The 72089-nt window shown below is 46.2% G+C and overlaps 2 protein-coding genes across 2 annotated transcripts; one reads left to right on the forward strand and one right to left on the reverse strand.

Annotated features, from left to right (window-relative positions):
• Positions 1-4935: 4935 nt before the first annotated feature.
• On the reverse strand, positions 4936-14084 carry LOC117217966 (uncharacterized). Its single transcript, XM_033465912.2, has 5 exons — positions 13640-14084; positions 11793-11940; positions 11586-11668; positions 11154-11307; positions 4936-10949 (listed from the first exon to the last, which is right to left on the reverse strand). Exons 1-5 carry the CDS (start codon positions 13700-13702, stop codon positions 10744-10746), a joined length of 654 nt encoding a protein of 217 aa, XP_033321803.2. The 5' UTR covers positions 13703-14084; the 3' UTR covers positions 4936-10743.
• Positions 14085-14194: 110 nt separating this feature from the next.
• LOC117217965 (ATP-dependent DNA helicase DDX31) lies at positions 14195-38140 on the forward strand. The gene is made up of 8 exons (XM_033465911.2): positions 14195-14430; positions 14898-16007; positions 16080-16300; positions 16518-17100; positions 17658-17888; positions 23765-24107; positions 31192-31399; positions 36839-38140. Exons 1-8 carry the CDS (start codon positions 14371-14373, stop codon positions 36981-36983), a joined length of 2901 nt encoding a protein of 966 aa, XP_033321802.2. The 5' UTR covers positions 14195-14370; the 3' UTR covers positions 36984-38140.
• The last annotated feature ends 33949 nt before the right edge of the window (positions 38141-72089 follow it).

The following is a 72089-nucleotide window of genomic DNA, read 5'->3' on the forward strand; positions in this document are numbered from 1 at the left end:
TAGAACGCGATGTAACAAATTCTAATGCTGCCACTCGAGCGGAAAGGGTTGATCCCTAGAAAAATCAAACGAAACGCAGGTCTCTGAAAATGCCACGACAGAACCCTCGATTATCCATCCGATCCTGCAAAATCGAAATCGCCTATTATGCAAATACCTTTCACTCGTGTTCGACTCCGTTCTAAGCAATCGCCGTACAAATTAATCAAGATGAAATCCGGCACTGTAATTAAGTAGCTGTTCCATTATCCAAAGATTCGCGTCGCTCTGCCCGGCTCGGATAATCGAGGCTCTACCGTGTTTAATTTGACCGATCCGCGGATGCGTGAAAGTTTGCGAATAGAGGGAATCGCATTCCTAAATGTCATCCGATAAGATTGTCGTACGCTACAAGCGACATCTTCCAGACATCGATTTATGCGAAGAGATCAATTACTTTACGGATAATCGGGCGCGGGACGAGTTCGCGCTTCACCGACGTTGCCGAGTATGCTGTTTATCAAACGATGTTCCGCAGAAATTTCTGTCCACCTATCAAGGACTGCCGACCTAAAGGAATCGGGAACGAGATACAGTAATATCACTCTCTAATTGACGCTCGGATTGTCCAGAAAAATGGACAATTTTGGAAGTGAAGATACGATTGTTCGAGCCTTGTTGCTCGTTTTTTATGGTTATCGATTGTCAATAATTATAAAAACGAGCTGCAAGGTTCGAACAATCGTATCTCCTCTTTCCGAATTGTCCATTTCTGTACACAACCTGAGCGTCAGTAAGGGAGACATTACTGTACAGTAATGTCTCTCTAATTGACGCTCGAATTATCCAGAAAAATGGACAATTTGGGAAGAGAAGATACGATTACTCGAGCCTTGTAGCTCGTTTTTTATAGATACGAATTGTCAAGGTTATGTCAAGGTTGTGCAAGGATCGAACAATCGTATCTCCTCTTCCCGAATTGTCCATTTTTGTGCGCGATTCGAGCGTCAGTTGGGGAGATATTGTTGTAGTTCCTAAACTTTGCCTATCCCTGGTCAAAAGCAATAGTATGCACCGAATAGAGGTACACTAATGTCTCTCTAATCGACGCTCAGATTGTCCACGAAAATTGTCCACAATTTTGGTACTTGAGGTACGATTGTTCGAGCCTCGTGGCTCGTTTCTTATGGTTATCGATTGTCAACGAGTATAAAAACGAGCTGCATGGCTCGAACAATCGTACCTCCTCTTCCCGAATTGTCCATTCTATGGACAATTTCTATGTCAGTCAATTAGAGAGACATGTATATACAGTAATGTCTCCCTTATTGACGCTTAGATTGCGCACGAAAATGGACAATTTGGGAAGAGGAGATACGATTAAATTGAGTCTTGCGCCTCGTTTTACAGTCACGAATTACAAAACTGTCCACTTTTGTGCGCGATTCGAGCGTCAGTTAGGGAGACATTACTGTATCGCGGCCGTTTCGCCGGTTTCCGTGTCACGTTGCCGTTTCGTGTCGCGCGGTAATAGCGTTGGGAAACCGTGCGACGAACACAGTCCGGGATCCGGAAAAGTGTCCGAATTCTTTGCGGAAGCCATGGGGAGGGGACGAACGGTTGTTAACGCGTTAGTTCACCTGATTTGGAGGCTTAACGAGCCCGTTGACACTGGCGGCGCGAGTCGTCCCCGCGTGTCGCCGGGGAATTGCCAGCTCAATAATTCAGAGGCTGGCCGTAATGGAAGTTGTCCGCGGGACTCGATCTATCATAGGAAATTGCACGGAGCCCTTTTACCGGCGCTCATAAGAAACATACATATTAGAAGAATAACAGAGAGCCGGCTGGCTCGCTCGCTCGCTCGCCGGCTCGGCCGTCCCTGACGTGTTCCGTTTCCCAGAATTGATTAGAGACCGGAAATAAATCCTGCATGCGCGTGTGTCGGTTCGAAAAACGCGGCCCGCCCCGTTCGGGGAATCGGCGAGCCGGGCGGCTGTTCGGGAAAAACCGAAAATATCGCCGGATTATGTAGAAGCTGTCCGGGTCGCTCGGATTTATCCGAATCGATTACGTCGGCCGCCTCGGGTTCCCCGGCATTCATCGGATGGTTTCCTGAAGCTTGCGGAGAAGCGAAGAGAAGCCGCGGCTTCTCGTCGCGTCGTCGCGCCGCGTTGCGCCGCGCCGCGCCTGCGAATCGTCTCTGTCGGCGATCGGTCGAGATACGCGAACGAGCAGAAAATAATCCGCGATTCCGTTTGCGCGAAATTTTTCCGGCGGATCCTTCCGTCGCTTTTCCATTCGTCCGAAACGATGACTCGGTCCCGCGGATCCGGGGAACGGGTAAAAGAGTAAGCGAGCGAGCAGAGCCCAGCCGGTCGTCGTTCTCGACAGCGAGAAACGCCCGACGTCAAAAGCAAAGCTCAGAGGCAATCATGAGCTTTCGAATGCAAAACAGCAGCTTTCGCCTAGCAGCACTCGGCACTTTTACATTTAAATGTAAACTCGCTGAGTGCGCGCCGCAGAGCCGCCCTCCTCTCTCGCCATATCCAGCTGCCCCCTCCTCCCCTCCCTCGCCCCGCTCGCCATCTACCCAACACAGCCGTCTAGCAACGGACCCCATCTCAGCCCTCTTCGCACCTCCTCGCCCCCTTTTACACCCCCCTTTACACCCCGTTTCCAGCCCCGGCCGCTCGCACACCGTTTCCATTCCGCCGCCTCCACCTCTTTCGAGGACGTAGGCGATATGGCGGAGGCGCCCGGATTTAATATTTTACACCTCAAATGTTGGGAGCCCGCGCGAGCATCCCCACCCACCCCGCGAGCCCGCGAGCCAGAAATGCAAAACAGCTCGACGAGTGTCCCTCGTTCTGCTATCCAGCCATCCCTCCCTAACGATTCCCTCCCCTTTCGCCGGAGGATTGGATTTAAAACGCGCTAATTTGTCGAGCACGACACGACCCACGCTCTCTCTCTCTCTCTCTCTCTCTCTCTCTCTCTTTCTCTCGCTCGCTCTCCTCTCTGTCCCCTAGCCTAGCGTGTCTTCAGCCGTCCGTGTGACCATGCCTACTTCTGTAGTCGAAACTGCAAAGTAGTCGAAGAGCTCTGTGCCACAAGGGCGCAGAGCCGTGTGGGCACGGTGGGCCACATCTAAATTTAAAATCTGCTTTGCATAATGCCCGACCTCGTCGGTGCTCGTCGACCCCGGGACCGCCTAATTGCGGCCTCGTTCGAGCCCCGTGTCCCTTCGACACCTACGGCAGCCATTCTCGAAAAACCGGCTCCTTCCGCCCACCCCCGGCCTCTCGCTTCCGCCACTTTGAATCGACCGACTAGATAACCGGCACGCCGCGCCGCACCGCGCCGCGCCGATTCAACAGACATCGATCCTACACGCTGCTCGGCTAACGATGTCCATTATTATCTGTGAATCCACCCTCTTCGCCGTCCCAGGACCCTGCCGGCAAGTCGTCCGATTCCTCCAGTTCGTCGTTTCCGGCAAACCGCGTCTCGAATCGCGGCGATTATCTTTGCTTCGTAAAGAACACTACGGTAATGTCTCTCTAATTGACGTCCAGATTGACCACAAAAATGGACAATTTGGGAAGAGGAGATGCGATTATTCGAGGCTTGTACCTCGTTTTCATACTTACCGAATGTTAATGACTATAATAAACGAGATGCAAAGCTCGAATAATCGTATCTGCTCTTCCCAAATTATCCATTTTGGTGGACAATCTGAGCGTCAGTAAGGGAGACATTACTGTATTCGTCAAATTTGAGAATGCGAGCTGTTTACTGCGACAATGGTTTCACTTAAGTGGACAATTTTAGTGGACAATCTGAGCGTCAGTAAGGGAGACATTACTGTACAGTAATGTCTCTCCAATTGACGCTCAGATTGTCCACAATTTAGAGATAGATTATAGTTATAAATTGTCCACAATTATAAAAATGAGCCGCAAGGCTCGAATAATCGTATCTCCTCTTCCCGAATTGTCCATTTTAGTGGACAATCTGAGCGTCAGTAAGGGAGACATTACTGTACCTCTATTCGGTACATGCTACAGTAATGTCTCTCTAAGAGGAGATAGAATTATTCGAGTCTTGCATAATCTTGACATAACCTTGACAATTCGTAACTATAAAAAACGAGCCGCAAGGCTCGAATAATCATATCTCCTCATCCCAAATTATCCATTTTAGTGGACAATCTGAGCGTCAGTAAGGGAGACATTACTGTATATACATATATATAGCGTACAGTACATATTTTGTACTGCTTTGTCTCTCGAGGCTCAATCATTACACCCTAAAGACACCTGCGTTGTGATACCCAGCTCCGTTTTCACTAGGCTTCGTTTAACTCTGCGTTTAATTCTGCTCTTTCATCGGCTGCTCCTCGATTCCATCGACGTCGTTACGGCGATATTTTTAACGTTAAGTCGTCTCGGAAGGCAAACCTGTCTCTCGCGTCCGTGAGACGAAGAAACATTAAATCGAGTCGTAAATAACGTCCGACGCGGCTACGTAGAATCTATTGTTCGGATCTACTCGCTATGAGTCACCGGGACAAACGAGTTTTTCCTTTCGCTAAATAGATCCTTCTTGTTTAGAGAGAGATCCTTAAACAGATCCTCCTTTATTATCCTTTCGGACCCTTGTTCGGAATGAATAAAATAAGAAAAAGTAACAAAGACAATAAAAAATGAAATAATAAAATAAAAAGGAAAAACGAAATAAATGTCTGATAAAACATTGCAATACATACAACAGGAACACGGAGGTTGTTTATAACTCGACCTAATAGAATAGAGGTGTTGCCAAGAATCTTCTGGACCAGCTGACAGTCTAAGAGTCGCATCGGAGCAGTTCGGAGGGCGCAAATAGAGCGACGATTTTGCGCTAGAAGTCGGATCGAAATTCGCAACAAGGTCAGGATAAAAACATGTTCGAGAGTATCTTTTTTGGTATCTTTTAGTTCGAGAAACATTTGAACAGAGTTAATCGAGTTAACATTTAGTACCGGCATTGTTACAGAAGCTTATTGGTTTCGGCAGCGGTGCGTCGATCGCCGGCAATTACCGATTGCATCAATTACGCCGCACGATAACGAGGCTCGATCGTTTCCTCGAGCGATCGAAACGCCGGAAGTCGATCGAAAGGAGCGCCGCGCCGGTTTGCGCTCGTTCCTTTTGATACATAACGATAGGCCTAATCTAGCTGAACGCGGCGATACAATTTGACATGAAATATCGCGCGGCGGGCCCCGGTAATGACGCCGAAGTGAAACTCTGCTCCCAATCCCGTCTCCCGGATCGCGTGCATCAATCATGCACTTTTCAAATTGATTTCAACAGTACTCTCTCTCTCTCTCTCTCACTCATTCTCTCGCTCTGACTCTGTGTTTCTCTTTCTCTCTCTTTATCTCTCTCTCTCTCCTTCTCTCTCTCTCTCTCTCTCTCTCTCACTCACACGCTCTGTCTCTGTGTTTCTCTTTCTCTCTCTTTATCTCTCCCTCTCTCTCTCTCTTCCTCTCTTACTCCCTCACTCTGTCTCTGTGTTTCTCTTTCTCTCTCTTTATCTCTCTCTCACTCTCTCTTACTCTCTCGCTCTGTCTCTGTGTTTCTCTTTCTCTCTCTTTATCTCTCTCTCTCCCTCTCCTTTTCTCTTCCGACGAAACTGAAACCTGCGCCGCGGTCCACGCGGAAAAGAAGGGTGTTTACAGGCCGGAGGAAATGCGACGCACGTGCGTGGACGTTCACCGTCCCTCGGACGGCTAATACAGAGGCCCGGGCTCGCATTGTCCGGGAAACTTTGTCACGGTGGTCACCGGGTCGATCGGCCCGCAGCGTGTTTAATGTAGTATTAAACGCAGCCATTGTCCCCGTTCACAAATTTACTTCCTTCGGCGCCCGTTGTCCGTCCGAATCTCTCCTGCGAATGTCCCCGTTGTCCTTTCCTCTTTCTCCGCGGGGAAGAAAAAAAACCGGAGGCACGTGCCCGATCCCGGAGAAATTCGAAAGTAATGCGATTTTTCTTGTTTGCTGCCGACCCTCGGCCGTCGGGCCCGTGTTTCGGATTTTTATTCGCGCGACGGGGCGGCAAAGATCGTATCCGTGTAGCCGGAAGCTGGGAGATAAGTGGGCCGGCACAGCGATTTCTCCCTAATTCGCGCGAAAATGGACAATTTGGGACGAGGAGATACGATTGTCCGAGCCACGTTTCTCATTTTTATGGTTGCCGATTGTCGACGATTATGAAAACGAGGCGCGAGGCTCGGATTATCGGTTATAAAAATTGTCCAGTTTTGCTTAAGAGTTGAAGGAACATTAGGGAGAATTCACTGTATTTCGTAATTACTCCACGGAGACGCGATTTACCCTTTTTTTTTTAGGAAATGACGGACCAGGAACATTCGAATATAGTCTTTGTTACCGCGAGAGGGGTGGCTCGAATCAAATCTTCGAATCAAGCATCAACAAATCCGACTCGCGGTGGTAAATTTCGTAAATGTAAATGTAAATTTTCTTTTCCTTCCGAGAGATTATTAGAATCAAAGAAGTCGCAATCGTCGCATCTGCGATAAGAACGGTATACCGGGCAAGGGGTTAAAATACCCTTCGTCGTCCGTTTCGCGAGAAACAGCGAAAAGAAAAATACTCGGATATTCTTCAAGAATCGTACAATCGATTCGCCCCGTTCCAAATTGTCCTGCATCATTATGCTCTCGTGAAAAATAATTCCAGAATACAGTAAATTCTCCCCAATTCGCGCTCAGATCGTCCACGAAAATTGGACAACTTGCAAAGAAGATATTCGATTGCTACAAAAAGCGAGCTGCATGGTTCGAACAATTGTGTCTGCTGTTCCCAAAATTCTCCGCTTTTGTGCAGTTTTGTGTCCACTATTTTGCACAATCTGAGCGCGAATTAGAGAAAATCTACCGTATCGCGACGGACGTTAACAACCCGAACGAGGAGCAACCCGTTGAATCATCGTGTACAGGGTGTCGAAATCAATCGAAGCCGACTTCGCACGGTGCGTAGGAAAGTATCGAGCGATCGGGCGGACAACGAATCGGGGATAAACGAATCGAGCGTATTCGGAAGAGTATGCGCCTCTTAGAGAGTCGTTACTGGCAGTTTCCTGCGATAACCCCGGCATTGTGCCGCCGGCCCCCGGGCAACAGGGGAAGTGAATTCACAATGGGCCACAATGACTGAGCCAACATCACGAATTAGGCTCGGTTACGCGTTTATTGCCGATTCCGGTCCATGGCAGCGGCGTCGCGACCGACGGGGTTCCCCGCGCGCTCCGCGTTCTCGCCGGGGGCCGGAGGTTCCCGAGTAGACGCCATTGCGGAGACGCGAAGTATTAGCATTGGTTAGCTTTATGGGGCGTTCAGTTCCGCCGTGTGTTCCCCTCTCTGTCCCGCGGCCGGCAGATCAATAAAATCTGTCTGTCTGGACGAGTAAACGGCGAATCCGTTTTCGCCGAATAAACGTCTTCTCGCGAGAGAAGAGTCGGCGCATCGATTTTTCCGGCGATTCTCCGAGATCGCGGGATCCGTCGGAGGACGGATCGCCATCTTTCCGGAACCGATGGGGCACATCGATCTCCCCGCGACGATCTCGCCGCCGCCGAGGGAATTCCTTTTTTCACGGGTCCGTGACTGGCACGAGCGAGAGGGGCCAGCGCCGCCGAAATTAGGACGCAATAATTATTAATCAATTTCGTATTAATTGTTTCCCGGGCGTCGCGGCTTAAGTGGGATGTTGTGTTCCGGCTCCCGGCAAGCTCTGCCCTGTAACCAAGCCGAGGTGTCATACAGGAAGATTAATTACGGTTCAGCCGCGTTTTATGTGGGCCATGCGTGCGCGGCTCTCCTCGGCCGGCTGATACACGTGAAACTAGTTTAGCTTCGCCGGGGGAAAAATCCCCGGTATAGACCGCAACACGGCTTTTCCGTTTATTCGCGGAACAATTAAAAAAAAAAGAAAATCTTACAGGAGCCGGCTCGAAGCTGCGGCGAATTTTGCGGCGAGTTTCTGCGGGAAACTTCTCCTCTGTCTCGTATCCGGTCCGTTCCCCGGTTTTTCGTGATTGCGGCCGCCCGAAGAGAGAGAGAAAAAAAGGGGCACGCGAAAATAAAAGAGACCCGAGGGAATAAGATTTCGCCCGGTACTCCGTGCTCGAGCCACGAAAGAGCCAAGTTAGTTTTATTTTACAATCCATCGGCTCCCGCGACACGGTGGGGTGAGTTTCCGTCGTCCTCGTCCTCGTCGTCCTCGTCGTCCCCGTCGACGACCGGTGCAACCACCACGAAGAGAGACGGATTCGTTCGACTCACGGAGCTCGGAATCCTTCAGGATGGTTGGACGAGACCGTCTAGAGAGGGCGGCGACGGGGCCGGGGGGCGGGGGCGGCTGTCAACTAGTGTTTTAAAAGTTTGCGACAGCCTACAAATTGGCTCGCTCAGTTCTTTTTAAAAGCACCGCCAACCAACCACGTCGCAGAACCCCTCCGTGTCTGTCCTTCATGTTCACAGCCGTATCGTTCAGCGAAGAGCTTACGGAACTTTTTCCAGCCAGCGTCAAATTTGTACACGTTGCGTCGTCTGGAGCCTGCTACACGCCGACGATCGTTCACACTTACGAATATATGTATATATATATACGTGTATGTATTTACATCGCGTGGGACGCGCGCGCGCTTAGAAATTCCTGCGAACGATCGACGTGTCGTCTCGCGACACCGCGATCGAGATCCAGTTGCCGCGTTCGTTACAATTCGATCATTTCTTTTATAGTACTGGATCGACCCGTTGCGATCGGCCACTCTACTCGGCGTGCGTTTAACACTGAACCTACCAAGCAGTAATACTAACTGGCGTGTACCGCTTCGCAAAAGTGAGAAGACCGGATTTATTTCGATTTTGTAAAGTTTTCATTGTAAAACTTGCTCCGAAAGTTTCGAAACTTTGCAAAATAAGAAAGCGGTCACTTCGACCGCGGTAGGTTTAGTGTTCAAATCAAAAGTAAATGGCAAATCGTCTTATTCCTTTTCGTTCGTTCGTCAGTTTCCCCATTATAACTTTCGATTGTTAATTTCGAGCGGTGCAGTCGGCGGTGGTCGCCGATCGCAAAGGGTTGGCTACGCGATTCGACTAAAATCTTTCTCCGAAGTCTTGACTACGGCGTGCCATTTGCTTGGCGTGCCATTCTCGGGGCGCTCGATCGTTTCCGCAATTTTTCCTTCGGGAATAACATGAAATATCACAAGTCCCGAGAACTCTTCGCGTATTTCTCTGACCACCTCGTCTTTTAGAAGATGCTTGAACTGGGAGCTCCCTAACGAGACACTAATTTTCGGGCGCTCGATCGCGTTCTGCTATTTTTTCTTCGGGAACAACGTGAAGTATTACAAGTCCCGAGAACTCTTCGCGTATTTCTCTGTGCACTTCGTCTTTTAGAAGATGCTTGAACTGGGAGCTCCCTAACGAGGCACTAATTTTCGGGGCGCTCGATCGTTTGCGCAATTTTTTCTTCGGGAATAACATGAAATATCACAAGTCCCGAGAACTCTTTGCGCATTTCTCTGACCACCTCATCTTCCAGAAGATGCCTGAACCAGGAACTCCCTAACGAGGCACTAATTTTCGCGGCGATCTTCGCCATTCGAGATAAAGAAAACGGCGAGACATTTTGCGTATAACGTGTTCTAACGATCCTGCACAGGTCCGCGGTAAATGTTATACGCAAACCAACGATATTTAGTATCATTGTCTCGTGTCTCGAGATCATAGTCCTCCTTTGAACGCGATCTTCGGTTCGCTAATTCGAACCTCGGGACCGTGATCCACTTTCGGACACGATCTCTTAGCGCCTTTCGTTATCCGAAACCGGAAGACCGTCCCTCGAGCCGCGCATCCGGATTCCGGCTCGGCCGTTTCGCAAAAACAGAAGAAACAGAGAAATACACCGAGATTCTGGCGCGAGAAACGTCGCGCTCCGAATCGTTCGCTAGAAAAATTGCAAAACGCTTCGCGATAGCCTAAAAAACGATTCTAATCCGCGTCGCACCGGAAGTCGCATTCGCGATCCCGTAGCCCCGATATAGCCGGGAAGCGAACGATCCCGCGGGGGGAGGGGCAAACGGCCGAAATAAATCGGTGGCGACTTTTCCTATCGGGGCCATTGTGCGCGCTCGATCATTATTCTCGGGAGTTTCGCGAAAAGTTCCGACCATTCTCGGACAAATCGACCTCTCCATCCAGGAGACGGCGTTCCTGCCGGCGCGGCGGGGAATATGCTTTGCGCGCGATTCAAATTCCCGGAAGTTTAAAAGTATTTCGACGTAAAACGCGGCCATCCCTCATGTTTTCTATGCAGCCGCGCTCCGCCGCGGTCGCATTTGATACACTCTATTAGTCGCATCCCGGCGCTGATTTATCGAGCCCGCTCGCGTTATTATACATACATTCTCCCCGTGGAGCGGGGCCGGCCGAGATTCATCGCGTTTCTGGGTAGTTCGGCCGTCCCTCCGCGCACGTTCCATTAGTCCGGGAAAGTGATCAATGGTTATTACGCGAATTCAAGGTTCGCGTCTTCCCGCGGGGACGCCGTTTAATCGGCCGTTCCTCGTGGCGACTCGAAATAAACGCGTCGAACGTCCAAACCGTGCGGGTGTCACGCGCGGGCCGCCGGTTTGCGCCGGCAATTAGGCACTTCGCGATAGCAGCCTGTCCCCGATCCTCCGGGATCGTTATTTCGGCAGGATCGAATCCGGCCGAGGCGAGTGGAACATCGCGAAGTTCTGCGAGAGGAAGGACGGCGTCTTCGGCTCGCTGTTCGCGTCCGTCGACGATGTTGCCTCGACGAAGTCGACGTCGTCGACGGAGTCCGGCTCTTCCTGGTCCAACCAGTCCTTCCGTGCCACCTGCACCACCGTCCAGATGTACGCGCTGAACACTGCCGGAACGAGAGAAACACGCTCGATGTAACACGTTGGTGCGCGATTCGACGCTCTCGGTTGCGAAATCGCGAACCGCGGGAGAGCGCGATCGGCTCGCGATCGGCTCGCGATCGCGGCCGAGAGGCGCGCGCGCGCCCGCGGTGCGCCTACCGTGCACACCTGTGCGCACCTGTGTTGCAGGCAATTCTAAATGTACTTACTCAGATAGATGCTGGACACTGGAATGTACCATACCGATTTATCGTAAACATCGTACTGCGACCCGTGCGTCAGATGAATAGCCAGCGCCACAGACTGATCTATTATGCTAATCATTTGCAAATACATCCAAGGCACGGCGCACTTCGGTCTCCTCTGCGAACGTACACGGAAGTTAGCGAGATCGTTAGCGAGTTTAAGCAAGGTTGCTACGTGCCGAAAATACGTTCCGCGAATAAAGAAGCCCGCGGATTCATTCATTTTCGATACACGACGCTCTCTTCCCCCTCACCCCGACCCATCTACTATTCCCCGTCGTTCTCTCTTCGTCCAACACGCTACGCCCGCGATTATGCGAAACGTTTCTTCGTTCGAGAGGCGACGTTAAACGATTTCGAACGTGTTTCCGTCGAACTGTAAACTCGCATACTCACCGAGATCGATCCCAAGGCGAGATACGCGCTGGCCAGCAACAATAATATCGCGTACAATAGCAGGAACACCACCGCCGTTTCCGCTACGGAATTTTTATTTACTAATTAGCGAGCGCGACGGGCCCCTTTCACCGTGCCGCGAAACTTCGTTTCACGGTTCATAGGGGACTTCTTTCTCCGGGGAGACGTAGCTTTTGTGGCTCTCACCTTTCTTTTCCACGCGCAGGTTACCCAGGATCTGCATCCAGTTCAGGCCCAGCAGGGACCAATCCGACACCGAGTCGAAGAAACTGTCGTCGGTCGGTCTCGAGAAGTAGTCGCTCATTAGCACGTTGATTATCAGGATCGAAATCGACTGAAAGGCAATAATTGGTCTATTCGCATCGCTCTGTTCGACTGAGGTGATCACGCGGTCGCGTGATACCTATTAACGCCTTCTATTTGCGCTATCGGAAGTCCTCTACGATGCCTCGCGGAGCCTCGTAACAACGCCTTGAAAATTTCGATGATCGTAACACGAAAGATTCCGGATGAATCGTTTCGTGCCGCTCGGAGGAGCGTACTTTTCGAACGAATAATAAATAACGTTGCATTATCGATTAATCGTTAATTAACCGCTTGACTGTCGAGGAGCGCTATCGCGCTCTTCGCATTTTTGGCATGACATAAGAAGAGCGCGATAGCCTCCTCATCTACCAAAAACAGGCAATTTTCATGATTCTCAGTGACTACGCAACGGAATTCAACGTGAAATTTTCTGCATTTATATAAGCCAGGGGTGTCAAACTCGCGGTCCAAGATGAACATTTTTGCGATTTCTCCCGAAATAGGAAAGATAGTATCAGAGAAGAGATGTCAAGTGTCAGGAAGTAAACAATAATTTAACTTTACATATATTATATGTATTATATATTATATATTATATATTATATATTATATATTATATATTATATATTATAAATTATATATTATATATTATAAATTATATATTATATATTATATATTATATATTATATATATAATATATATTATATAACATATATTATATGTTTATTACAATGTACTAGTCAAAATAAAAATATTTGTTTCTATGAACATTGATCTTTTTTTGCGGCCCACCTAAAGTTAAGCATTGTTTATTTGGCCCAAGTTAACTTTTGAGTTTGACACCCCTGATATAAGCGATCAAAATCTACGAAATTCATTTTTTAAACGTTTGACTGCCGAGGAGCGCTTTCGCGCTCTTCTTATGTTGTGCCAAAAATGCGAAGAGCGCGATAGCGCTCCTGTTTTTTTTTTAATGCCAAGACTGCGGAGATCGTAATAACGCTGCTCTGAATCACTAGAATTTGTGCTTGTTAGCAATTTTATTCGCAAAATTAATGAAAACAAATTTATGCGAATAAGTGGTATTTTTTAATTTTTGTTGTTGCAGAGCAATACAAATGAGTTTATTGTGTGAAAAGTGTTTTACAATTTTTCCCCATACACGCGCAATTAGTGCCGCAGTTTTTGCATACGTCCGACAAAATACGTCAGCAGCTAAACGGTTAATTATCATTTCGTGGAGACATTTCTAAAGAGTTGATCGACGAGATTCCGCGAAAGAAGATCGATCGTTTCGCTATTAACGCGAAACCTACCACCACCACCGTCGCCGATTATTGGAATTGCAGGAATCTTTCCGTGGCATACGTGCACTCCGACACGATCGACGAATTTATTAATTCATATTTATGCGGAACAAATTTATGATAAAAATCGCCGAAGATCTGAATAAATACATGTATGCTAGTTATCTTCACGAAGCAACGTAAAACAGTTGTTCCGTAAACCTAAGTTAAGTTCGAGGTTAAATCGAGCCAAATATACGAACGAAACTAGTCTGTGATCTTTCTTGCAAACGCGACAGAATCGGCCCACCGAACGGCCAACAAACTCGTCGGCCGTTATTTAGCAGAAGTAAACATGTTCGTCGAATAATCAAATCGTTGGACGCGTCTTGTAACCGGTTTAACGGTTAGGCAATTATATGAGATCGGTTCGTCACTCACCATGGTGTACGTGCCGATCATCCTGGCCGCCAACGAGTAGCCCATACAGCAGAGTTTGGTCATGGTTAACCGTGCTTTAACCGGGACACGATGGCTCACTGATAGAAAATGCCGGAACGCGTGCCGGTTGCTCAGGATTTCCGTGGACGGTTCACTTGGCCGAAAAAAATGTAAACACGCATGGTAAACACACGCGGCGGATCGAAGCCGCAACGATCGAGCACCGGCTCGGCTCGGCGAACAGCGCCGATTATTCGGTGTAGTGATAAAACCCGGTTAGGACATCGCCGCGGCGTACGGACGATTGCGCCGATCGATCGTGATCGACGGCGCAACGGCGCGCTCAATCCCGTCACGTTTGATTATCGGCTGCTCGATAATGCTTTGGTAATCGTTCGGTAATCGCCGAGAGAGGTTACCAAGCGCGCGAGGAAACGCGCTCCGTTTCGAACTTCGCAAAAACTACTCGTTTACCGCGTTTTTGCAATTGTTAATTGGAAGGCAAACGCGTGCAGTTTCAATATTAGCCTCGAAACCAGCGCGCTTTCGGCTGCGCATGCGCGCCACCGGCCGAGGCAGTTCGGTGGCAGCGCGCGATTAATACATGTGCTTGTAGGTTAGTTCTCGTGATTCTTTCGGTATTTACGATCGATTCGTTCGAGTCTGTGCCGGAACAGTGTTCCGATTGAGAAAACAGGTGGCTGTGAAGCATGGGAAGTATTGGCTGAACGATGACTGTGCAAGACATGGATATTTCTTTGAACATCTCCGCGGAGCCTGCTCTGCACATGGTAAGTGACGTTTCGATGGGTGAACATACTTTGTATGGATGTTTTTCTATGAAAACTATGAGACAAGTGCATGCAAGAATAATATAGGATTTACGATTGTTACGCTTGCTCGATATTGCTTTCCTGTTGATTTTTACGAAATCATTCTGTTCCAAAAATATGCGAGAGGACCCTTTTCCTTATGGCGGGCTTTTGACTCCATTTTGATTTATGTCTGCGTTAATTTTGATATCTATTGAAAGTGAATTGTGGTACGAATACCACTGTATAGTGTCTTTCTTCTTCTCGTCTGTCTTCTTTCATTATTAGCCACCTCGGTAGTGCATGTGCTACTGTGGCTCGAGTACGTTTAAGTCGGGTTCTTGTGAAGTACGCGGTGTTGCAAAAATTTGTGGGGTTGTATTCCTGCACTCTTAACAGTTTTACAGATTTACAAAAGTCCATCATTCTTGACTCTTTTTACACAGAGCACCCAGAACAACGATGAGTCTATTCTTAAATTAATGAAAGCACAAAATAATAAGACTCGTAACAGCAAAGCTATAGTTAAAAGTAAAGTGCAACCTAAATCTGTGAGTACAATACCTGCTGTCTCTCAGAAGCGTCTTAAACAGAAGTCCTTATCTACCATTGTTGCTAACAAGTTGAAAGGAAGCGCTTTTGCTAAACAGACTTTGGTAAAAGGGAATAAAGTTCAAAAGAAAGTAACGTTTGAAATATCATCTGGAGGCATTGAACAGAAAAAGCCTGACCAGAAAGTAATTAAAGCATCTTCAAGTGTGAATAGCAAAGATGAAGACTCGAATAAGCCATCATCCAATAATGATAGCGAGACGCACGAAACACCTGTTATATCCTTTACTAAAGTTACAAAGGAAAACTTTGGTAAAACGATATTAGCAAGGAAAAGGCCCGTTAGAGACACAGAAACAAAGAAGTCTCTCTCTAGCATATTTTCTAAGCAAGATGAATCTAAAAATGCTGAAGTTATTTTCTTGAGATCGTCGCAAAAGGTGGATACAAATGAAGATGTGGTTCCAAAGAAGAAGTCTAAATTAGAGGAATCCCAAAAGTCTTTGTCCACAACAGAAGAAATAGGCGTTAAAAAGAAAGACAAAGAGAAGAAGAAGAAAAAGAAAAACGCCGATGAGAAAGGTGCAAATGCTTTTCATAAGACCATTGGGAAAGTGTCTTCCCTCTTCGGTCACAATCCAGAGATACCAAATATCGGTCAAAGGCTCGTGAAGCCAATAAATGAGCCGGTCTTCACGGGAACAACTTTCGAAGACTTAAATATCCATCCCTTCACAATTTCTAACTTGAAGCAAAATATGGACATCACAGAGATGACTATAGTACAGCAGAAAACAATTCCTCGAATACTCTCCGGCAAAGACATTTTAGTCAGGTCGCAAACAGGGTCTGGGAAGACCCTAGCCTATGCTCTACCTATAGTAGAATTCTTGCAGAAGGCCAGGCCCAAATTAAGTAGAAGCAGTGGCATGAAAGCTCTCATAGTTGTGCCAACCAGGGAATTGGCTCTACAAACATACGAGTGCTTCTTGAAATTAATCAAAGTGAGTCTAATGCAGTGTTTGACGCATCAGGGATGCGGAATGACAGTTCAATAATTTTTCCTACAATTTTAGCCATTCACGTGGATCGTGCCAGGATATTTGGCAGGGGGTGAAAAGAGGAAAGCAGAGAAAGCTAGGCTGAGAAGGGGATGCAATATCTTGGTAGGCACACCTGGCAGATTGTTAGACCATATTCAAAGAACCGCTGCCTTGAAGCTGGGGAATGTCAAGTATTTCGTTTTGGACGAGGCCGATCGAATGTTCGACATGGGCTACGAGAAAGATATATCGGGGTACGTGCTCTCCGAAATTAGCGTCACACGATCACTTAATCCTGAATCCTTTCAATCATCAAATTTTCATTGACACTTTTTAAACCTGATTTTTATAATCCCCTATATTTTCGCGTCGAAAGATTTTTCGATCGTCGTTCTATAATTATTTAACCACGCATTTCATTCAAATTTGAGAGAATAGGGTCGCAGAGGGTGAAATTAACGATTCTTCCAGAATAGTAAGTGCTCTAAAGGTGTCCACACCGAACGAGAACACGGATTACGACGCGATGAAGATGCTCCGACAGAATACGAAGAAAGTGTTCACGGAGGACGAGGTCGAGGACATGGACCGGAAGTTAGACACCTCGCGAGAGATAGAAGATGAATCTGAAGCTGAATACGACGCTAACGAACCTGTTAATCAAAGACAAAAATATCATTCCAGCAGCGAAGACGATTCCAATGACGACGAACCGTTTATTAAAGTGAAAAAATTCGCTCAAGAAAAGATTTTACCAAATAACGATGACGACGACGACCATGAAGACGCAGGGGTTGTTGATAATCAATCTAGGAGGCAGACGATCCTGCTTTCGGCTACCTTGACACAGGCCGTGGAGAAATTAGCTGGCCTCACGATGGTTAAACCAGTGTTCGTGGACGCCGCGCAGGAAAATTTGAAGCTGATCGGCGACGCGACCAGCGGGGTCAACGAGGATCTGGTGGTTCCTCAAAGCGTGACGCAAACTTACATTGTCACGCCGCCTAAGCTGAGGATGGTCACCCTAAGCGCTTACATCGCCGGCAAGTGCCAGGTAAACAACGTTGCTTCCTTCAACCGTTTTGTGAAAGAAACGTGATCTGTGGGAAATTCTCCGGAGAAAATAAATGGACTCTCACGGAGAGGAGTATGTCATTTAAAAGTTCGTATGCTGCGCAAGTTGCGTAGTCATTTTGTTGTTGTTGCAAAATCTTGAGAAAAGGAGCTTTTTGCAGTTTTCTTTTCTAGCAAAATTGCTACAGTTTATTCAATATTATTATATTATTATATTATTATAATATACGCTTTTAGACGAGACAGTTGTTCGAGGAAAGAGACTGTTCAGTTTCATAAAAAAAATACCTAAATATTATATGTAGTCTCTTGGTAGAGAGACTGTTGCTAATTTATTTCTCAAGATTTCGCCACAGAAAAATTACTAGAACTTGTCGAATATAGAGATAGTTGTTTGAACAAAATGCATTTCAATTTCTTGAGAAGAAAATTCCCACAAATTACAGTTCTCGAAATAATTGTCTAGACATGCTCCCTGAATGGTTTTTTTTTGAAGTTTCGGTAGTTGAATAAAGGATGTCCGCGTGTATTTTGCAGAGCCACGGCCAGCACAAGATGCTGGTGTTCATGGCGACGCAGGACATGGTCGATTATCACACGGAAATTCTGTCGTCGGTGCTGGGCAAACCGGTCGACGACGAGGACGAGGACTCCGATCCTCTGGTGGACGTCGAGTTCTTCAAGCTTCACGGCAGCATGACGCAGAAGGATCGCACGGAGGTGTTCAAAACGTTCCGGCAGGCGAGAAGCGGCGTGCTCCTCTGCACGGTGAGCTTTTTCCGCGGACGAAATCCGTTGTTCAATTGTTGTCGCGGGGGCGGGCGAGAGAGGATCGTGTAACGCCGCATGAAAGCGATGACACTGTTCGCTCGAGAGCAGGAATTAGTATGAAGGGGCCTGGTGCGCGGGGCAGAGCAGAGCAGAGCAGAGCAGAGCAGGCCGGAGCGGAGAGAGGAGAGGAGAGAGAGGCCAAAGAGAAGGAAAGAACAGAAGAAAAGCCGGGGATAGCCGACGGCACTCCCTGAGCAGTAAATTACCCCGTGGCTTATTCTTTCAGGGCGGAATTTAATATCTCTGGACCCACGCTGCGTCCGGAGGTTAAAAATTATGCGCGCGCATGAGGCCTTCGTAACGAGTATAATTATGATTGCTCGCCCGTTATGCGCCGGCCCCCTTCTTTAATTGTTTTCTACTTGTAAAATAGCGAATGCTTAACAATAACGATACCGCTACCAACCGGAGGAATCCCGCCGGGCAACGCCTCCGGGCCTTGCAACTAGCTTCTCGCGATCCTACTCTAATTTTGGTGCACGTCCGCATGAAAGCAGACCGCTTCCTGCATCGTGCAATTACGCAAGAACCGCTCTCTTTCGTTTGCTAATTACCCTGAAACCGATCGAGCGCCGTGCCGCGCCGCGCCGGCTCAGACCTCGCGATCTAGCCTAATTGAGGTTCCCGTTCCGTTCAAAATTTATTTCACTGCTACCTCCGCGTTACCCGAGTCTCGTTCGGATTTTTATATCCTAGAAGCCTAATCGCTGCGTCGAATTTCCACGTCCCCGTTTAATTTGAAAAAAGTCCTAGCGCTCGAAGAATCTCGACCATTTAGTTGCACTTTCGTCGATCCTTCTTCGCGCGTCGAATACGGCGATCTATATAGGATCGGAAGGCGCTCGATCATCGTGTGAAATCTGAGCATCCTAATTCCGGTTTTCATCGGCGACGATCAACAGTCTCTAAAAATCCGCTTCCTCGAATGATCGTAATTCTAGTCGCGCGGTTCGCGTACTTTCCACGCCATTTGCTGACAAAAATGTCGGATCTCCGTAATTACTTAATTACGGAAGGAACGAAATTCGAGTGCTCGCGCGATCCAGCGAAACGATAGCCGGCGATCGCGGGGCTCTAGCAACGGCGAAAGCGGTCGATCACGCCGCGAGATAACCGCTCCCGGGAGATTCAATAATAGCGATGATTAAACCGATTGTTATTAACATTATCGCTTCCCGGCCGGTTTAACGCGAGGCTCGCATGCCAGCGCCGCGGCCGCAGGAATAATATCCGGGCCCCGGTCGAAAATTCATGCTCGGCGACACGCAACGAGTGACACCTTTGCCCACGGGGAGGATTAATTCGTTTTAATCAGGCGAACCGGCGCCGTCGATCTGACACGTGTTTCACGGTGACTCGCCGTGGGTTTTCCTGTTTCGCCGATGCCCGTTTAATTGCCAACCTGTTCCCTGAATGGCCGGATTAAGGGACACGCGAGGAGCGTTCCGAACGGCCCACGTCGAATCGAGGAGATTCAAAGATTAAAATCGAACTACCGAGCTCTTTCGGCCACCTTTCGGCCACCTTTGCTGCGCCCCGGACGAAGTTAAATGTTCCAACGTCGCAGTCAGCGTTCGGCCGGCGCGTTAATTATATCATCGTTATCACGGTCTTCGATCTAATCGCGTTATTTATTCTCGCGTAGAGTCTTCCTCGAGAAATATTAACGACCGCTTCCGCAGGTCCCGTGAAAATATTCAATCGAAAGTTCAGCCGGAATTTCAGGCGCCGCGCGGAGCTTCCTCGAAATCGGCGAACGCTTCTCCAATTGTTCGCGCGATTCTACGAAAGCGAAAGAAGACGTTAACATCGAAGTTACTGCATTCGGTGTGGATTATTCAACCCTTTGCAATTGAGTGCCGACTCCAAGACGCCGTTAAATATTGTCTTGTCGCGTTACAAAATAATTTTAGCATCATCGAATTTGTTTTAATATTTAAACAATTGCGCGAAGCGTAATCGTTGCTTCAATTGCTTCCGTTGCTTCAAATGCGGCGATTTAAATGAAACGAAAATATAGATTTAGATTTCGAGTTGAAACGGCTTCGAGTGCAAAGAGTTAACTTTTCTCAGTTTTTCTAGGCTTTTCTCGGATCTACGCGATCGTAGGCGATCCACAGAAGATCCGCGTTTCGATCCGCAGAACGATCCGTCTAAATTCATATTCCCGGCGCTGTTCGCGTCGGATCCAACGAGCGATGTCGAAGGAAGTCGTTTCGAAAGCGATCGAAGAATAATCGAAAGTTTACGATCGCCGAGGAGAGAGAGAAATGTTCTCCGACGTGATTCCGAGCGGCCGAGATAAAGTTTCGGTGAAATTTCGGCGCGGCGGCGAGATCATCGTCTCTTCGGTTGCATGAGCAACGATGGCAGCCGGCCACATTTCACTGGCGTCACTTGCGCCGGAGAATTCTATGGCAGCGTTATTAATTTCCACGTTGAAAACTCACGTGGAGCCCCCGCGGATGGAATGTTCCGCGGCTCTCAGCGGTGGTGGATCCGGATCCACGGGGTGATCTATGGCCCGAGTGAGATGTTTTGAGCGGACGATCCGTTCTCGATCCTCCGGGCCACGATCGCGGCCTCTCTCCCCTAAACGATCGTTTGTCTTAATCGCTGCCATCGATCGCTCCTCGTCCCTGTTTTCGTTACATTATATCGCGCCGGTGGCAACTGCGCTGCTTGTACCGCAAGAAACACGCGTAGGCGTTGCCCGACGTTGGCCGGGGCATTATCGAGCGATCTTTTTCGGTAAATCCTAATCGGGCCTGCTCCTAGTCGACGATCCATTATACCCTGGAAATTATCGCCGGGCGATTCCGAGACGCGCCCGGTGATCGAGACGGTCCATCGCGCCTTCTGCGCCTCGATCGCGTTCGGCTTCGCGATCTTCGTATTAGAGATCTCTCCTTCGATCGTTCTCGCCCGACAGAATAGGATCGAACGAATCGATCGGTACGCTTCGAATTCGCGTATTTATATGTATATCCATGCGTCGAGAGCATTATCGCGCGTGTAACCGCTCGGCGAAATGGCCCTCGATATTCTACAGGATGTCCCAAAAATGTCTCGCAATCCGAGAATGGTAGGTTCCTGAGGTAATTTGAAGTAAGTTTGTCCTTGGCGAAAATGCAATCCACGGCTTTGTTTACGAGTTATTAACGAAAAAGAGTGACCAATGAGAGGCGAGATACGCTGGCGCAAGGCGGCCGAGCGGAACTGGGCTTCGTGCGCTCATTGGCTCGGCTGCGAAGCGCTAGGTGGGCTCGCCTCTCATTGGTCAGTGTTTTTCGTTAATAATTCGTAAACGAAGCCACGGGTTGCATTTTCGCTAAGGAAAAAGTTACTTCAAACGATCCCAGGAACTTCTCATTTCTCCGGTTTACGAGACATTTTTGGGACACCTAGGGTACATACATGGGGTATACGTTCGATAAAGTAGTTTCGAATCGTTCTAAGGAGGACGTGCCGCAACTTGTGCAACGATGCTGCTTCTGAAATCTGTGCAGCTACATTCGGTAGTGCAGGCAAGTTGTTGTTCCAGCACGATCAATCAAGGATTGAATTACGAGCCGTTAAAGATTGCTATTGCGTATTACCATCTAAAAAGGGCGAGACAACAGCGAGGACATGAACGTTGAGAAAATAAAACGATTACTTGCGTACAAAGCTAGATTAGATCCCCATTGGTTGTTACAATAAATCATGTTCCGCATGGATTACATGGATTACATGGATACAGTGGCCCATAAAAGAGTTCGTACACCTTCTAAAACGTAGTAGCTTTTTTAAAGCTGGATTATAAGTGACTTGAATTTTTTTTAGGCGATGGAGAGACCACTGTATTAGATTAGATTAGATTTAAATGACGCTTTTTAATTTTGCCATTACTGGGGATAAGAAATGAAAAGATAAGAAGCTGAAAAGCTTTTTTAACTTTTTTATCCGAGCTTGTATGGTCATTGTCCGCTAGACTAGTCCCCCTATCATCTAAAAAAAAAAAAAAAAGAAATTGAAGTCACTTAGTCCAGTTTTAAAGAAATTATTGCGTTTTAGAAGGTGCAGTGAATCGGCTTCGATATTTCAAGATTCCTTCGTAGGAGTAAAGAATAAAGCTTTGAATTTTTTATGGCACTAAAGAGCAACAATATAACCTATTTATTATTAAAAACAATTGTCATACCGCGTCTTCGTTGTACAACGCTGGCTCGTCGCTTGTGTCACTTAGGACCGCGTCGAGGATGCAATTCGGCGCGCGCGCGCGCTCGGCGAAAGAATGCGCGTCGCCCCGTCGATATTCGTTTCTACGTCCGGTGCTCCCTCGCGCTCGGCGCCCGGACCTTGGCGTCGTAGACCGGCGTCGAATTAATTCAATAAAAAGAAAAGAAAAAAGGAAAGAACCGAGGCGACGAAAAGGAAACATAGAAGTCGAGACGCGTCCGTATCGTGCCGCGAAAGAATTTTCGGGGCCAGGACGCCGCCCCCCCACTGGTGGTCCGGGATTAGTCTCCAGGGCCGTCAAGCAGAACCTCGATGTGCTCGGTTCGGTAAATCATTGGTTAACCGAACGCAAGGAAATCAGGGCCGTGCTCAAACGTTCGCCGTTGGGGTCCCGCAGCGGGCGCCCGCTGCCAGCCGCGCGCATTCACCTTTGTACAAAACGAGAAATCGACGCGGTTTGTAAGACATTTGTACCTGGCTGGATCGCGCGCGCACGCTCTCCGCTCGACGATCAGAATGAACGCGCTTTTGCACGGCGAACCTGTGCGTCGATCGCGGATGAAATCGTCGATCGAGAACTAGTTCGTGTCGATCGTTTTATGAAAAACCTGTGCGTCGATCGCGGATGAAATCGTCGATCGAGAACTAGTTCGTGTCGATCGTTTTATGAAAAGACGACTTTTTCGAAACGGGAGTCGATTTGGACGTTTTTGTCGATACGTTCCTTCTTCGCCGGATGGAATTCTTACGGGGACATTGACCGACTCTGCTAGGAGTTAATTCGATAGATCGATAGTCGATTCGATGCACGGTCCGATCGCGATAGTCGAAGACAAGCAGCGATAACGGACGCGTAATGAAAAAGGTTCGTCGATTAGAAGACGCTAGGAAATTCTAAAACAAATTCGACACATCTCGCAATCATTTCGTGCCTGTTGCAGATCGATGTGCAACTATTTCCTCGTTGGATGGAACATTTGAGATCTCGAAATAGATCTCTCTGGATCGTGCCAGGGAGACAGAACATTGAATCTCAATATAATTTAATCATTTATTTTATCTTTATTATTATAATTTAATTATTTATTTAGCAATGACTTACTTTGCAGAAATTCAAGTTAGGAATCTAAATTGAAAATAAAATAATAATAATAATATAATAATTATTATTATTAGTCTTATACATATTAATATAATAATAATAACTATTATTATTAGTCTTATATATATTAATATAATAATTATTATTATTATTATTAGTCTTATACATAGTAGTATAATAATAATAATAATTATTATATTTATTTGATCAGCGGGATCAAGTCCCTGTGTTACAATAGTATAGCAAATTATTATTATTATTAGTCTTATACTTATTAGTATAATAATAATAATTATTATTATATTTATTTGATCGGCGGGAGCAAGCCCCCGTGTTACAATAGCATGACAAATTAAAGGAAATTTTTTGAACAAAGTATCATGAACGCAGTGTCAAAGAGCTTCAGCACATCGGTTAGAATCGTCGCAAGAATTCACGCGTTCGAGTCGATCGGGTCGTGACGCAACGCGGATTATTTCTGTTTTCCCAGGACGTGGCGGCGAGGGGATTGGACCTGCCGAAGGTGGACGACGTGGTGCAGTACACGGGTCCGATTTCAGCGACGGATTACGTGCACCGAATCGGCAGAACGGCGCGAGCCGGTTCCTCCGGAACGGCGACGATCTTCCTGACCCCGCCGGAGATCGAGTTCGTCCGGATGCTCGAGTCCAGGCGCATTCGAATCAAACAGGAGAGCATGGACGACGTGCTCGGCAATCTTCTGACTCCCCTGTGCAAGCACAGCTCCGCTCATGGTGCGGCGATAGCGTTGCAGAACGAGTTCGAGACGTTGGTGCTCGAGGAATCGAAGCTTCGCGGCAGGGCGGTGAAGGGTAAGTGCGATTTAATCGTGCCTCGATGTTATTGGTTATCCGCGAATTATACTCCTCGGGCATAGTTCGTTCGAAAGATCTTCGAACGAAGACTTTCCTTCGATTCGCGCGATTTTATTCTCCCGATTGTTTCATAATTTTGCAGCTGGTATTTTTGTGTCGGTTGTTTTTGCATTCTCGGTCGCATTTTCATTCCACCACGTTTTATTTCGTGGCAGATTTCGCTGCATTTGAAGCTGGAAACGAGCGAATTTTTATCAGTGTACAAAACGAGGGTTATGTTTGTGTCTTTAATAAATACAAATATCGACATTGAATGCAAGATTTAAATTTTAAAAGCGCGATCAGACGGAAAACAGTGTCAAAAATCGAAGCTTTCGGCGTAAATCCTGACACTTGCCCTCTAATTTGTATAATATATAATAATAATAATATAATAATATATAATATATAATAATAATAATATAATAATATAACAATATATAATAATAATAATATAATAATATATAATAATATGATATATATATAATTGTATCCGAATTAACCCTTAACGGTCTAATGCCGTCACACACGCGGCAGAAATCGATAGAACCGTAAAATCTGGCAGGAAACATCGGAAGAATAGGCACGATTGTTTCGATGAAAATATATCAACGAAGTTTTATTAAAAACACGAATATCTCTTCTCTATATTCGATACAAAAATTTCCAGTAAAAAATTTCTCTTCGTCTGAAAAACAGTCTGGACTTGGCAGTGGAAATAAATAATTTTGGTCCCCTAAGGGTTCAGTTGAATTAACCCTTTGCACTCGATTGGTGACTCTGCAGCACCATTAAAATTCACGATGTCACGTTCTAAAATAATATTTACATCGGCAAAGCTTAGATCTAAAAAGATCGTTAAGAGCGTAACCGTTGCGCGAGTCGCAATAGTCGATTTCATACGCATAAAACGCACGTTGTCGTGTAAAATAAAAATACTATAAGTCGGAAAAATTACTTCAGATTTACAGTTGAAACATCTTCGAGTGCAAAGGGTTAAATTCGTGGTCGATTAAAAATCTCGCGAGCGACGATCCCGAAACGCCGACGATCGAAAAGGGTGTCGCCAGGGGTGTAGGCCGAGGAATCGCGGGGGATACGAGGGCGAGGCGCCGATAGACGAGAAATAAATAGTTTTGATCCCCTAAGGATTAATCCAAATTAATTCCCGCCGAAGAATGAACGCCCGAAACTGAACGTCCCTCCCCTCCCCCTAAAAAGCGGGACTCCGAGTCCGAAGGACCGACGACGCTCCTCTTTCCGATCGCGGATCGTCCGCCGATAGAATCGCAAAACTCGCGGCGCGAATACATATAAAAATGCCGGACTCTCTCTCGCCGGAGAGAGCGAGAGGGGGGAAGAAAAAAATCGAACCGCCGTCGATACGTTGCCGATGAAAAGGGGGATGGCATGAAAATCACGCGGTGCTCGATGTAACAACGGCCGGGCTAGCGAGGCAGCGGTTTAATAGAAAGCCGGATCGGCTTTACGGTCTTCCGGTTAACGCGATTCCGAGCGGCAGCTCTCCCGTTGAAACACAAAGTACTCATGAAATTTAGCGAAGGATGAGGGAGCGGCGCCCATTCCGATTCAGTTGGATCGGAACGAAAGCGAGCTGACTTCGGGGGGGTGGTAGTAGCGGTAAGCCAATTCCAGCGGGCCACCCCACTCGCATATAAAGTAACCCCCATACGCTCGCGTTCGAGAGCCTTCACTCTGTGTCTCGGTTCTCGTCCGCCGCTCCGATATTTACATACTCTATGGACGAGGAAGGATGATCTTGTTTGCCCGTGTGCCACGGCCGCCCTATTAGGGTCGTTCGGCCACCGAATTTATTTGCTGCAATAATAAATCCATTAGGACACGATCGTTCCACTCTAGGGGAGAGTAGTAGTCCCCTGTAACGTTCGTTCTATCTATTCGTGATTAGCCGGGCCAGATGATTTTATTCGTTCGACGGAATTGGCTGGGACCACTCGGAGGAAACCTTCGGTCTCAGGAATCATCGCAGAGAGAGAGAGAGAGAGAGAGAGAGAGAGAGAGAGAGAGAGAGACAGAGCGCGAGAGGAGAGCGCGAGAGGAGAGAGCGCGAGGGAGAGAGAGCTTAAAAGAGAGAAAGAGCGCGAGGGAGAGAGAGCTTAAAAGAGAGAGAGAGTGAGAGAGAAATAAAAGAGAAGTGTGAGAGAGAGAGCGCAAGAGACAGAGCGAAAGAGAGCGAGAGACAGAGCGCGAGAGAGCGAAAGAGAGCGAGAGGTAAAGCGCTAGAGAGCGAAAGAGAGCGCGAGAGACAGAGCACCAGAAAGCTAGAGAAAGAGAGAGAGAGCAAGAGAGAGAGGAAGCGGCAGGCGATTTTTATTTTCGAGAAAGATCCGATCCATTCTCGAAACGTAAAATAAAGACCATAAATCTTTCTAAGAGGTTCCGGAGTTCCGCGGGTTGTCCCGCGTCAGGGGTGGCTTTACACGAAGGTTAGCCACGGTTTTTGAGCGCTTAGCCGCTCCAGATTTGAGTGACGGTACACAGTTAACCACTTGACCGTTCCTCTACGTGCTCCGGGTGATTGATAGATTAATTGTCGCCCGGGCGCGATTCGGCCGCGCTCTCTCGCCCTCCTCCCCTCCCGTTGGGGGGGAAGCTGTGTACACCGCGCGGGAATCGAGGCGATCGGGGAAAAGAAAGATGGATAAGATATTGGAATCGATATACGGCACCCGCAAGATTTGTTAACACAAAGATCGCGTCGGATAGGTAGGTTCCGTCGAGACACTATGGGACTCTCTACTACACAGCCACATAATTTCCCCTCTTCCCACCCCCAAGAATTTATTTAATTCCTGACCGACGGAGGGGCGGGCCACGGTGCGGGGAAGTGGAAATCTCGCTAATTCGTAACATTATCACCCCAATAGATCCGAACGGCCCTCAATAGCGGACGCAACTCTATGGAACAACCCCCTGGTCTTCGACCCCTACCGCTGACCTAAGAGACCCGTCCACTCGGCTCGTATACGGGGTGTCTGAACCTACTTGAGCTGCCCAAACAGGGCCTCCGATTTCGGTGGCAATTTATCGAAGCTGCTCGTGTCGCGGTCGTTCGAGTTTTAATTTTAGCATTGTTAGTATTATTCGGTATTGTTCAGTATTTAATTTCTCTTGGAATTTCTCTTCGGTCGCGCTGTTGTCTTCCTAGCTGCAACTAGGCTAGAATTTTCTTGCTAGCTTCTCGGCAGAAAACAAAAGTTATTATTATATTATTATTATTATTATTATTATTGTATATTTTATACATTTAGTTTAATGCTGAACTATTTGCACTAGAACAACGTGCCAGACTCTACTAATAATAAAACTAATAATAATAATATAATATATATATAAAATAATATAATAACTAATAATAAAATAATACAACTAATACTAATACTAACTCTAATACTAATAATAATAAATGTTCTCAATAATAATAATAATAATAATTAGAAATGAAATCCAATTTTTTTGTTATCAATCGTTGGCAATTATAAATACAATTGGCACGATAAATATAAATTCTCTTTCTCTCTTATAGGAATTTATTAACGACAAAGGGGCGCTAATCGATGCAGTTATTGAACAATTCGCAGTGCAAGTAAAATTCCCCATAACAAATATTAAGTTCGATTGTTTCGCACTGTAAAAATCCCAGAACATTCGGTTTCGACTTATTAAAAATGAATTTCAAAAGCCGGTCAACCTATTGAACATATTAAGCATCGGCAACGGACCGATAAAATCGTTGTTCTATTTAAAAAATAAACGATCAGCGCGAATAAACCATTAGCTTTAAAAAATCCTCGTCGCAATTTCGACTCTCGAGGGGGTATAATTCGCGAACGGAGGAACGTTTTCGGTGAGAATCGGCCTCGGCTCGGGTTAGATCGAACATAGTGTACACCGGTTATACACCCTCCGAGGGGGTGGCCGACACAATCCAACCACTGAATGTGGCTTCCGCTAAAACCACTTACGCTTTGTGGCGAGAGACTCTTAACAATGCGATACAGGATACAAATACAATAAGACGCAGTTACATCACTTAGGAACAATGCCGCCCCACGCGACCCACTCTCTTGCACCCCCCTCGGCGTCGCCTCGCTCCGCGTTCTCGCGGAGAGATACACCACCACCCCGCGTCGCTGATTTATGTGCTAAATGGAGAAAAACATTTCTCCCTTTTGAGACGGCGTCGTCGACGCCGGGACACACCGGGGAAAGATCGCCGCGAGTTTCTTTCCGCAAGGAGGAGACGGCCTCGGGATGGAAGGCAGACGGAAATCCAGCCGGAAAATGTCGGGTCATAAGGTCTGCCGCGTGAATTATCGGAATTAAGGGCGTTTAGGTATCCCCGACAATGGTCCACGACCTCGAAAACTCTGCCTTTTCTTTTTACTCGTTGAACCTTTGGCAACGAACCAGTGTATAAAATGTATTACGTTATAATGGATAAAATATATTGCATTGTAATTTATAAAATATATTAGATTATAATGTATAAAATGTATCACATTATAATTTATAGAATACATTAGATCATAATGTATAAAATATATTAGATTATAATGAGTAAAATATATTGCATTATAATGTATAAAATATATTTCATTATAATGAATAAAATATACTACGTTATGACTTATAAAGTACATTAAATTATACTGTATAAAATATATTACGTTATAATGAATAAAATATATTACATTATAATTTATAAAGTACAGTAGATCATAATGCATAAAATATATTAGAGATTATAATGAATAAAATATATTGCACTATATAATTTATAAAATATATTACATTATAATGAATAAAATATATTGCACTATAATTTATAAAATATATTACATTACAATGTATAAAATATATTACATTATAATGAATAAAATATATTGCACTATAATCTATAAAATATATTAGATTACAATGTATAAAATATATTACATTATAACGTGTAAAACATATTAGATTGTTATATATAAAATATAGATAAAATATTATAGCTGTTATAGATAAAATATATTATAAGAATAATGAAATTAGGCTTTTACTGCAAGCAAGAGCTTTCTTGCTCGAATCATTTAAAAAATTTGGGTACAACATATTTACCCCTCCAATTACATTTATCCACAATGTATAGACAATTTCTTAGTTTCTCGAGCTAAAGATAACTCTGTGCAAAGCTACTTAGAACAGTCTGATCCCATCGACCGCCAGCCAGCGATCTAACAGTACAAAGACCGAAAGTCACGGCTTATTAAAAGCGAACGAATAGTTACGTAAAACGACGACGTCCATCGATGATTTACGCGTACGACCTGCGGCTTTTGTTTTTCGCCGTAGCGATCCCGAGGGGTGAAGCTACGAGGCGTAACGAGGCCGAGAACACTCGGAACGGTTTTCCTTTCCGCGTCGACTCGCTCTCAGACATCGATAATTGTAGCTTTCAAAAGTTGGATACCGAACGTGCGCGGAGGGGTGGGGCCACGTTCGAGTAGCTTCATCCGTCAAAAGAGCGGGCAGAAAGCGGGGCACTTCACGGTAGATTTTTCGCACGGAATGACAGTAACACTGGCACATGTCAAGTTCTCTCAGGATCGGGGAACCCCCAAGGTTCTCACCCCCGCGACGACCGAGCGAGCGAGCCGAGAGGCTACCTAGAAGAGAACGCTGCGGCGAGCATAAGGGGGTGACTATTAGCCACAGCACTTGACTCGACCCCCGTTAATGCCTCTTAATAGCCCGGCCGGGGGCACGCCGCCCCATAGAATCGCGGCGCCCAGGCCCCGTGGAACTTAATGGAACCACGATTAATAAGGGCGCGCTGCCTAACACGCAGCCAGTGATTATGGTTGCGTTACGGCGGAGCGCACGTGGCCTCATTTACGCGGCGCGGCCGGTACGGCGCTCCACGAGAATGAAAAAAAAATAAAGAAAGAAGCAATAAGCTACAGCCACTGCAATTATATCTTTTCAATTTTTTAACGAGAAGTTTCGAGCGTCCAATTTAGAAGATGCGCGCCGTTCGTTCGTGCAATATTAAGCGATTTGGGAATGCCACGCAATCGATCGAGTCTCGATCGAAGCCGGAAATGATTTGTTTTCAGTTTCTTCTCGATCAACCGTTGGAATTAGAGAAATTCTTTTGGGAGACGTTTCTGGACGAACCTCTTAAAACGGCCCACATTTTTGTGAGTCCTGAGCGAGTGAAGTTAACAATTAATTTGACACATTTGCAAGCGAGATATCGAGTTCTAGTGAAGGAAACGATGTTCCAGAATGTTCGAACTATATTTTCAAATTTTTTGCTGCGAATAGTATTGCTAGTTTTTGAGCGACACTTTGAATACCGTGTGGCGTATCGCGTCGCATGGAAAAAGCGGCGTCGGAGAGTTAATTGCAACGTGCGTAATAAAAATCGCGGCAAGTCCGAATAAATGCTATATTACTGATACAGTAATGTCTCCCTAATTGACGCTCAGATTGTGTACGAAAATGGACAATTTGGGAATAAGAGATACGATTATTTGAGCCCTCGTTCTTATAATTGTTGCCAATTCGTAACTGTAAAAAACGAACCGCAAGGCTCGAATAATCGTATCTGCTCTTCCCAAATTGTCCATTTTTGTGGTCAATCTGAGCGTCAATTAGAGAGACATTACTGTATCGTTAATATTGCATTTATTCAGACTTGCCGCGATGTATTACGAGATAAAATTCATTTTTATATATATTTTATTACCTATATTTATTATTTATATATTTATATTTATATTACTTATATTATATATATTATATATATAAGTAATATAAATATCTCGCTATTTTGTTGGAGATAATAAAATTATTATATATAATTTTATTGCTGCGCTCGCCCTTATCTCCAACAAAACTATTTCCTCCGCCCCATGCATCGAACAGATCAGCCCTCCGAGCTCTTAATCGTTCTTTCGCTCGCGCAGAGTTCTCCAAAAAAAAAATAAGAACAACGTCGTTTCGTTTACAGCGTACATTTCCTGGATGCGTTTCTACTCGAGCTACCCCCGCAACATGCGGGAGGCGTTCAACCGGAAGGAGCTCCACTTGGGCCATTACGCGAAGAGTTTCGCTCTCAGGGAGACACCTCAGCGGATCGGCGGGATCGCGAAGAAGCTGCGGGAGAAGGAGGGCGATCCGCAGCAACAGCAGCACAGGAATCAACTGGCGAACGAGCGGTGAGTGGTTCGGTATTTCGGATCGATGAAGGGACAGAAGAGGATCGTGGCTGGCTGGCCGGAAGCCATGAGGTCCCGAGGACGTCGAGGACGGTTCGGCCGACCGGTTCGCGACCGTTTGAGAGAGTATCGCGGAGACGTGCGGCTGTGCTCGCAGTATTAATGACGGATTCATGCGTGGCTTGCCGTGTTAACCGCGATGCGGCCCGATTTCTCCCTTCCCTACACCACCACCCCGGCTTCCCTCGGTTTCCCTCGGTTCACGGTAACTGGCGGACGCAACCACGTGGAGAACGCACGCCACGTAACGCACACGCAGAGAGAGAGAGAGAGAGAGAGAGAGAGCGGCGCGCGGGACAGCTCTCCGGTGGCTCCTAGAGAGGCCAGATACGTCAAAACTGTCGCTTTGTGTCATTCGTCATGTACGACGAACGGGCGGACGTTCGTGTACGGTGGCTGGCAGCCATAAGCCATACGGCTCTCGTCTCTCGTCGTGCTCATCCTCGTTTGTTCGCCATCTCGCTCCGTTTCCCCCCTTGTCTCTCGCTCCTGTCCTCTCTCTTTCTCCCCTTATTCTGTCTCTCTATCTTTCTCTCTCTCTCCCTCTCTCTCTTTCTCTCTCTCTCTCTCTCTCTCTCTCTCTCTCTATCTCGCCGGGTATGCATTTCACATGGCATTCGGCTGGCTTCTGCCCTTCTCCAGGCTTCTCCTGTTCTCTCTCCGACCACTCGGCCTCGCCCCGCGGCTCTCTCGCTCCATCTCGCCATTGTTCATAATTATACAATACGGCTATTAAACAGACTGATGCGACCGCTGCTTCCGGCCCTGGCTGCGCCATTTACGGAAACCACGGGACGAGCACGAGCCTCCCTTCACTCCCTCTCTTCTCTCTCTCACTCTTGCTCTTGTTCTCTCTCTCTCTCTCTCTCTCTCTCTCTCTCTCTCTCTCTCTCTCTGTCTTGCTCTGTCTATGCTGTTCCCCTCTTATGCTATCTCCCTTCGTCGAAATCTCGTGCACAAACCGAGCTGATTTTCTCTTCGCCGCCTGCTCCTCGCTGCGAAGCCGATGCTTTTTCATCGGCGACGCGTTCCGATGAATTAGGCTTCTTGCTTCTCTTCGGCTTTGCACTCGGCGCGCACCACCGTTTCTTTCCTTCGGCTCCTTCGCTCGTCGAAAATTTCCTGCATTCTTCACCCCCTCCTCCCTCTGCGGACGAACATGCGTATCTGGCACTTTGGATTGCGTATAAATGATTTAAATAGTCTAGGAGCCCGGAGAATTTAATCTTCAGATTTCGTATCGATTTATAACGTTGCAGCGGTTTCGCGCCAAGAAACGAATTACGTTGAATCTTGAGACCGCGATCGATCGTAATGTTGTAGTGCAATAGACGTAATCGTGCTACTAGAATTGCCATAGGGTAGCGGAGCCGGTTACTGTGCGGTCCATTGCAATTGCTGTGCTCTTGGTTTTCTTTCATAATTTATATTTATATTTATCGACTGAGACGTATTAAATTTTTTTGTGTTGCAAAATAATCGAAGTAAAAGACTGAAAATATTTAACACGCCTCATTCGGTTAATACAAAATTAACCCTTAGGGGACCGAAACTATTTCCGGTTTACACACTGCCAAGTCCAGACTCTTTTTCAGACGAAGAGAAATTTTTTACTGAAAATTTTTCTATCAAATATAGAGAAGAGATATTCGTTTTTTAAACAAAACTTCGTTGATATATTTTCATCGAAACAATCGTGCCTATTTTTCTAACGTTTCCTGCCAGATTTTACGGTTTCATCATTGATTTCTGCCGCGCATATGGCGGCATTGGACCGTTAAGGGTTAATTATGCGCGAGAACAACCTAATGCCAATTGGTCATCCCGCGGTAATCAGCTCCGCTATCCTATCCTCCGCATTCGTCCGGCTTAGAAAGCAACAGGCTTTGCTCGAACGCCGCTTCTGGCCGAGCAGAAGCAGGTCCTATTGCACCTGCGTTGAACAACAATTCACACGAACCGGGACCGTTTATTTAACCTTTTAGGCACGACGCGCCACTATAGTGGCTTCCGCGGATGTCATCTCTCTGAACGACGCGCCACTATAGTGGCTTACTCTAGTAGCTCACTCGGTCATCTTCTGACTCAAATAATCGTCTTCGTATGCATTGTTTCACACTTCTTTTGTCTTCGCATCGATTTACAATATACAGACTGATCTTAACAATATAATTGCTAACAATATAACTGTATCTTAACACTTTATCGACCGCTAGCCTATTTATCGGCTTTTCGATTGCCAATGTTTATCGATCGCTAGCCTATTAATCGGCTCTTCGATTGCCAATGCTTATCGACCGATAGCCTATTAATCGACTTTTAGCTATCGACGGTTTTCGCTTCTTTACTGTTTTGTTAGTAGCTGACCTCCTGTATGCTGACCTCCCCATATCCTTATGAATTATAATTATAATAATAATTATTATTTATTATTATTTTTAAAGGAATAAGCACAACACAATGAATAGCGAAAATTTAGCCGGTACTGGGAGCAAATGCGCGCGCGACTAAGCCAGTCCTTACTGAGTGGCAGCCTCAACCACGACCGGACGATAAAGTGTTAACAATATACAGACAGAATATACAGACACTCTGTACAGTACATATCAGACTCTGCCGTCCAGAGAGATAGCCTCGCGCAGAATTCAGCCGTACCTAAAAGGTTAAACGTCGCTAATTTCCATTCGCACAGATACTCCGCGTCTCCAATTAACGATCCAGTTCCGCGCGACACTGACGCAAGCACAACACGAATCGTCGTCGGGCAGAATGCTTTTTCCAGTGTTTCTCGCGGCAAAAGGGAGAGAGAGACCGAATCGCTGCTAACCGGCTGCTCGCCACCGCGAAAATCGCTGAAAAAAAAGAAAACATTCCGCCTAACAACATTGTCGGAATCCGAAATGCCGACGGCTGGTTGCCTTATAATTTCGTCGACTAGAGCAACGCCGGGTCTCCGCGGTCTTATTTCAAACAGCTATTCATTAGGCCGCTAATGAACGCTGCCGATCAAAAGGCTGATCGACACTCGGTTCGCGGGCCGGTTCCTCGCCCGCGGCCCGGCATTCGGCATTAACTTGTTTAATGCGATTTGAATGGGCGTGCTTTCGGCGCGCAGAAACGGGTACCCGACGGGCGCCCTCCGCCCGTAGCGAGAGAACAAGTCCGTTTTAATGGGTGAAAGGCGGGCACCGAGCTGACGGTCCAATGGATCGAGAGACCCGCGGTGTACGCCTCTGTGGGTGCGATTACGCCTGTTTCCCGTCTCTCTCTCTCTCTCTGGCTCTGTGTGTATGTGTGCGCGCGTGCAAACACGCGCGGGAGAACACGGATGCTACGCGAGTGCCCGTGTGGACAAGTCTGCACAACGTTTCCTCCACTCTGCTCCCCGATCCCGCCACTCCGGTGGACCCTTTGCCTTCCTTTGATCTCTAAAAGACCTCTCTGTGCTTGCGATTATGGCTGCTGTTTTTTTGCGCGCGTGGACGCACGAACGATCCAGAACGCGAATGTAGTCGTTCGGGTGCGCGTGGACACGTTTGGACACCGTTTGCATCGTTGTTTACTTTATTTTGTTCCCCGATCCTGGGAATCTCCGATGGACCTCTTCCTTCTTTTGATCTCTCTGGGAGACCTGTGCGGTCGCGATTATGGTTTCTATCTTCGCACGCGCGCCTGCGCGAGCGAGCCAGAATATGAATTTAGAGATTGAGTGCATGTGGACATTGTTTGGACACTGTTTTGTTCACTTTGTTCCCCGATCCTGGGATTTCGATGGATTCTTTCCCTTCCTTTTATCTCTAAAAGACCTCTGTGCTTACGATTATGGTTGCTGCTTTTGCACGCGTGCCTGTGTGAACGAATCAGGACATGAATATAGCGATTGAGTGCATGTGGACACCGTTTACCTTATCTTGTTTCCCGATCCTGGGATTCCGATGGACCTTTCCCTCCTTTTGATTTCTGGAAGACCTCCGTGGTCGCGATTATGGTTTCCATTTTTGCACGTGTGCCTGCATGAACGAGCCAGGACATCGATATAACGATTGAGTGCATGTGGACACCGTTTACCTTATCTTGTTCCCCGATCCTGGGACTCCGATGGATCTCTTAACCTTGGACGATCTCCGGAGGACAACCGCATAAAATGATAGGACGTTCGATGCATCTGAATCGAAGTTTCTTTTATACGGTGTATTCGAAAACTAGCATATACTAAATCGAAGTTGGTGAAAATGAATTTATCCCGATGCCCTAAGATGGTATGGCCATTTAAAGATGGAATCGCATTATCCAGATATATTATTCGCTGCGAGATACAGTAATGTCTCCCTTACTGACGCTCAGATTGTGCACAAAAAATGGACAATTTGGGAAGAGCAGATACGATTATTCGAGCCTTGCAGCTCGTTTTTATAATGGTTGACAATTCCTGACCATAAAAACAAACCGCAAAGCTCGAATAATCGCATCTCCTCTTCCCAAATTGTCCATTTTCGTGCGCAATCTAAGCGTCGATAAGGGAGACATTACTGTATCTCCAATATACAAGATATCCCAAAAATGTCTCGCAATCCGGAAATGGCGGGTTCCTCGGATCATTTGAAGCAGCTTCTTCCTTTACAAAAATGTTCTCCGAGGCACCGTTAACGAGTTATCAACGAAAAACAGTGACCAATAAGAATCGAGTACGGCTGACGCGAGGCGGCCCAGCCAACTGGCGCACGAAGCCCGGTTCCGCTCATTGGCTCGGTCGCCTCGCGCCAGCCGAGCTCGCCTCTCATTGGTCACTGTTTTTCGTTGATAACTCGTTAACGGTGCCTCGGAGAAAATTTTTGTAAAGGAAAAAGTTGCTTCAAATAAACTGAGGAACCCGCTACTTTCGGATTGCGAGACATTTTTGGGACACCCTGTATTTTCGAGATATCTCCAAGATTCCAAAATATCTCAAAATCACGTATCTTTTTCTGCTTATAATCTGCTTATATCTCACGTAAAGAGCGTCGATCGCGCCGAATCGCGCCGAGCAGAAACTATTCAAATGCATCGAAGGGACTTCGCGCGATGACGTTGGCCGCCGCGGCGATCCCGGTGTGTTCGGCGGCGAATGGAAGGAGATCCCGTGAATGAATACGGAGCGAATGATACGGATCGACGGAAAGAAAAAGGCACGGGACGAGTGGAATTCGGCACGGCAGTTGCCCGAATTCCCTCGAGCCGGTGTTATTCGGCCGTGCACCGAAGGCGAGGCCGGCGAGCGCGCGGCTTTTTGCCGATTTTCGATTACCGCGCTGTCTGTCCTCGCCACATGTCGTTTACGTCGAATTACCGAAAATTGCGGGTTCGGGCTAACGCGACGATTAAGCCCTGTGCGATTTCCAGGCCCGACGACGGGGTGCCCGGCAAGCGGCAGCGGGCTGCGCGCGAACAACAGCCGAAGAGCCGCTCGTTGAAGAACGTCAGGATGCTCAACACCTCCGAGTACGGAAGCGGCCTCGAGCCCGCCAAGAAGCCAAAGAAGTCCTGAGCGTCGCATTATCACCTCGACTGGCTGGTAAACAGAATGCGATTTCGTTCCCCGTGATTCCCGGCCTCTCGTGTAAATACGCACCCTCCTTTTAACCGTACGGTTAACCGTCACGGCGAAATCAGGTTACCGACGGCTTTCCGGGAATTCAACCCTGTTCGCGGAGACCACCCCGTTCCCCTCCCACGCCGTCCGCGTCGTCGGTGACCGATCGAACGGACGTTCTTTCGTTCATTGTTCTCGCGACTTTGTTCGCGCCTCGACGACTCGTCATCGAGAAATAAACGCGGTGCTCCAAATTCTCCTTAATTTTCCGTCGACTTGGACAGCGAAAATGCACGATTTGGGAGAAGGAGACGCGATTAATCGGGCCTTGTACTCTGTTTTCACGATCGGTAATTATAAAAACGAGCCGCGAGGCTCGAATAATCGCGCTCCTTCCAAATTGCCCAGTTTTGCTTGAAAGCTGAACGAAAATTAGGGAGAATTTGCTGTCCCCGACGCCGGTGAAATCCGTCGTCGTTCGTTCGTATTTTGTTCAAATTAGGCCTATGGCTTGCAGATGACGACACTGCCGATATTTTACTTCTTCAAGGTACAGAGTAATTGCCGGTTACTATTGAGTGACCAGTTGTTCCGCCTTTCATACGTTTTCGGACATAGTTTCAGTTCATATTTCTCCGACAAGACGCGTTAAATTTCTTAATTCATAAATAAAGAAAATGAATGAATAGGGAGATTCAACGTCTTAATTCGACGGATAGAAAGTTTTAATTGTCCTCGAAAATAAAGGCACAGCAACTGGTCGCGTGGCGCGCGTTATTCTTGATCTCAGCCACGACGATTTCTTCGCATAAATTCCCATCGAATTCGGAGAATACGCTTCGCAACCGCGCGACTAAGAAATTTCAAAATCACTTTAAAATCCTGGAATGACACCTTTATTTAACTGGTAGGTGAAAAATTATAGCTCGTCGATGCGATCACCTTGGTAGAAGAGAATTCGTGTTTATCGGCAAATGTAATTTTACAGATTGTACGTAAAGACTGTACGTAAAGATTGTACGCGCAGACCAACATAATTTTATAAATTGTACGTAGATTTGCAAGATTCTTCAGAAAGATTCTTCGCCGCAAATATATCGTTTCCGAAGACACGCACACGCACATACACGGTGGTTCAAAAATTCCCTGAAATTAATTGCGAATTGTTCAACGAGATAGAAACGGAAAGGTCGCGCGTCTCAGCGGCGAATACGTCGTCGCAAGAATTTGCACGTGGATGCAAACGATTTCGTCGGCCATGCATATGGGCGGCGAGCTCGTTGAAGAGAACGCGAAAAGTTCGACGGAGCCGGGAGCGTGCGAAACGAAGAGGCGGCCGACGCGAGGCGAATAAAGGCGGCGCAATGAGACGAGCGAGGATCGTCGGGACGCAACGAGGAACTGTGCAAGAGTCTCGCATGAAGCCGCAATAAACAGTGCACTAAATTCCGCGGCCCGGACAGCGCACGGATACGGAGTTTTTTGGTCGTAAATACGCGAGGACGGGGGGCGTAAGGCGCGTAAGTATGTCGGCGCGGCGCGCACGGACGAGGAGGAACAGACCGCTCTGCGGTCGTCGGCGGGGAGAGAACAGAAGCGGCGAACGAAGAAGGATAAGGGCGGAGGGATATGATTAATACGGCGGCATTATTTTCAGATTTTTTGCAGCCGGATCCGCGCGGCGCAAATTGCTTGCAAATAAAGGCGGCGTCGGGACTTCTATCGTCGCTGGTAGGACGACGACGGCAGGAATGGCAGGGACGACGGCCAGAAAGGGGAGCGAAGGGGTGGAGAGGGCCGAGCAGCTCGGCCGGGCTTAATTTAATTTAATTATGCCTTCTTTCTTCGCTACCAGCGCGCCCGAAGATAGATGGCGAGCCCCGGAATCGGCTGAATTGCCTCTCGCGCGCCGCCATTAGTCGGAATCACGGATTTCCGTGATAGATTTCGGCTTTCCATTAATCGGTCAGCGGTCCCGATCGATCGTTTAACACCGGAAACCAAACATCCCATGCTGGATCTGCTCCGCCCACTAATTATCCGCGTGCAACGGCTCGACGGTCCTTCGAAAGATCCTCCTCTTTTATTCCAAACGTTCTGCGAGAAGTCGACCGTCCACGTTGCTACTTCCTTCAATAATTTCGTCCTTTCTTCCATATTTTCTATAATAGTCCTCGACATTGCGCCAAAATGATTCCATTGTTCCACGTTTCGATCGCGAAGGATCGCAGAATTTGCGGCGGAAATCTGTCGATGTCTATATTCGAACTATCGTAACTTCGCGAAAAAGAATCGAAGAACAATCTACCTCGGCTCATTCGAAAGCGCGAAGCCTCGGCTTTCGCATTGTTTCCTGTTATTTTTGTCATTCGGCCCTTCCGGAACCGCGAGCCTCGCAATTGCAACCACCTTACGATGCATCTTGGATCGCACGAACGTCGTCGAACACGTCTCCTTCGAAGCGCGACAAAACGGCGAGAAAAAATCGTACGTTCAATTTCGAGAGCTCGTTCTAAAGATAAAACTTCATTCTTCGACGCTGCGTTGGTCTCGGCCCATCCGGAACCGCGAGCCTCAAATTGCAACCACCTTACGGTTTACCTTGGATCGCTCGAACGTCGACGAACACGTCTCCTTCGAAGCGCGATAAAACGGCGAGAAAAAATCGCACGTTCAATTTCGAGAGCTCGTTCGAAAGGCAAAACTTCATTCTTCGACACTGCGTTGGTCTCAGCCTTAAAAAAAATTTTGCACGACTCGTACGAATTTTCGAAGACGTACCATTTCCGAGCCAGCGTCTTCGCTTCACCGCTCGCCGCGATCTCGTGCTCGAAAAGCAGCTCCGGCGTAAAAATTGACGAAAAACTCGTCGACACGTCGAAAGAACGATCCGCGATCGAATCGTGGACGGGTTAAAGATCGCGTCTGTCTGGAACCGGAAGAGAGGGATAAGAAGACGGAGGAGGTTTTCTGGCGGACGCACGCGACGAGCCGCGACTGCAATCACCGGTGCGCGGCGTGCATAATTGAATCGAATCTAGCTGTTCAAGGATCGAGCAGGTGGTCGTCGCCGGACGACAGCTTTCCCGGGGCCCGTCCTCTCGCGGAGGGCCGGCTCGCGCGTGGGAGGAATAGATTGTGTCCTGCCGCGGAATTGCGAGCGCGGCGCCGCGGCCGCGGCCGCGACCGCGACACGGAATATTTAATTAAACGCGAGCTGTCTGCGCCGGGACCGTTTTCGAAACCCACCCAAGCGGTATAATGATCGGGCACACGGGCACATTAGACGGGACACGGAGCAAAGAGTGCGATATTTATTCGTAATGCGCATCGCAATTCGTCGTGGCCCCGCATCAGTCATAGTCATCGCGCGAACGTGCGCTCGCGCTCGTAATGAACCGTACGATTAGTATATATCCCGTTCGTCGGTTCGAATGGGCTTCGTGCCGGGCCCCGCTTCGACGGCTCGGACGCCGAACGAAGAGAAGAAAACGAGGAGATTCGGGGAAAGGGGATAATTCTCATTACCGGGGGATGCGCGCAGCTTGACTCCGATTAACGCGACAGAAAACGCTCGGGGGCCCCCGGGCCCTGACAGCGTCGCGGTCGCGGGCCCCAGAAAAAGGGCCGACCGTCCCGTCCCCTCCCCTGCTGTTCCTTTTTCATCGCGGAGAAAAAAATCGGTGGCCGCGACTAACGCGTCGCTCCGAGAGAGAGAGAGAAAAAAAAACGAAACTAACGTAAGCGGATGTAAAAGGAGCAGATTATTACGGCCGATTACCGATTTCCGGCCCGTTAACGATCTTCTCGCTGTGATTATTAACGCGATCACCGATTCCATAGAACGCGGCAGCCGTCCCGGCGCGTAATGGTTCGTATTGTTTTTTTTCTTTTCTCTTTTTTATTCCGTGGCCCGCAGCAAGAAGCATTCCGTGCTAATCGTTCTCCATCGTCTCGCTTCGTCACCGTTTTCTACTCGTGTTCCACTCTTTTCCCCATCGTCCGCGAGCGTAATATCGTTTCTTCCGTGCCCGTAAACATTTCATTCCGTTCGATGATTTATTCGGTTCGCGCTGATTACTTTTTTTCGCAATGAGATACCTCGGCGCATTCATTCGGTACGTAAATTCGTGGATTTACCGATCGCTGTCGCGAGCGATGCAATTCTTGGGATCTTCGTGGGAAATCAGAATTTTCATAGACGATCGTCCAAGAAACCGTGATCGAGTGGAAATAAATCGTTTGTTTGGATAATTTTGGTAAGACGAAAAAATTGCATCGCCCATTTTTGCTACGAACGCGTTCCGCGGGTCCATTTGTTGTCATCGTCGATCCACTACCGAAATCTGTACGAAATCGACAGTCCAGCTGTGCGTCGTTTTATTCTTCTTTTTCTCTCTCGTTTTTTCTTTTAACCACTGTATAGGATTCGTGACAAAGATCGCGCGCGTAGAGTCTGCTAAATATGCATGTCGCCCGGCCCCTTTGAAATGATTTTTCTCTCTTATGAATATTTAGCCGCCAGAGTAAATATAAATCTCCTTTGTCTCCCGGGAAATTATTAACCACAAAGACATTCTAATTATCGGATGTACGGGGGCGATGTTAAATAGCCGTTCCTTTCACCGTATCAGCTCCGGTCTACTATTTTACTCTTCCCCGTCGTTTTGTAACTTCTATTTTATTCCTCGGCATTTTCTAATTCGCGTTTCATGCAAAGCGTTCTCTCTCTCGGCCGCCTAAAAAACTATTCAATTATACCTCACTCGATATTCTTGTCGCTGCGTTTGCTCGCGGTGCGCTTCTAGCGCATTCCAATAGTCCAATGAATGAACGATAATGCATTTGTATTCGTTTAATTTAATTCGACTTAATCCAATTCAATTGAATCCAATTCGATTTTATGTGTGTATAAATTTTATATATATCTATATCTATATCAATAAATTTTAAATATATTTATATCAATAAATTTTAAATATATTTATATCAATAAATTTTATATATATCTATATATATTTTATATCTATCTATATCTATATCAATAAATTTTAAATACATCTATAACAATAAATTTTAAATATATTTATATCAATAAATTTTATATATATATATATATATATATATATATATATATATATATATATATATATATATATATATCTATATCAGTAAATTTTAAATATATCTATAACAATAAATTTTAAATATATTTATATCAATAAATTTTATATATATCTATATCAATTTTCATATATATAAACGAGTATATATTATACATACATATGTACACATATACGAGTAAACAGCCATTTTTACAACATTATATATTTTATTACAACGACAGAACAACCACATATCATATTTACACTGACAGCGAATCTGCAAATTAGGTAAACTATTTGTTACCTTCGTTCCTCATAATTTTCGAATTTATTCGAATATACCGTCGACGCTCTTATTTTAGTTCTTTTCAGTACGCTAATCTACTCAGCCGACCCGTTGAATAAATAATAACGATCAGTGGCTCCAGGATCGGTCGAAACGCGTTCGATCGCGATTACGCGAGTCGCGGTGACACAATCGGCGCTCGATTTACGCTGCTTTCGAAAGACGTTGCAGGTGTTTTCGCCGCGACGACACCGAGCGCATCACGCGACCGTATCGAACGCAGAACTATGCATTTTCCCGAACGAGAAGCAGCCCCCGAGCCCGCGATTTCACCCTCGGAATTAAGGATCATTTATCGCCGGGACTGATCGTCCGCGGTTCGACACGGTTTTTCGACGCGGCCGTGCGCCACTTTTTATATCGCAACGCGGCCCGATCTCGATCTCGATCTCGATCTTTCGATCGAGGGGAAAACACGGTGTCGCGGAACCGAGAAATCGTAACAACACGAGGCGCGCACATTATCCGCGGGGAACGATCGGTAAACGAAATACAACGTGTAATTGGAAAATGATGCACGCGGCCCGCTACGAAACCACGATTATTGCCCCAATTATCCCGATAACGATGCAATTAAATCTCTCTGTTGCGTTCGACGCGCGATTTATGCCGGCGACTGCGTTCTCCCTCTCTTTCTCGTTCCTCCCTCTCTCTTATTCTCTCTCTCAGTCTCTCTCAGTCTTTCTCTCTCTGTCTTATTTTCTCTCTTGTTCTTCCTCAGTCTTTCTCATTCTCTCTCTTTTTTATTCTTTCTCTAATTCTCTTCGCTTGTTCTCTCTGTTCCTTTTTTATTCTCTCTTTAATTCCCTCTCTTTCATTCTCTCTCTTTCTCATTTTCTCTCTTATTCTTCCTCAGTCTTTCTCATTCTCTGTCTCTCTTTTTTATTCTCTCTTTAATTCCCCCTCTCTCATTCTCTCTTTCTCTTATTTTCTCTCTTATTCTTCCTCATTCTTTCTCATTCTCTGTCTCTCTTTTTTATTCTTTCTCTAATTCTCTCTCGCTTATTCTCTCTGTTCCTTTTTCATCCTCTCTTTAATTCCCTCTCTCTTATTCTCTCTCATTCCTTCTTTTTTATTCTTTCTCTAATTCTCTCCCTTCCTTTTTATTCTCTCTTTAATTCCCTCTCTCTTATTCTCTCTCTCATTCTCTCTCTCTCTTATTTTCTCTCTTATTCTTCCTCATTCTTTCTCATTCCCTCTTTTTTTATTCTTTCTCTAATTCTCTCCCTTCCTTTTTATTCTCTCTTTAATTCCCTCTCTCTTGTTCTCTCTCTAATTCTCTCCATCTCTTTTACACTCCCTCACACTTTTTCATTCTCATTCTCTCTGTCTCTCTTTCTCTTTCGATACAATGGAGGGAATCGGACGAGTTTCAACAGGAAGACGACCGGGAGATGTTTCCGTAAGATCGCCGAGTGAAATCCGCTCGATTAACATTTCAACCGCGAGAGAAGAAGCGTTCTTATCGGGGCCGTCGCATGGAAGCATGATTTCCGAAATTTTTAAACGGCCAGTCGTCGATCGCAGAGAGATAAGGTAAAAAGTTTCTCTAAGATAATTATCCGAATGTTTGTATTCCTTTCGACCGAGTATTTCATTCTAAATAAATCATTCTTCATTCGAACGATTCGTACGAAGTCGTACGAAATAAATAAATCGATAAACTACGAGAAAACATATTTATATTATATTTATAGAATATTCTATCATATTTATTCAATTATGTTCCGAACGATTTCCTGTGCGAATAAAATCTCATTCGAATGAACTTTTATCCACATAAATTTCTATTCGATAGCGTCGAATACAATTTCATTCGTCAGTCTTTACCTTTTATCCGTCGATCAAATAAAATTTTGCTATCCAGTTTTTATTGTTTCACACAAGTCGCTGTTCCAAGAAGGGACGCCAACCGCGCGGTGTTCCCTAATAGGTGCTCGGTCGAATACGCATACAAGGAACCGCGCATTTTTCTCGCTGCAATTTCTCCCGACGACCGAAAGGATTCCTCGCGACAAAATCGCGCTCGCGTACGCTCGCTTTCGATACTTCGCTGTACAGCCTCGCCGCGGCGTTTCGCCTTTCGCGAAGGAATATACGGTGTTCGTTGTTGTCTGGCCAGCTTGCGGTTTTCGAAACTCGTCGGGCGCTCGTCAGAAGAGCATCGCATCGAATCGGGCTTGTTGCGGAAGCGTAGGCTTGTTCGCTGTTAAACGAGTTGTTTAAATCACGGCGGATCAGATAACGGGTGACGGGTTCTAATTTGTTGTATCGTTATTCCGTGTGTTTCACGGGTACGTGCGTGCGATAGGAATTGGTTCATCGTTCGCGTGTCGGCTCTAATAAAAGGGAAGACGGGAAAGGTGGGAAGAGAAACGTTGCCGAGCTAGAGGAAACGAGAGAGAAGGAGAGAGAAAGAAAGAGTGAGAGAGAGAGGAAAAGCGTCGGCGCGGGGTGAAAATCAAGGCTCGCCCGAGAAATTGCGAAAAACGCATTACGGCTGGACGACGCGCGTTGTGCACCGTTTCGAACATCGTTATGCTCGATTCATGGTAGATTTGCCGGTCGATAGGATTTCTCGTGCATTACCGCATTAGCGCACTCCATCGCGATAAGTAACAAGCTGTAAACTGCTTTCCCCGATGCGATGCAGGACTGCGCCGCGCGATTTTGTTGCTCGGTGTACAAACGATAATAGCGGCGCGGCCGACGCCGACGCCGCCGCGTATATGCACCGCGGCGGTTACTTAACGTTCATTATAATTAACACGCTCGATGCCTTAACTTTCCCAGGAGGAAAGCGAGAATAATGTGCGTTTGTAATCGCGCGCCCGCGGTCTCGCGCGCCGCGCCGCGCGGCCCGGCGCGTATGCGCGTTTAATTTTTATCATTTCCTCGGTGCCGCTAATGACCGGGGAACTTATAAAATCCAACGCACCGTGTAAGCAACTATAATCGATCCCGACGCCGCGCGGCAGCTACCGCCTTTAACCCCTGCCGCTTGCGCCGCGCCGATTCCGTTAGCTTTTAATTGAAATAATTACACGATCGAGACCGGCAGATTACGCGCGCTTCGCGCGGCGGCCCGAATTGTAATCGACGGATCGGACGAAGACCGGAAAGGTGCCGAAACACGGTTAAATCGGTTGAAGTTCGTCGTGTGACCGACATCCTACCGACATCCGCCGCTTGTGTAAATCGGCGGATCGGCTCGCGAATGCGATCGCAAGTTTATCGGTCGCCCCGATCGCGTGTCGTCGACGCTGAATCCACCAGCGTCGGTCAAATGACCGGTTTCACGTTTTCCATTTCATAATCGTCGAAGTTATAAAGCTGCTTCCATTGAAGATTGTTAAATGTATTTAATATGTAGGGTGTTCCAAAATTATGGTATTTCCGGGAAATGAGACAAATTGAGACAATTGTCGACAATCTCAGATCATTTGAAGCAACTTTTTCCTCAGCGAAAATATTCTACGAGGCTTCGTTCACGAGTTATTAACGAAAAACCGTGACCAATGAGAGGCGAGCTCGATTGGCGCGAGGCGGCCGAGCCAACGGGCGGTTGACGTCTAGTTCCGCCCATTGGCTCGGCCGCTTCGCGCGCCAGCTGATCTCGCCTCTCATTGGTCACTGTTTTTTGTTAATAACTCGTGAACGAAGCCTCGCAGAACATTTTCGCTAAGGAAAAAGTTGCTACAAATGACCCCAGGAACCTTTCATTTCCCGGATGTACCATAATTTTGGGAGACCCTGTATTTCTTTATTCAGGCAGATGCTGTTATAAAAATTGTGAAAAATTTGAATAAATTCTGTCTTGTGATTCTTACGAGGCAATTTTTATCAGTCGCTCGAACTCGCTTTAATCTGATCCGACGATATCGTATAAAAATGCTGTTAAGGAATCGATGCAGTTCGATTGGGAGTATTTTTTTCCATAAGTTAAGTACACTTTTTTGTGTATTATGCATTTATACGAAAAATAAACACAATGGAGCATGGAACAGCGAAGAAATGACATCGAGAGAGAGAGAGAGAGAGAGAGCGTAAGCGTTTGTCAAAGGTTTGATTGACGGTTTGATTGATCGAAACCGTCTGGATACGAGATACGTCTTTGCTTAACTCTTGTCTCGTGCAATTAACGCGAAGGATTTTCATTTTGCATAAAGATCCGTCCAACGATCCCGTTCTCATGAGCAGCCAGATGTTTATGCATTCGCAACGTAACACAAATAGCGCAATAAGCCATGCAAGAAATATCCGCACGAGAAGCAGTTACTTAACTGCAATCGCAACTTGGCGGCAGCGGTCTCTCCGAATCGTATCGAGAGCGTTTAATTTTACACAGACGCTAATTTCTAATTGAAACGAAATTTCGTCGGCTTTAATTTCTAATCGACCCGTCGTCGTCGGGATCGGTTGCGTGTTAGCGAGATTGTAGCGGTCCGCAGTGTGCGACGGGTATATCGATAAAAAAAAGAAATCGAAAATTAATTTTCCTTTAAAATAGTTATATTTTAATACCGGCAGCAACTTAATCGTATTTATATCCAGCGAATTTAATCTTTGACGTAATTTTCGACGTAAAATGCTCGATGAAATGTGTCGACGAGTACTATAACGATTACAAAATATATACATTTTTTAATATATACGATATATCTATGATATAATGTATAAATGTCTCATGTAAGATCACTCAGAAGCAGCTAAAACTGCATACCAAAATAAAAGGAAAACAGAGGAAACCGATTGCAACAAAAAAAAAGATGAAAAAACAATGTATTTCCTTTCTTTTTTATCCTCTCTGAAAGTCGGAAAATGCAACGAGAACGTAACGCGGTTCGAATAACAGCGCCTAGAAAACATCGAGATCGGCTGCGTGTCTTTTCCCGACAGCTAATCAAATTTCTTGTTCGCGTTGCCGAGTTTTACATTGTTCTTACCTCGGAAAAGCGTCGATTGCCCGTTCGACGGAAGCGAACGCGAGATTTCAAAGACGAATTCTTTGATTTTCGAACGGAGATCCGCCGACACGGCGCGGCGGCGCGACTCGTCCCGCGAAAAACGTCTCCGATCTGTTGCATAAATGAGAATCCCGGTTGTCGTGTCGTGCACGGTGCACACAGAGACGGAGTTTAATGAACGATCGCGCGGGGACCGGAAGCGTGGAACTCGGTGAAAGCAACGCAATCCCATTTCGCGGATTCCGGGTGTCTTTGAGGAGCGGATCCGCGGAGCGCGGCGCGGCTGGAGGCGCGCATCGCGGCCGTGTTCGCGCACCGGGTTCCACAACAATTAACCGATGGCAATTAAGACATCTAAATTAATTCGTTATAAACAAGCCAGATATTCCGTAGCGAGCGGAGCACACGTAATTGCCCGGATTCTCACAAGCCTCGGCAGAATAGAGAAAGAAAGAGAGAGAGAGAGAATGCTCGTCGCTCGGTTACCCACTCCGCGCAGAAAGCCGACCAACACGGCTCTCCGCGCGTACACGTGCAGTCCACCAACACTGAAGCCGGTTCGCTCCGGTAATAGCAACAATTACTTTATTTTACCATCTTCCCGGTTCTCAAACGAGCGGGCACCCAGGCGATTTCATTTCCTCGCATTTTAAAATATCCGCCGAGCAAGAAGAAGCCGCGGGACTTTCTTTTCTCGCAGCCGCGCCGCGCGTCCAGCTTCGAGATGGAAAGCAAAATTTGGCGCGCGCCAAAAATCAGACTCGCGCGCTTCTTATTCCCTTCGATCGGCGTCCCTTCGATGATACAGTTCGCAAAATCATTCCGAATCATTTCCCACGATTTTATATACTTTTTTTATATTTATTATACTTTACTGCATTATACTTTATTATACTTTATTATACTTTTTTAAATATTTTTTATACTCTTTTTCGATTTTATATACTTTTCTCCTTTCGATGGGACGAGGCGCAATTTTTGTCGACGCTTTTTTCTTTTCTCGAGCTACTTTTCGTCTTCCCGAGATTCCTTCCTGTTCCAGGAAGATACCGAATCCTTTCAGAGAACGATTTCACACCTGAGAACCGAACGACACGTTTTCTCCCACATGCTCAGGCGCATAAGAGTTGCAATCCATCGGCCACGATGAAGTCAAACTTTCTAGTTTCGGTTCGATTCTCTGGCAATTCTTCGGTTCGACCTCCTGCGTTCGACGCGTTTACGGACAACAAATTGCTAAATTGATGAACGATTATAATGGACAGACAGAAGACATATAAGACGGTATATACACATGTTTTAAGATTATATTATACAGACATTTATACAGGCATGAAAGACATTATGTATGTTTTATATCGTAAGGTTATATTGTATAGATAGGTGTCCCAAAATTATGGCATTTCCAAGCAATGAGGGATTCCTGAGGTGATTCGAAGCAACTTTTTCCTTTACAAAATTTTTCTCCGAGGCGTCGTTAACGAATTATTCACGAAAAACGCCGACCAATGAGCGGCGAGTTCGCTCGGCGCAAGGCGACCGAGCCAATGAGCGGAACCGAGCTCCGTTGGCTCGGCTGCGCGCGCCAGCCAAGCTCGCCTCTCATTGGTCACCGTTTTTCGTCAATAACTCGCAAACGAAGCCGCGGATTGCAATTTCGCTGAGGAAAAAGATACTTCAAATGATCTCAGGAACCCCTCACTTCCAGGAAATACCATAATTTTAAGACTGTATAATATAATCTGTATACTTTACAGATTATATTATATCATATATATATATTTATTATAAGGCGTATTTAATTGTAACAGACGCAATTATAATAAACAAACAAAGCGTGAAAACGCCGAGTGGAGCGGAAGTCGTCGTCGATTCGAGCGCAGGCAATTTCGAGGGCTCGCCGAGTCCCACGATCGAGGCTCCCAGTCGCCTAATGTTTGTTTCAATTACGGGCGACTGTCTCCAAACGGGGTCCACGAGGTTCATTAGCACCGGCAGAAAAGTCGTCAAGTTTTTCCTCGTCGCGGCTCGGACTGTTTAGGATCGAATTAGGAGCTCGTTCGCCGCATTTAGCTATCCGGGGAACAATGCGCTGATTAGGCAGCGCTCGCGCGCGCGCTATCCTTCGGTATTTATGTCTCGCGGAGTCTCGCGGCGAGCTCTCGGCTGCGCTCCCGACACGTAACGATGGCCTTAATTTGACGATCAAGATCTGAGAAAATTATAAGTTACCGTTTCCTGGAACAGCTTCCCGTTCGCCGTGTAATACACCGAATTGAAATTGTAATCCACCGGTGCGCGAACAACCGCACGGCGTTGTTCGCGTCCGTGCTCCGGTTACGCGTTTTCCTTTTTTTCTTTCTTTCTCTCTTCTCCTTTTTTCGAATCCCTTCGATTTTCGAGCGATAGCGATCGGTAGTTACACGGATCGGTTCAGAGAAGAAAACGAGGACGGTAGAGGAGGAGGAGGAGGAGGGATCGGCCGAAGGGAACGGGAACGAGGCACCGGTTTTATGTAATAATTTCATTACCGCACGTACTCCTGACGCCGGTTTCCTGACGCGGCGACGCTGTGTTACGCGATAATTGCCGTTTTTCGCGGACTGCCACTCACCGGCGATCTTTCCGCGGCGTTTTCCCGGGAAACGGAGGATCCGAAACGGGAGATCGCTTCTTTTCTCTTGCTCTTCTTTAGTTTTCTCTCCATTGAAATGACCACTTCGAGAACGTCGCTTGTTACGAAAATATAGGAAATGCGTTTCGTAGATCTCGGCGAATTGCACGCGTGCTGAAAAGTTCATCGAAATCGGTTCACCTCGACGCAAGCTGTGAACGATTAAAAATCGCAAGATGCGCGGTATTCCACGAATTTCTATCAAAAACAGGCAATTTTAACAATTCTCAGTGACTACGCGCCTACCGAATTCAACGTGAAATTTTCTGCGTTTATACAAGCGATCGAGATCTACGAAATTCATTTTTTAACCCTTTGCGGATGAGTGTCCGCAAATAGCCGCCCAAGTCTTTTCACCGTTGCGGAAGAGTGTCCGCAAATAGCCGTCCAAGTCTTTTTACCGTTTTTTTTTTTTTTTTTTATTAAATTTGCATTGCAAGTTCGGTTAAAAAAAGCGAAGGAGAATCTTTTTACACTTCTTTCTTTGTTCCAAGAAACAGTAAAACGTTGAAAAGGTATTTTCGCGATTGGACAGTGAATTGACCGCTCTAAAATTTGCAGAAATGCTCGAGTTATTCGAATGAGTTTAAAAAACTATTAAAACCGTTTTAAAAGGCGTGCTCGACTCGCTGGACGCCCTCGCCGCTCAATTTTCCAATCGGCCGCGATCGCGTAACGTTTCTATTAACGCTTTCCCGCGACCGTTCCCTGCGCGGAACAATGTCTCGCCGTCACGCAGAAATCGTAATTTTTACGACATTAGCCGGCCGTGGCGGCGATTTGTCATTGCGTTCATCACCGTGGATCGTTTGCCGGGCATTAATCACCGGCGGGACGGCGCGGCGGATAGGACGGGAGGAAGACTGGAAGGGAAGCGAGCGAGGAGAGAGAGAGAGAAGAGAGAGAGAATCGCGAGAGAGCTAATCGCAACGTCGATGCGGCCCGAGAAACAAAAGTTTCACGGGTAGTCGTCTCTCCCGGCCATGATGAATCCACCGGTAGCCAATTAAGTCGCCGAGAGTGTCGTTAAACTACTATAGCACTCGTTAGCGCTAAAATGTCGGCGCGACGGCCGTCGGCTGGAGACGCGCTGCTTAAAACGAGGAAACGGACGTGAAAAACGACAATTAGCGGGCGGTCGCGGCGTTATCGCGCCAGGAAACCGCGAGTCCGCGACGGCGAAATTCTTGCGTCGAATTTCGCAAAGCCTGTCGGTTGCGGCACGCCGAGTTTCTAACGGCGGAAAAGTCCGATTCTTTTTTTCTTTTTTGTCGAAACTTTCGTCCTGTCGAGATCGCGTCACTCCAATGGCTCAACCGACGACGGTTCTCGACGTCTGAAAATTATCGGACAGAGTCGAGGAATATTGGACAATCCGAGGATCTTTACGAGCCGCATCGAGTTCTCGCTTCCATCGTAGATTCTACAGGCTGTCCCAAAAATGTCTCGCAATCCGGAAATAACGGGTTCCTCGGATCATTTGAAGCAGCTTCTTCCTTTACAAAAATGTTCTCCGAGGCACCGTTAACGAGTTATCAACGAAAAACAGTGACCAATAAGAATCGAGTACGGCTGACGCGAGGCGGCCCAGCCAACCAGCGCACGAAGCCCGGTTCCGCTCGTTGGCTCGGTCGTCTCGCGTCAGCCGAGCTCGCCTCTCATTGGTCACTATTTTTCGTTAATAACTCGTTAACGGTGCCTCGGAGAACATTTTTGTAAAGGAAGAAGTTGCCTCAAACGACATGAGGAACCCGCCACTTTCGGATTGCGAGACATTCTTGGGACACCCTGAAGAGTCCCGATGCTGGAAATAAAACGAAAGATGCAGGCTAATCGTAATATGTAGTTTCCGACGCATGCCAATTACTGGATATTAACTCCTTGCCATACTTCGACGAGTCTGCCGGAGATTTCTAGGAAGAACCCGTTAAGTCTGAATATTATTCCGGTCTTTTAAGTCGAAATGAAATTCTGATCTCATGTCGTCGACGTTTATGCATTCAACTAAATGCAGGCACGCGATAAACGTGAATTGTCTTTTTTCCTCTTAAAAATTATTAGAATCGGAACACCTCCGATCGTTGCTCAACTATGAAGAAAATGGTACGGCAAAGGGTTAAGAAGCGGCAGCGAGAAACGTCTCGCATTTTTCAAAAGATTCTCGCGACAAACGTCTAGAATTAGCTGATTAACCCTTTCAGTCGATTGCGTGAAGACCGAAGACGTCAATTCGACGTCTCATCGGTTCGCGAAACCAGCTACAACAAATTCGGTCACTGCCGAATGGTTGATGCTCGAAAATTACGCTCGTTAATTATGGCTCGTTCGCAAAGATGCGGAGAACTTTGAAAAATGTGTTCGTCGATCGATTCTGTCGGGATTCGGGATCGAATGGCCGGATTTTTCCGGGGAACGGGGTCGTTTAGAGCGTCGACGGCGTATAACCGGTGGCCGAGCTGAAAACGACGGTTTTGCAAAAGGAAGGAAAAGGGGAGCGCGGCCGGCGCGGCGGGGCGGAAGGAGGGCTGCTCGAAAATTATTCCGATATGAAACTCATCGCGCGGCGTATCGCGTCAAAGGAGCCAATTTAAAACAGCCCTTTCCAAGATTATCAGCGGGTCGTTGCGGTGGGATTAATATATAAAAAAGACGAGCCTGCGAGGATGGTGGGGAACCAGCCGAGAAAGAGAGAAAGAGAGAGAGAGAGAAAGAGAGAGGGCAAAAGTGCGCGGGATTGGTAAACTTGCCGGTAATTCGTTCGTCACTCGCTTTGAACCTCTTTCAAGCGACCACTGTTCCCCCCTTCAGGCTGCGTTTTTTTTTATCCGGAGACACGGGGAAAAAGGAAATTATTGCAAACTCCCCGGCAGGCCGGGGGTCGGGCGCCGAGGGAAAGGGCGGGGAGGGAAAACTTCGTGATTAAAGGTGCTTCCGCTTGTTAAATTATTCCGTAAGAGAGCGGGCCCCGCACGCGGGACGGCATTAAAGATTCTATCGCGAGAACTTTCCGGAAGATATTTCTTCCCCCGATCGTCGTCGATGAGTCTAATGAATTTGCCCGTCTCCCCGCCGCGCCGGTCGCGCCCTCCCCCTTTCGGCCGGGGCCAATTTATTTCGCCCCGAAAAATGTCGGACGCGCCGCTGCGAGGCTCGCGTTCGAGCGTTCCGAATAATTACGCGGACTCGGTTATGTTTCAAGGATGAGAAAATTGTAATAAGCGATTGTTGCCTCGAATTCTTAATTGATCCACTTTTATACATCCTGGACCCGGGCATTAACAGCACGCGAGGCTCGCCCGAAGTAACGAACGCATCCTCTGCGTTCCTCTCTATCTCTCTTTCTCTCGCCCTTTCTCGCCTCGCTCTCTCTCTCTCTCTCTTTCTCGTTCGCTATACCTGCCGGCAATAAAACGTTAATTCGGTGCGCATCGACGTCCTGAAAGCAACTGGACGGGCACGATAAACAGATTACACGATACCCGCCGACCGTGGAACACGTTCGCGCCGCTGCCTTTGGGGCGGTGTTCGCGTTTCTGAGCTTGTAACGCATTCAAATGGGCCCGCGCGAGACCGTCTCCCTCTCGCCCTTCGCCGCCTCCTTTTTCCCCCTCCCCACACACCGACAAATTATTAAAACGGCGAAACAAACGCGAACAGCTGTATCTTAATTCCGTTCGGACGCGCGCACATGCCCGCGTTCTAGCCGGTGAATGGGTGCAACCCGTGGAACCGGTTGAAAGATCGCGAACTCCGCGTGAAACCGTCGATAGCGTCGATAATGCCGATACGTCGATCGTAAACTTGTTAAAATTGCTTAATTCTTGGTAAGCAAGGTTTCGCTTGGCTCCTGCGTCTTGGCTGTTAACTTGCAGAATTTTTATTTTGCACGAAGATCGGCGGTCTAGTAATAATAATAATAACAGTAATAATAATAATAATAATAATAATAATGTAGAGGGCGAAGATTAACGATTTCGGAGCGACCTCCGAAATCACAGCAGCCGATCGATTGCTGTCCTTTTGTATTCTATTTCCTGTGCGCCGCTGTTTAGCAGTGAATGGAATAGTGCTCCAAAAGCTACTACAGTAAAGTCTCCCTAATTGACGCTCGGATTGCGCACAAAAGTGGGCAATTTGGGAAGAGGAGACACGATTATTCGAGCCTTGCAGTTAGTTTTTATAGTTACCGATCGTCAACAATTACAAAAACGATCCGCAAGGCTCGAATAATCGTATCTCCTCTTCCCAAATTATCCATTTTAGTGGATAATCTGAGCGTCAGTATGGGAGACAATACTGTACTAACGTTTCAATCAACGTATCGACGTTTTATCGTGTTGTAGAACGAGCGTCGACGATCGCTGGACCGCGGATATTTGTGCAAAATAGAGAGAAATCCCGTCGATCGCAACGAACACGAGTTAAGCAGAAGTTTCCTTCTTCCTTCGATGATTTTAGCGAGTTATCGTGCAATACAGTAAAGTCTCCCTAACTGACGCTCGGATTGCGCACAAAAGTGGGCAATTTGGGAAGAGGAGACACGATTGTTCGAGCCTTGCATTTAGTTTTTATAGTTACCGATCGTCAACAATTACAAAAACGAGCCGCAAGGCTCGAATAATCGTATCTCCTTTTCCCAAATTGTCTATTTTCGTGCAGAATTTGCGCGACAATTAGGAAGACATTACTGTATCTTTGCGATAATAATAATAATTCCCGAAAAACGTCCCCGCCCTCATCGAATTCGACGATCGGACAGAGGCTTTACGCATCTTTCCCCGTGATTTGCGAGCGATTTGGGGGCGGCGCGTTCGCGCGGCGCTCGATTAATTAATCGGGTGTTTTCGCGCGGCGCGACACGTTTCCATCCGAGATTCTCTCGTCTATCTCGTTTGCGGCACTGTAATTAACGCGTCGGATTGTTCGCGCACGGGAACGAGAACGAGAACGAGACGGAGAACGGCGGTCGGAACGACGAGAGAGGTGATGAGAGACCGGCGAGAGAGCCTGTGTCGGTGCGCGATCGAAACGCGTCCGCGTCGCGGCACGGTCCCATGACTCGGCTCGGCTCGGCTCGGCTCGCTCGCTCGCTCGCTCGCGTCGCCTCGCGTCGCGTCGATCGTATGCAAATCCAAATGCAATCTGCCGGTGCACCGCCGGCGTGCCGGCGTGCCGGTGACAACGAATAACGGTCGAGAAACCTTAGGTGATCCGGGGCGATCGTATTTCGAAATCGACACGACTGCGTCGCATATAATGGCCGTGGCAGTTACAGGTGTGCCCAATCGCGATCGTTATACCTTTTATTTCGCCCCGTGGGCCCCGGGGCGACGCGCGGACGCGCACCGCGTTCCCCGAATCGATCCCGAGCACGGCCGAGCGCCGCGCCGGAAGTCCCCGCGAACCCGAGAACCTGTCGCGAACGACTTTCCAGAATTCGATCTCGCGCCGATCCGACGACCGTGACAGTTTCGTGCTAGTCGAGGGGCCGACACATTGTGTCCGATAGCGTCGCCGATGACACTGACCGAGCAACGTGCAATCCACCATCTGTCGACATGTGCGCGAGGATCGCGTGCCCCGGAGGCGCGCCGTCCTCGCGGGGCCCCCGGAAACGCCGAAAAACGCCGATAACGCGGACACGATCTCTGATTTCGCTACCAGCGATCGATCGCGCTTGCGTTTACTTTCGGTTCACTTCGTGTTTTAGTTTGGGATTTGCTTGGATTTAGTTCGAGTTTGCTTTGAGTTTAGTTTGAGTTTGCTTTGAATTTACTTTGAGTTAAATTTGAATTTGCTTTGAGTTTAGTTTGAACTTACTTTGAGTTTACTTTGAATTCACTTTGAGTTTGCTTCGAATTTACTTTGAATTTAACTTTGAGTTTGCTTTGAATTTAACTTTGAATTTACTTTGAATTTAACTTCGAGTTTGCTTTGAATTTACTTTGAATTCACTTTGAATTTAACTTTGAGTTTGCTTTGAATTTACTTTGAGTTTAGTTTGAATTCACTTTGAATTTAACTTTGAGTTTGCTTTGAATTTACTTTGAATTCACTTTGAATTTAACTTTGAGTTTGCTTTGAATTTACTTTGAGTTTAGTTTGAATTTACTTTGAATTTACTTTGAGTTTAGTTTGAATTTACTTTGAATTTAACTTTGAGTTTACTTTGAATTTAACTTTGAGTTTACTTTAAATTTGTTTTGAGTTTACTTCGAATTTAACTTTGAGTTTGCTTTGAATTTAGTTTGAGTTTAGTTTGAATTTAACTCTGAGTTTACTTCGAATTTACTTTGAGTTTAGTTTGAATTTAACTCTGAGTTTACTTCGAATTTACTTTGAGTTTGCTACTTTTACAAATTGCCAGGAAAGCAGCTGCTTTTAATGCACCGTAAATCCAGCGTCGAATACACAAATTCGAATTGAATTCGATCGACACAGCTAATCAATACGGCAAAACATTTTCAGAATAATAAAACAGAACGGATTTAAGTTTTCAACGGGTCGAAAGTCTACGTTCGACTCGACATTTTGGCAATTCGTTTCCGCACAGTTCTCTCATTTTTCGAAGCAGATTCCGACGATTGCTCGCTCCAGCAATTAAATCGAAGATGACTCTTCGCACCGGCACGAATCGTGTGTGGGGGTTATGCAAACGAACCGGTGAAAAACGATGCAGCGTGTTAGTCAGCGAATTTCTCCAGAAACCATTAGGCGAGCCGTGCTCGTCGTCCGACGAACGAGCGCGATTCAATTAAAAACAGTTTATCCAGCCGTGGTCCGGAATCCGGCTGAGTTCCGCGCGGTAAATCGAAGGACTAGCATTTGCCATTGATATTTATCGTAATCGCGGATCGTAAATCATTCTAATTAAAGAAAATGTAGCTTTACGATCGGCCGGCGATGATATCCGACTATGTACGGCCGACGAAAAAGAGAAAGAAACACGCCGGTGGTTATACGATTGTTCGCCGGTTAACGTTGCGCTGATTAGGCTTTCTTTTGCACGGCACTTCCGCTTTCACTGCGCCGGAAGTGTTTCCATAATTAATCCGCCGCGGAGATCCGTATCTCGCTTAAACGAGCGGTAAACCAGAGGAGATTTCTTTCTCGGTTTCAACGTTCGCATCATTTCACCGTTATTTTACGCGCGAGGGAGTTGCCGTGCGAGCGCGCACGACGCATCGGCGCGTTCGCGAGAACTTGGTGTGTCCACCTCGGCTACGACGGAGCCTCGATCGTAGATCATTCGCGATCGGACCCGTTCGGAAATCACGCTCGATTCGGGAGAAACTGATGTCTCGAGGTACAGTGGCTCGCAAAAGTGTTCGGACATCTCCCGTGGAGAAACGCGATCGCATTTTTGGAGAACAAATGTCGAGGCACTTCTGCGATGCAATTGAGAATTGTAACAGCGACGAGTAATTAAACGATCGAAGAGTAAAATTGCAATCGAGTTAAAACCCTTTTTACCACAAGATTACATATTATTACACAGGGTGTTCCAAAAATATCTCGCAATCCAGAAGTGGCAGGTTCCTCGGATAATTTGAAGCAACTTCTTCCTTTACAAAAATGTTCTCCGAGGCACCGTTAACGAGTTATCAACGAAAAAGCAGTGACCAATCAGAATCGAGTACGGCCCAGCTAACCGGCGCACGAAGCCCGGTTCCGCTCATTGGCTCGGTCGCCTCGCGCCAGCCGAGCTCGCCTCTCATTGGTCACTGTTTTTCGTTAATAACTCGTTAACGGTGCCTCGGAGAAAATTTTTGTAAAGGAAAAAGTTGCTTCAAATGACCCGAGGAACCCGTCACTTTCGGGTTGCGAGACATTTTCGGGACACCCTGTTTAATAGATTGTTATCTTGATCGTGCATAGACTGGTTAAAAAATTAAATGACAGTACAGTAATGTCTCTCTAATTGACGCCCAGATTGACCACAAAAATGGACAATTTGGGATAAGGAGATACCATTATTCGAGCCTTGCGGTTTATTTTTATAGTTATAAGTTGTCCACAATTATAAAATCGTATCTCCTCTTCCCAAATTATCCATTTTAGCGGACAATCTGAGCGTCAGTAAGGAAGACATTACTATATTCGGAAAAGTACAGTCCTTAATTACAGCTAGTCGAATACAGCGATTGATATGCTCCTATTTTGGATCGCGAAAATTAGCCAAAATTAGCCAAATACTTATTTCATCAATTTTTAACGTATACGTATCATCGACATAACATCATTTGCGTGCCGATTTCTGATCGCGCGAGAAACGACGGCTAAGAACGCCAAGACAATCAACGCATTCGTTAATGTTCCTTTCTTAAAACCTTGATATCCAGGCATCCAACGCTTCCTCGGCGAATAGAATAATCGATCGAAGCGTGGAATATCGATCGTCGCCTTCGTCAGCCGAGTCGATTCGGCGATCCTCGCGAAAATCGAGTCGGCGACGAGCGGGCCGCCCGAATTCGAGCTCGCGTTCTCGAAGTGCGAGGAATATTAATCGGCAGTAATGAGTCGAACAGGCGGGCCGAGACTGGTAGCGCGGGGCATTTCTGCGATTCAATTGTAAATCCGAAAGGCCACGTTCTGCTCGATAATTGGAGGAGGAACGTTCGTCCCCGGCGCTCGGCGGGGTGCGCATTCGCGTTGTTGTATACGCGGCGACGTTAGACGGTTTGATTAATAGCGTCAGCGCTCATTGGTCACGCTACTAATAAAGGAGCGTTCACACGTATTAAAAGTTCGCGCCTCCGCGGCGAGGAGCGGCTTGGCTCGGCTCGGCTCGGCTCGGCGTGGCGTGGCTCCGCCACGACTCGAACCAGCCCGAACCACGTCCCCGCGGTCGTTGCGGGCCGAGAGTAGCGCGCGATATAACGAGGGAATGGCGTGCCTCGCTCATAATTGAAGCGAGCACCTACAATCCAATCGTTCTTAATCATTCGAATTCATCTCGCCGGCGAGTTCCGTTCGCCATTACTGCCAGTCCCCTTGCCGCGCCGCGAAACTTATCCGAATCCGTTTCGCGGCCAATAGGCGGCCGCCAATCCGCCGCTTTTCCACGTTCCGTATCGATCGATCGATCGATCCGATCCACGAGACAATAAGTTCGGCACCGAATTCGGAGATCGACGGAGCAGCGTTCTTTAAGTCGTTTTAGAAATTCAAGGAGAAATCTTTCGGACAGAAGTTACTCGGCTTTTCGAGGGAAATTGTACGTTTTATCTGCAGAAAATTGAATTATAATTTGCGTTTTATAGGTACAGTAATGTCTCTCTAATTGACGCCCAGATTAACCACAAAAATGGACTATTTTTGGGAAGAGGAGATACGATTATTCGAGCCTTGCGGTTCATTTTTATAGTTATAAATTGTCCACAATTATAAAAACGAGCCGCGAGGCTCGAATAATCGTATCTCCTGTTCCCAAATTATCCAATTTAGTGGACAATCTGAGCGTCAGTAAGGGAGACATTACTGTATTTCGCTTGGAATTTAGTTTCGTTATTACTATATAATTAATAACTATATATAATTTATAATATTATATATATATTATTATATTTATAATATTTATAATATTATAAATTACTATATAATTAATTACTATATAAATTGTTATATTTATATAGTCTTTTCTAATTTACTGTTTCAAACAGTCGCAGCGAAGAAATTCATTATATTTTAGCTGCTTCTAAAATTAGGGGCAACGTCAACCGAATTCGAAGCGGACGGTTAAAATTGGCATTGCGAATTTAAGGCTTAGATTTTGAGAAATTATAGAACTGTACCTTTTTTAATCTGCAGAAAATTGAATTAGATTTTGTGTTTTATAGGTATTTCGCTTGGAATTTAATTTCGTTTCAATAAGTTGTACGGAGATTCGTTTGTTCGACCATATAAACACTATATAAATTGTTATATTTATATAGTCTTTTCTAATTTACTGTTTCAAACATTCGCAGTAAAGAAAATTTATTATATTTTAGCTGATTTTAAAATTAGGGGCAAGGTCAACTGAATTCGAAGCGGACGGTTAAAATTGGCACCGCGAATTTAAGGCTTAGATTTTGAGAAATTATAGAACTGTACGTTTTTTAATCTGCAGAAAATTGAATTAGATTTTGTGTTTTATAGGTATTTCGCTTGGAATTTAATTTCGTTTGGAATTTAATTTCGTTTCAATAAATTGTACTGGGATTTGTTTGTTCGACTATACAAACACTATATAAATTGTTATATCTATATAGTCTTTTCTAATTTACTGTTTCAAACAGTCTCAGCAAAGAAATTCATTATATTTTAGCTGGTTCAAAACTTAGGGGCAACGTCAACCGAATTCGAAGCGGACGGCTAAAATTGGCGTCGCGAATTCAACGCTTAGATTTTATAGGAATTATAAAATTGCGAGCTTCCGTCGGCAATGAAAATTTGTAGAAGTTCGCGAACTATTTCGGACGGAACGTTTACGCGCGTTTCGGAGCGTAATCGAACGCGGAACCGCGGCGGCCCCTTCCCGGCGGGGGAGCGACTGCGCCTCGTAAATTAATTGCGGCCCCCTTTCTTCCGAAAAGAAGGGTGAAGAGGTTCGCGAAGAGCGAAAATGGCGGAGATTACGCGAAATTATGCAAATGCCCGGCATTGTGAAGGGGGGGTCTGTTTTTCGTTTTATTGGGCCGGGGCTCCGCGGTATCCTCGGTCGTATAACCGAAACAAAAGCTTACCTAACGCAGAAACAAAGGCCGTAGGGGCGAGTAGAAATCTCTTGAGGACACACATGCAGCGAATTTAACTGCTTCCCCAGGCATTACTCTTGCCGGGTTTCTTTTATTCTCCAGCGTTCTCCGACCGCACCCACTGCTTCCCCCCCCCCCACCCCCCGGCCGCCCTTTCCTCCCTATCGGTCTTCGTATCCTTCGCGTCGTTTATTCTCACACTGGTTCCCCGGGCATTTTCGGAAAATCGTTTCGCTTAACACTGAACCCGCAGCGGCCGGTCAAATCATCCGTTTCATACTTTTTTTCTATTCGATGATTATTTTGAAATCGCAAGAATGTCTCTACGGAAATTGACGTCATAATTTTCTTTATTTACATTTATCTAGATCAGGGGTGTCAAACTCAAAAGCTAACTTGGGCCAAATAAACAATGCTTAACTTTAGATGGGCCGCAAAAAAAGAAATCAATGTTCATAGAAAGAAATATTTTTATTTTGACCAGTTCATTGTAATAAACATATATAAAGTTAAATTATTGTTTACGTCCTGATACTTGACATCTCTTCTCTGATACTATCTTCCCTATTTCGGGAGAAATTTGATTGGCCGAGACTACTTTCAAAATTTCTAATTCACATTTCTATTTTATTTTTACTCTGCGTCGGATATATTGACTGGGCCGCAAAAACGTTCATCTCGGGCCGCATGATAGATATCTGATAGGGATCGCAGAAAATTTAGATAAATTAAATATCGTTATTGTTACAAGGAAGTAGAAAATACGCGTTAATGTTAAATAGGTTCGTATTTCAATATATGACCGATTTTCTCTTAGTACAGATTTAACCCTTTCGTGGGCACGATATGAATTTTCAAGAATACTTCGATTCAGTAAGAATTTTCAACGGTGAGAATATTTGAGCCTGGTGGTCCACGTGTGCACTAAAAATGGAAGGGAAGCATAGTTCCCAGTGCCTATGAAAGGGTTAGAACGGCTGCACATTAAAAATTAGTTCCATTGAAAAAATTCATTCCAAAGTATGAAACAAATTTTGTCCACTGCTGTCCACAATTCACTTCAAATTCACCGAAAACGAATTCAACCAGATCTCATCGACAATGGAAACGTATTCGACCAGTGAAATCGTGTAAACGCCGCTGCTGCTTTCATCTTTCGCGTTCGCCGCGAATTCGTTTCGCGGATCGGAAAGTGCAACGTCTAAATTCGCCTTCGCGCGAACGATTTCCGTTGCAACGTCCGCGGCGGATCGATCGCAGGACAAACGAGAGAGAGAGAGAGAGAGAGAGAGACCCTCTTTGAAAGGATATTCATTATTTCGCCGAAGGTCCGGAGGCTCTGTGACAGCTTTTAAAAGGTGACAAAATCCCTTTGGAGCGGCGCGCTCGCGAGAGGGTCGACTAAGTTACAATTAATTAATTGACTTCGAGCCCCTGTAATTCATGCGGTAAGTCAAACTTAATTAATTACCCTTCCGGCGCGGAAAGGACTTCTCACCTTCTGCGATTCGAAGGGCGTTCCCGCGCTCACCTTCCTCTCTCCGCTTATGAACCGTTCGGCTCGCATAAAGGCCCGCGCCCGGGCCTCTTTATTCCATCGCCGGACGATCGATGAAAGCTCGATCGCGGGTCCCGCAAGTTCCGCTTGGATCAATACATATCCGGCGCGGACTTTTGTTCGCTCTTCGCAACGCGTTTTATGCGCGAAGATTAAGCGTTCCCTTCGAAACGATGCAAACTTCTCCGCGTTCGTCGGCGATCTCGATCGCGCTCTTCGCGGCGACGTCGCGCGCGCGGCGCCTTCAAATCACGGTAAATTCTCGAGCTAATCGACGCTCGGATCGTATACAAAAATGGACAATAGAACCCTTAACGGTCCAATGCCGCCATACATGCGGCAGAAATCAATGAAACCGTAAAATCTGGCAGGAAACATTGTTTGTATCCCATTTTTATTTGATTCTTCTCCGAAACCAGATGGAAACAAAACGCGATTTACATCATTCAACGCCCGTTTCATAGTTTCCAACTTAATATAATATACAGGGTGTCCCAAAAATGTCTCGCAATCCGAAAGTAGCGGGTTCCTCAGTTCATTTGAAGTAACTTTTTCCTTTACAAAAATGTTCTCCGAGGTACCGTTAACGAGTTATTAACGAAAAACAGTGACCAATGTGAGGCGAGCTCTGCTGGCGCGAGGCGACCGAGCCAATGAGCGGAACCGGGCTTCGTGCGCTAGTTGACTGGGCCGCCTCGCGTTAGCCGTCCTCGATTCTGATTGGTCACTGTTTTTCGTTGATAACTCGTTAACGGTGCCTCGAAGAAAATTTTTGTAAAGGAAGAAGCTGCTTCAAATGATCCGAGGAACCCGCCATTTCCGTATTGCGAGGCATTTTCGGGACACTCTGTATATACTCGATTCAATTATATTTCAGACCCCTGAATTTGAAATGTTGCTCGTTCGACGGTCCGATCTCGACTCTTCGATTGTCCGTTGGTAACACTCTTCCTTGGCAACTCCTCTATCTTCCATTATTTTTTAAGGAGTTGCTCGCAACAGGGCAGTTTCACATTACAGCGACTTGATTTGGACAAGTCGCCGTAACAATATTAATAGATTAATATATTTTCGTAGAGGATATCAAGATGAATCAACCGATGCAATAAAATATGAGGCTCGAATACAGTAATGTCTCTCTAATTGACGCACAAAAATGGACAATTCGGGAAGAGGAGGTACGATTATTCGAGCCATGCAGCTCGTTTTTATAGTCGTTGACAATCGATAACCATAAAAAACGAGCCACGAGGCTCGAACAATCTCCTTTTCCAAAATTGTCCATTTTCGTGTCAATCTGACCGTGAATTAGAGAGACATTACTGTAATCGTATCTTCTCTACCCAAATTCTCCATTTCTCTGTACAACCCGAGTGTGTCTATCAAAGAGAATTTACCGTAATCGACGAAACGATGTCCTCTCATTTCCGAATCGGCACAAAAACCGCCGTGAAAATTTCCTCCGGAAAATCCGCGGTGGCCGATTCTTGCTCGGACGCGCGCCCCCTCTCGAACAACGAGGCTGGCCAGCAAAGAAGATAAATTCACGGGACGGTTAAAAATGTTCCTGTTCACGCAGGCAATTATCGGGGGGCCGAAAGAATGCCGATTAAAAATTCGCGCGGCCATTTAAACGCGCTATAATATTATATTTAGCGATGGTCCGAGGCGCGGAAAAAGGCACGCCCCGTCCGGCGGGATAGATTGAAACGACAGCCTCCGGGGGACGATTAATTACCGCCACCCCCGGCCATTGTGCGAGGCGACGATAGGTTCGCTATTACGGCTTTAAAGGGGGATTCGGAGTAGCCGCGAGGACACGGTCTCGCGTAATCCTGTCGACGGTTTATCCGTGCGCGACTTCTACATCTGCCGGCGTCGAGCGGCCGAGCGTCGCGTCTAATCCGGAAAAAATGACGATCAGCTGTCCCCGGATCGATGCTCGGCTCTCGTTAATGCGAGAAGCTACGCCCACAGATGTTTCCCTCTGGATCATGATGGTGGTGATGGTGGTGATGGTGGTGGTGGTGGTGCCGCGGCCATAACGCGAGAGGGGTCGCGATCGTTTTTCCCGTTCGCGGCGAGATAAACTCCGGCAACGTGGACGGCCTCGCTCCTTCTTTGTTACTAATGGAAGGCTTGATGATTGCGGAGGATCGCCGAAGGTGTCTGTCTACCTGACGAGAGGAGCCGGCACTCGTCCGGCATTGCAATTAATCAATATTACCATCGACAATGGACGCCGTGGCCAAAGGCCACCGTTGCAATTTTGCTGGTCCCGCGGCTTTTGTCCGGCGACACCGTTGAACCGCAATTTTCGACTTTTAATTGCGCCGCTTTGACTGGAAGCTGAACGCAGGTTAGGCCAATGCGGCTCCATTGTTCGCGTGGAGCAGGTGATCGGAGCCTGTTTATTCGATCTGATTCGTTGGCCGGCCGTCCGGCCGGCCGGCCGCAGGAAATCGCCTGGACGCACCGCGAAAATCGTCCGGTCAAGGGTTTCCCCATTGAATTCGAGCCGCGCCGGCGAGACCGGCTCTGATTTATTTGTCGCCAATATTGCCGTTGACGGAACGAATAATACGAACCGCGCGCGTTTCGATGGTTTCGCTGCCGTGACAATGCCCGGCCGTGATACAGTAATGTCTCTCTCCAATTGACGCTCGGATTGTCCACAAAAATGGACAATTGGGGAAGTGGAGCCTTGCGAATTCGAGCCATGCGACTCGTTTTTATTGTTACCGATTGTCAACGATTATGAAAACATGGTGCAAAGCTGGAATAATCGTGTCTCCTGTTCCCGAATTGTCCATTTTTCTGGACAATCTGAGCGTCAGTAAGGGAGACATTACTGTAGTTGCGCGAAAACGGAACAAGTTCGGATTCGTGGTTCCAGTTCATTCTGCGATTCTCTTGCGACTTACAGATCTTTTTCCGTCGATTATTTGCATACGAGCCATCGAAGGCGGAAATGGTCGATGTAAGCCGGAAAAATTAATTTGTGGATAATGAAGGACGAATTGGAAGTTCTGTGCGATGCTGACATAAAAAATTGTCAAACTGTTTTCTATGCGAGCAACTCTCAAGCTTTGATAAAATTGTTGTTATTTCAAGTGGTTTTTATCTTGGCAGAAAAAAAAGTGCACTAGATTTAGAATTCGATGAGGTAATAATATAATAATAATAATAATATATCAATTTATATATATAATATATTAATATTAACATTTTATTATATTATAATATATTAATATTAATATTTTATTATTATGATATAACTATAATAATATAAAGCTTTAATAAAATTATTATTTAATGTGGTTTTTATCTTGGCAGAAAAAAAGTGCATTAAATTTAGAATTCGATAAGGTAATAATATAATTATAGTAATAATATAATAATAGTAATAATATAATAATAATAATAATAATAATAATAATAATGATAGATTAATTTATATATAATATATTAATATTAATATTTTATTATTATGATATAATTATAATAATATAATAAAACAATATTGTATCAACGGAATAGAAAATTGACTTGCACCACTTATGACAGTCGAAGCGTTAATTATGCGAAGGAAAACGCGTTTCTATAATCGAACGAGGGAAACAATGATCCGCGTTCTGCGAGAAAAGCCGAGTCCGTCGCATAAAATAGCGTTTAACAGGAAGGCGACGTCGGCCCGTCGTTCCGACGATTTTCGTGTTGCATCCGATCGGGAAAAAACGGGTCCTTCTAATGATCGCGAGGATGGTTATTAACCCTTCTGGTCGCCGGACGTGGCATTGTCCATTCCGGCGGGCTCATTACGGTGTCCGGAGGTCGGGACGGGCTCCGAAAAAATCACGGGGGTGAGTGAGAAAAATAAGAAAATGTGTGCGTGCGTGGGTCAGAGAGGAGAGAAAGAGAGAAAGAGAAAGACCGAACGGCTACCGTGAATGGCGCGTTGGCTGACCGAAGGGCTGCCGGGCATCAAAGGGCCTCAAAAGGGGCCGCTCGAACCTCCGCTGTCCGGAGCTCATTTGTTTCTACCGGCGCACCGAAAGATCGATCGACCGATGTCTTAACCCCGGACTCTCTCGGAATCGTCCGCTTTCGATAAGAAAATCGCCGAGGCGTTAATTAGATCGTCCGGTTAATAGAGTCGTGATGGAAAACTGATTGCCGGCGCGGATGCTGCTGTAATTTAACGATTCCGCGGCGATCGTTCGTTCTGTCGGCTTCTTAACGGCTCTCAGGATTTTCTCTTTTTTAGAGGAAACGAGCTCGAGCAGATCGCCTAATTCGGGCGACGCGAAAAGATCGATTAAGCGTCTAAATAAATTCGCTGCTGTTATGTTTATGGAACAATGCGTATATTTATATTTTAGCGCTCGGTAGATTCGGTGATTATTATTAACCCTTTGCAGTCGAACGGTAATTGTTATGTCACTTTTCAAAATAATGTTAACATTATCGAATTTTTAACTGTTCATTTAACCGTTGCAGCAGCCACAAAATTCAACATTTTTTAGACGAGAGAAAGACTCTTACAGTTTTTTGTCAAAATCGTGAGAACAATCGTGATAATTCTTGCGATCTTTAATTCGTTCTAACTCGTAACAACGTGAATCGATTTCGATAAAATTTTGTGCGAGAAACATTTTCTAAATTTTCGTTATGGGCTCGGATAAAAAAGTTAAAAAAACGAGAGTTTCTTATTGTTTTGTCATTTCAAGTGATTGATGAACAAGATTAAGAAACAAATCGTTTCAGTCATCGTCCGGTAGACCAGTCCCTCTATTATAAAAAAAAGATTCGAGACATTTAGCTCAGTTTTAAAACAGCTGAGCCGTTTATTTTGAAAGTGGCATAAGTCACTTTACCGTGATGAAAGGTGGTGATTTTTTACTGTTTACACGAAATTATTTATACCGAGAAAACTATCAGTATCCTGAGATAACGAATACAAGTAAATCTTCTCGAAAGTTGGCATCCATATTTTCAAACGTGTTAAAACGCAAACCCTTGAGTATATCGACTTAAAAACAAAGTGACTTATGCCACTTTCAAAATAAACGGCTCAATTGTCGACGATCGGCGAACCGCGAGGCTCGAATAATCGTGTCTCTTCTTCTCAAATTGTCCTTTTTTCTATTCACAAGCTGCAGGAAAATTGCGGAGAATTTTCTACAATTTAACGCTAATATTATCGAATCCTAAACGCGCGACTAATATGTATTGTTTCATAACAATGCCAAGACTGGGTGTATTTCAACTTTAAACGTATCATTTATATTATAAGAAATACTTCGGCAAAGATGTGTGTGTGCCTAACAATTTCTCCTCGAAGAATTTTTATATAACAATAAACGGCTCAGTTATTGCACTTTCGTGGGCCACTGTACGATCGGATTCTCGACTCGTTCGACGCGCGACAGGAGGAAACTCTTTAACCCCTAAACGTGCACGCTCGAGTTAACTCGAGCGCGCTAAACTGGCCAAACTGTGCACACTCGAGATAATTCGAGCGGCGTTGTACTTTACGTTGCTATTATTTTTCACACTCGAATGCAATCGAGAATAAAATAATAATGCGAAAGCAAAAAAAAAGCAATCGTTTTATTGATATTTATCATTTAAATGGGATTGTATATAAGCTATAACACTTACTTATTCAAGTATAAAATATATCCTTTTTCTATACTTATCACTTACGACTTATCTTTTCCTTGTGAGCCGCTTTCCGACAGCGTATTCATATTCAGATTCTGATTCGCTCATCTTTCAATATATATTTTACTAAAATATAATGTGAAATAAAATATAAATGATAATATATATATAAATATAATAATAAATATTATAAATACTAGTATTGTTATTATTTATGTTTTAAAAGTATAAATAAATATATCTACTGATAATAATGTTTATTCTGAAATGGGAATTCGAAAAGAAAGATAAAAAAAGTCGACGTGTGCGCGTGTAATGTTACAATATTCGACTATTTTCTGCAATGTTATCAAAATCCAAAATTGCAAGAAAAATCTTCATTATTTTTGTATTTTTGCAATTTTCTTGCCAAGACAACGTTCTAAACTGTGTTTTTTTACATGAAAAAAAATTGATTTTTTTTGGCCGGCCTTTTTCAAAAAAGAACTGTGCATTAAGGGGTTAACGCGACAGATCGCGCGGCGTTCTCACGGCGTCGCGGACAGCCGATGCATTATCGTTCGCGATTGAAACGCGGGCTTGAAAACGTGTTTCCGTTCATGAAATCGGACGAGGAAGACGCCGTGGAAGCATCCTAGGATTGCATTTACAAGCAGCCGGGGGCACGGTAGTCGAGAAACGAAGCGAAATTATCGATGCGATTGCCACTGGAACCGTCTACGGGCGAAGGGCCACCGACAAAGGGTCGATCAGCGATCCCTCCCCCCGGCCCCCCTCACGGACCCCCGTTCCGCGGGCTTTTTTCCCGAAAGATAACCCCACCGGTGGCCACCTTTTTGTTTGCACAGGCGAGATTGCTTGCTTGCCTCTTGCTCGGAAATTGACCGAAGATTGCGGCCGACCGACGTTTGCTCTGCGGCCACGGCCTTAACTTTCCGCCACCACAAAAATATCATTGGCTTCCTCCTTCTCTGTTCCCCGTCGCCTTTGTCCACTCGTTTTCTCTTCCCGTCGTCTCTCCGCCGTTCGTCGCGCGCGCTCTCGAAAAACCGATCGCCATTTTACACCTTGCCGCTTGACGCTTCCGAACGAAAATCGATCCCTTTTACACCTTTCGCCGTCGGATTATCGGCGGACGACGTTCGCTGCCAGTCGCCGGAACGTTTAGATTTATTGGTGAAGAGCTCGTGCATTGTTATTACATGGTGAATGGCTTTTTTATGATTAGGGTTGATTTTGTAATTTGGGGGAATATAGCTCATTTTGATCGTGATCTAAATGTTAGTATGAAATTTGGTTTCTATTTATTGAAATAAGGTTTCTATTAATTATGGTAATTATTATATGTATTATGTAAATATATTATTCTATATATGATATAAATATATTATTATATATATTATTAATTATAATAATTAATATAGAAGTAAAATTTGAAATAATGAACTATAAAATCGTTTAAATATTTACACATAATTACACCATTTAAATATTATTATATATTATATATTATATTATATTATATTATATATTATTATATTATATTATATTATATTATATTATATTATATTATATATTATAATAATTAATATAGAAATAAAATTTGAAATAAAGAACTATAGAATTGTCTCACAATTACACCGTTTAAATATTCGGACCTGTTACAGCGACACCTCGCTTATCCGAGCCTCCTTTATTAATTAACAATATTTAGTATCATTAACCAACTGTCAATAATATTTTATGTTATTATCCACTTCAAAAGAGGCTCGACAAACATTTCCGCGTCATTTTTACAACGCGGCTTCCGCTCGTTGTCCAGAGAAAAATTCTTAAAGTCGTCGATGCAAATCTCGTCTCTGTAAAGATTTATTTCTCTCGCTTTCGAAGAACAACTCGACTCGACGCGCCGATTTCGTAATTTCCGCGGCAACGAAACATTTCTCTGCGAGAACAAAGAAAATCGTAGATTTCGGAGTACCGTGATGACCCTAACCGAGAAGGAAGCCCATCCAGTGGGTTCCTTCGAATCCACGGTAGAAGCGCGCAGGAAACGTTTGACTGCGAGCCACAACCACAACCGCGTTTTCTCTGTCCCTCCTGCCGCGTCCTCCGGCAACGTCCCCCCCCCCCTCCCCCCGGGGCCGCTACGTCCACGAAGGAGATGATGTCTAAGCTTATTATCGGGTCCCCCTCGAGAGCTCTCCGTCTCTCCGTCTCGCTCGTACGATTTGATCGAAGTTGATGGAGCGAGCACGGAGCTAACCGCCCAGAGTATTATGTGTCGAAAAATATTCAAGAAAACCTCTTCGGCCAGTCCTTCGAGGAGCAATGACTTTTGTCCGGCACGATACTGTCAGAAGTGATTACTCGTAATGGATCCGGCTGTTAATGCTTCCCATGCGACGAGGGGACACAGGAGAGAGAGAGAGAGAGAGAGAGAGATCTTGGTATCGGGAATCGTGACGCGCGTTCCCCGCCATCGCGATCTAGCGAAGCCCGACGACGATCGATTTCGCTTGATCGAAATTCACGGCAATCATTGGTAAACAGGAGACGATCTACAAAGCGAGGCACACACAAAGAGAGAGAGAGAGAAAGAGCGAGAGAGAGAGACAGAGCGCGAGAGAGCGAAAGAGAGCGAGAGAGAAAGAGAGCGAGAGAGAAAGCGCGAGAGAGAGAAATTGAGAGAGATTGAGAGAGAGAAAGAGAGAAATTGAGAGAGAGAAAGAGAGAAATTGAGAGAGAGAGAGAGAGACAGAGCACCAGAGAGCGAGAGAAAGAGAGACAGAGCGCGAGAGAGAGAGAGTGCGCGAGAGAGAGAGAGAAATTGAAAAATAGAGAGAGAGAGAAATTGAGAAATAGAGAGAGAGAGGGAGAGAGAGAAATTGAGAGATAGAGAGAGAGAGGGAGAGAGAGAGTGAGAAATTGAGAGAGATTGAGAGAGAGAGAGACGTCGCAAGCTCGTGGAAACCGGTTAATCGTCGGTACGCTTATCGTTAAAAAGAGGATCGGACGGATTAGCTTCTCCTAGAGAGGCTAATTACGAGAGGCATTAATTAAGCGGCAACGACGATGGATTATTAACGGACAAATCGGCTCTCCTTACAAGGGGACAGGGTTTGATCGACGAGCCGCGAGCACCGAGCCGGCCGGGGGCAACTGCGACAACCGATCGATCCGTCGATCGATTCAACGATCGATCGGATTACCGATCGGCGTGCACGATCCTCCGCGCGCTGCGCCCGGGGAATCGTATCGACGACGCAGGATCGATTGCAGAACGAAACACTGCCAACTAATCCAGGCCGGGCCGGGGCGGGCCGGGGTGCGCGCGGCAACGACGGGATTGAATTACCATAAAACGCCATGATTAACGTAAAGTAAACGAATATAACGCCGCAGAGACCGCAGCCAGTTCTGTAGCTGTTAAAGTATGTCCCCGGCGTGATCTCCGACCGATCCGCGCCGCGTACTGCCCGCTGCCGCGACGGAATCTCGAGGAAAAATTCGACGAGGGCGTTCGAAATCGCGGCGCCACGTGGTTTCCGGGATATTAGATAATCGTTTTCCAACGATTTCTCGAGGTCGATCGCCCGGATTCCCTAGATTTCTAGATCTCCTAGATCTTTGGATCTTCTAGATCTCTGGATCTCCTAGATTTCCGGATCTCCTAGATCTCCGGATCTCCTAGATCCCCGGATCTTCTAGATCTCCGGATCTCCTAAATTTCTGGATCTCCTAAATCCCTGGATCTCCTAGATTTCCGGATCTCTTAGTTCTCTGGATCTCCTAGATCCTCGAATCTCCTAGATTTCCGGATCTCCTAGATCTCCGGATCTCCTAGATCCCCGGATTGCCTAGATCCACGGATCTCCTAGATCTCCGGATCTCCTAGATCCCTAGATCTCCTGGATCTCCTTGATCTCCGATCGGTCCGCGGCGACTAATTGCTCCGCGCGGCTAACTTAACCCTTTCGAGCGACCTTTTTTCCACGCTTTTTC

The sequence above is a fragment of the Megalopta genalis genome, chromosome 1 (assembly GCF_051020955.1).
Source record: "Megalopta genalis isolate 19385.01 chromosome 1, iyMegGena1_principal, whole genome shotgun sequence".
Taxonomy (NCBI): Eukaryota; Metazoa; Arthropoda; class Insecta; order Hymenoptera; family Halictidae; genus Megalopta; species Megalopta genalis.

Bases quoted from the DNA above. Each gene is read 5' to 3' on its own strand.
- LOC117217965 (XM_033465911.2), top strand. From the start codon at position 14,371: ATGACTGTGCAAGACATGGATATTTCTTTGAACATCTCCGCGGAGCCT. The intron at 16,301-16,517 runs GTACGTGCTCTC...CGATTCTTCCAG, and splicing joins TACGAGAAAGATATATCGGG to AATAGTAAGTGCTCTAAAGG. The intron at 31,400-36,838 runs GTGAGTGGTTCG...TGCGATTTCCAG, and splicing joins AATCAACTGGCGAACGAGCG to GCCCGACGACGGGGTGCCCG.
- LOC117217966 (XM_033465912.2), bottom strand. From the start codon at position 13,702: ATGACCAAACTCTGCTGTATGGGCTACTCGTTGGCGGCCAGGATGATC. The intron at 11,669-11,792 runs GTGAGAGCCACA...AAAATTCCGTAG, and splicing joins CCTGCGCGTGGAAAAGAAAG to CGGAAACGGCGGTGGTGTTC. The intron at 11,308-11,585 runs GTGAGTATGCGA...GTACGTTCGCAG, and splicing joins TCGCCTTGGGATCGATCTCG to AGGAGACCGAAGTGCGCCGT.